Source organism: Rattus norvegicus, chromosome 1 (genome assembly GCF_021556685.1).
Source record: "Rattus norvegicus strain SHRSP/BbbUtx chromosome 1, alternate assembly SHRSP_T2T, whole genome shotgun sequence".
Lineage (NCBI taxonomy): Eukaryota > Metazoa > Chordata > Mammalia > Rodentia > Muridae > Rattus > Rattus norvegicus.
This window is the reverse complement of record NC_141534.1, coordinates 82,685,032-82,757,120: the sequence shown is the minus strand read 5'-3', so window position 1 is coordinate 82,757,120 and position 72,089 is coordinate 82,685,032. Positions and strand designations below refer to the sequence as shown.

The 72,089-nt window shown below is 37.0% G+C and overlaps 2 pseudogenes; both read right to left on the bottom strand.

Moving 5' to 3' along the window:
• Positions 1 to 16,878: 16,878 nt before the first annotated feature.
• Vmn2r116l-ps23 (vomeronasal 2, receptor 116 like, pseudogene 23) lies at positions 16,879 to 39,612 on the bottom strand (annotated as a pseudogene).
• On the bottom strand, positions 53,890 to 67,183 carry Vom2r-ps57 (vomeronasal 2 receptor, pseudogene 57; annotated as a pseudogene).

Sequence of the window (72,089 nt, the reverse complement as noted above, 5' to 3'; positions counted from 1 at the left end):
TGAACTGCCTGAGGATCCAGCTATACCTCTCTTGGGCATATACCCAAAAGATGCCTCAACATATAAAAGAGACACGTGCTCCACTATGTTCATCGCAGCCTTATTTATAATAGCCAGAAAATGGAGAGAACCCAGATGCCCTTCAACGGAGGAATGGATACAGAAAATGTGGTACATCTACACAATGGAATACTACTCAGCTATCAAAAACAACGAGTTTATGAAATTCGTAGGCAAATGGTTGGAACTGGAAAATATCATCCTGAGTGAACTAACCCAATCACAGAAAGACATACATGGTATGCACTCATTGATAAGTGGCTATTAGCCCAAATGCTTGAATTACCCTAGATCCCTAGAACAAACGAAACTCAAGACAGATGATCAAAATGTGAATGCTTCACTCCTTCTTTAAATGAGGAAAAAGAATACCCTTGGCAGGGAAGGGAGAGGCAAAGATTAAAACAGAGACTGAAGGAACACCCATTCAGAGCCTGTCCCACATTTGGCCCATACATATACAGCCACCCAATTGGACTAGATGGATGAAGCAAAGAAGTGCAGACCGACAGGAGCCGGATGTAGATCGCTCCTGAGAGACACAGCCAGAATACAGCAAATACAGAGGCGAATGCCAGCAGCAAACCACTGAACCGAGAATAGGTCCCCTATTGAAGGAATCAGAGAAAGAACTGGAAGAGCTTGAAGGGGCTCGAGACCCCAAAAGTACAACAATGCCAAGCAACCAGAGCTTCCAGGGACTAAGCCACTACCTAAAGACTATACATGGACTGACCCTGGACTCTGACCCCATAGGTAGCAATGAATATCCTAGTAAGAGCACCAGTGGAAGGGGAAGCCCTGGGTCCTGCTAAGACTGAACCCCCAGTGAACTAGTCTATGGGGGGAGGGCGGCAATGGTGGGAGGGTTGGGAGGGGAACACCCATAAGGAAGGGGAGGGGGGAGGGGGATGTTTGCCCGGAAACCGGGAAAGGGAATAACACTCGAAATGTATATAAGAAATACTCAAGTTAATAAAAAAAAAAAAAAAAAAAAGAAAAAAAAAATAAATGTACCACATTTTCTGTATCCATTCCTCTGTTGAAGGACATCTGGGTTCTTTCCAGCTTAAAAAAAAAAAAAAAAAAAAAAAAATAAGTAGGGACAGAGTTGACAACCTTCTCTAGTCCCAGATTTTAGTGGAATTGGTACAAGTTTCTCTCCATTTAGTATAATGTTAGCTACTGGTTTGTTGTATATTGCTTTTAGAATGTTTAGTTATGGGCCTTGAATTACTAATCTTTCCAAGGCTTTTATCATAATGTGGTGTTGAATTTTATCAAACACTTCCTCAGCATCTAATGAAATGATCATGTGCTTTTTTAACTTTGAGTTTCTTTATATAGTGGATTATGTTGATGAATTTCCATATAATGAACCATCCCTATATCACTGGGATGAATCCTACTGGATCACGATGGATGATCATTTTAATGTGTTCTTGGATTCAGTTTTCAAGAATTTTATTGATTAGTTTTGCTTTGGTATTCATAAGGGAAATTGATCTGAAGTTCTCCTCACATGTTGTGTCTTTGTGTGGTTTATGTATAAGAGTAATTGTGGCTTCATAGAAGGAATTTGGTAATGCTCCATCTGTTTCTATTTTGCAGAATAGTTTGGAGAGTATTGGTATGAGGTCTTGTATAAACGACTGATAGAATTCTCCACTAAACCCATCTAGTCCTGTACTCTTTTTTTTTTTAAAGACTTTTAGTAACTGCTTATAATTCTTTAGTAGTTATGGGTTTTTGATTCAGAGACTTTTAATACCTGCTTATAATTCTTTAGGAGTTATGGGTTTTTGTTCCATAGAGTTTTAATAACTGCTTATAATTCTTTAGGAGTTATGGCGTTGTTTAGATGGTTTATCTATTCCTGATTTAACTTTGGTACCTGGTATTTTTCAATAAATTTTCCATTTCCCCAATATTTTCCAGCTTTGTTGAAAATAGGCTTTTGCAGTAGGATCTGATTTTTTTTTAATTTCCACATATTCTGTCACTATTTCTCCTTTTCGTTTCTGATCTTACTAATTTGGAAACACCCTCTGTGCCCTCTAGTTACTCTTGCTAGGGGTTTCTCTATCTTATTTCTTTTCTCCAAGAAACAACTCCTGGTTTTGTTGATTCTTTGCATATTCCTTTTTTGTTTCTACTTGGTTGCCTTCAGACCTGAGTTTGATTATTTCCTGCCTTCTATCCCTCTTGTGTGTATTTGTTTCTTTTTTATTCTAAAGATTTTAGGTGTGTTGTCAAGCTCCTGATGTATGTTTCCTCTTACTTTTTGCAGGCATTCAGAGCTTTGAGTTTTCCCCTTAGCACAGCTTTCATTGTTTCCTATAAGTTTGGGTATGTTGTGTCTTCACTTTCACTAAATTTTAAGAAGTCTTTAATTTCATTCCTTATTTCTTCCTTAAATAAGTTGTCATTGAGTAGAGCATTGTTTAACTTCTATATATATACATATGTGAGCATCCTGTTGTTATTTTTTTACTGAAGACCAGCCTTATTCCATGGTGATAATGATATGATGAATGGGATTATTTCTATTTTCTGTATTTGTTGAGGTCTTTTTGGGACCTATTTTATGGCCAGTTTTGGAGAAAGTACCATGACATGGTGAGAAGAAGGTATTTTCCTTTGATTTTAGGATAGAATGTTTTCTATAAATATCTGTTAAAAGCATTTGGTTCATAACTTGTTAGTTTCTCTATATCTCTGATTAATTTCGTTTTTATAATCTGTCCATTGACAAGAGTAGGGTGTTGAAATCTCCTACTAGTATTGCCGGAGATGAGGTCTGTTATTTAATTTTAGTAAGGTTTCTTTTATGAGTGTAGATGCCCTTGCATTTGGAGCATAGATATTTAGGACTGAGAGTTCTTCTTGCTAAATTTTTCCATTCATGTATATGAAGTGTCCTTCCTTATCTTTTCTGATGACTTTTTTTGAAAGTATATTATACTCAACATTAGAATGGCTACTCCAGCTTGTGTTGTCAGACCATTTGCTTGGAAATTTATTTTCCAGCCTTTTACTCTGAGGTAGTGCATGTCTTTGTTCTGGGGTGTTTTATCTATGTGCAGCAAAATGCTGAGTCCTCTTAATGCATCCAATACTTTAGTCTATGTCTTTTTATTGGGGAATTGAGTCCATTGATGTTGAGGGATATTAAGGAATAGTGATTGTTGCTTCCTGTTATTTTAATATTTAGAGATGGGATTAAGTTTGTGTGTCTCTCTTCTTTTGGTTTCCTTGCAAGGTGGTTACTCTCTTTCTTTTGCTATGGGGTTGTTTTCCTCCTTGTGTTGGAGTTTTCCAGCTCTTATCTTTTGTAGGCCTGGGTTTGTAGAAAGATATTATGTAAATTTGCCTTAGCCATGGAAAATCTTGGTTTCTCCAACGATGTTAATTGAAAAATTTGCTGGATATAGCAGCATGTGATTGCATTTGTGTTCTTTTAAAGTCTGTATGACATCTGCCTTGGATCTTCTGGCTTTCATTGTCTCTGGTCACAACTCTGGTGTAATTTGTATAGGTCTTCCTTTACATGTGACTTGACCATTTTCCCGTACTGCTTTTAATATTTTTTTTCTTTTTGTGTGCATTTGGTGTTTTCACTCTTACATGACAGGAGAAATTTCTTTTCTTGTCCAATCTATTTGGAGTTCTGTAGGCTTCTTGTGTTTTTATGGGGTTCTCTTTCTTTATGCTAGGGGAGTTTTCTTCTATAATTTTGTTGAAGATATTTATTGGTCCTTTAAGTTTGGAGTCTTCATTCAGCAGATTGATTTCTGGTACATATACCACTTTGCAATCCCTTCAGCAATGGAGCAATGTTCTCTTTTTCCACATTCTCCCCAGCATGTACTTTCACATGTGTGTGAGTGTTTTTAATTTTTTATTAGATACATTTTTTCTCTTACATTTCAAACATTATTCCCCTTCCTGGTTTCCTGTCCATAATTGCCCATTCCCTTCCCTCCCCCACCTCCATAAGGGTATTCCCTGTGTACATCCCCCTTTTAGCCCCGACCCCATTCCCCTGCACTGAAGGTCCAACCTTGGCAGGACCAAGGGCTTCCCCTTCCCCTGGTGCCCAAACAAGGCTATTCTCTACACATGTGTTTTTGATATTAGCCCTTCCTATTAATGAAATGTTTAATTTGATGTCATCATTTTTATCTGCCTTTCCCTGATGATTAATGATGTGAACATTTTTTTTTATTGTATATTTTATTTATTTACATTTGAAAGTATATCCTCATTCCAAGATTCCCCTCTGGATACACTGTATCTTATCCTTACCACTGCTTATGAGGGTTTCCCACAGGCACCTACATACTTCCACCACCAAGTTCTGGCATTCCCCTATACTGGGGCATCAAACTGTCACAGGACCAATGATCTCTCCTCCCATTGAATTCCAACAAGATCATACTCTCCTCCAGATACAGTTGAAGCCATGGGTCGGCCTTGCATACTGTTTGGTTGGTATTTTATTTTTTGGGAAATCTGAGGGGACTGGTTAGTTGATATTGGTGTTCTTCCTATGGTGCTTTAAACCACTTCAGCTCAATCAGTCCTTTCCCTCAATGCTCCATTGTGGACCCAGTGCTCAGTCCAATGTTTGGCTGGGAGAATGTGCTTCTGTAATTGTTAGACTCTGACAGATAATCTCAGGGGACAGCTATTTCAGGCTCTTGTCAGCATTCAATTCATTGCATCCACTGTAGTAAATACATCCAGGGCATTAGAGATTCCTCTGTTGGAAATTCTCTTTTTTAAAAAAATGGATTATTTGATTTTTGGAGTCAAACTTCTTGAGTTCTTTGTATATTTTGGATATTGATCCTGTATCAGATTTAGGGCTAGAGAAGATCATTTCCCAATCTTTAATTTTCTGTTCTGTCCTATTGTCAGTTTCCTTCACTTTACCAAAATTTTTCAGTTTCATGATGTCCTAGCTGTTTATTTTTGATCACTAAGCTTGAGTTGTTAGTATCCTGTTCAGGAAAGTATCCCCTATGCCAATTAATTCAAGGTTCTTTCCCATGTTCTCTTCTATTAGATTCTCTCTTGTTTTAAAACATGTCTTTATTGAATATATTTCTTTACATTTCAAAGGTTATTCCTCTTACCGGTTTCCTGTCCATAAGCCCCCATTTCCCTCCTGAAGTCCTTGATCTACTTGTTGTTGACCTGTGTACAAGGTGATAAACATGGATTTATTTTCATTATTCTATATTCATATCACGAGTTAGATTGGCACCATATGTGGAAGTGCCTTTCTTCTATTCAACAGTATAAATTTGATTTTTTTTTCAAAATGAAGTGTTCATAGGTGTTTTTATGTCTTGGTCTTCACTTTTATTTCATTGATCGACTTCTCTTTCTTTACCCAGATAAAGTTGTCTTGCCTACAATATATCTTAGAGCAATGGTGGTAAAATGTTTGGGGGGTATAAAATGATATGTGAATTGTCTTAATTCAATTTAAATGAACACTACCTAATAAATTCTCTGAAGCTGTAATAACTCTTACACCTAATCATACAAGAATACAACAAACAGAACGTCAGACCAATTTCACTTAAGAATATGAATTCAAAAATATACAACATCATTTCAAATCAAACCCACGAACACATCAAAAGAATCATTCACCATGATTAAGTAGTGTTCATCTCAAGGATGAAAGGTTGGTTCAATATATAAAAATCAATGAACACAATCCATTATATAAACAATCTATATAAACAATCTCAATAAAAAAAATCACATAATCGGGTTGGGGATTTAGTTCAGTGGTAGAGTGCTAGCAAGCGCAAGGCCCTGGGTTCGGTCCCCAGCTCCGAAAAAAAGAAAAGAAAAAAAATCACATAATCATTAGCATAGATACTGAAAGAAACATTTGCCAAAATACAACACCCCTTCATGTTAAAAGTATTGGAGAGATCAAGAGTTCAAGTCCAATATCTAAGCATAATAAAACCATTTTACTGCAAATGAAAAGCCAATATCAAATTAATTGGAGAGATACTTGAAGCCATTTCATGAAATTGTTGACAGGTCAAAAATGGCTGCTCTATCTATTTAACAAAAAGAGACTCAAAAGTTCTCTTAATGTCAAGTAAAGTACCACTACTTGCAGATGATATGGTAGCATACAAACACAACTATAAATTATCCCAGAGAACTTCTGCAGATGAAAATATCTTCAGAAAAAGAGCTGAATACAAAATTAACTTAAATAAGTCAATCAATAGTCTTCTTTTATTTAGATAAAAAAGAAAGGTTGAGGATGAAAATAGGGAAACAAGTCTTTTTTTTTTTGGAGCTGGGGTCGTCCAAACCCAGGGCCTTGCGCTTGCTAGGTAAACGCTCTACCACTGAGCTAAATCCCCAACTCCAACAATCCTTTTTTAAAAGCCACAAATAGACACAGCCAGAATACAGCAAATACAGAGGCGAATGCCAGCAGCAAACCACTGAACTGAGAATAGGTCCCCTATTGAAGGAATCAGAGAAAGAACTGGAAGAGCTTGAAGGGGCTCGAGACCCCAAAAGTACAACAATGCCAAGCAACCAGAGCTTCCAGGGACTAAGCCACTACCTAAAGACTATACATGGACTGACCCTGGACTCTGACCCCATAGGTAGCAATGAATATCCTAGTAAGAGCACCAGTGGAAGGGGAAGCCCTGGGTCCTGCTAAGACTGAACCCCCAGTGAACTAGTCTATGGGGGGAGGGCGGCAATGGGGGGAGGGTTGGGAGGGGAACACCCATAAGGAAGGGGAGGGGGGAGGGGGATGTTTGCCCGGAAACCGGGAAAGGGAATAACACTCGAAATGTATATAAGAAATACTCAAGTTAATAAAAAAAGAAAAAGAAAAAAAAAGCCACAAATAATATATAGTATCTTGGGTAACTGTAAACAAATAAGTGTAAGATCTGTATGACAATAACTTCAAATCTCTCAAGAAAGTAATTGAAGGTTTCAGAAAATGGGGAGATCTCCCATGCTCATAGATCCGCAGAATATCATAGTAAAAATGGTCATTCTACCAGAAGCAATCTACAGATCATGGCAATCTCCATCAAAATATAAACACAATTCTTTAAAGACATGAAAAAGCAAATCTCAAATTGATTTGGCAATGGAAAAGAAATAGGGAAAACAATTACTTACAATAAAGGAGCTGCTGGAGGAAACATGCTCCATGACCTTAAACTATACTACAGAGCAATGGTTATAAAACTGCATGGTATTGGTAGAGAAATGGAATTTTTTTTATCAATGGCATAGAATTGAAGAACCAGAAATGAAACCAAATACTTAGAGTAGATCTTTGACAAAGAAGGAAAAATATAAATTGGAAAAAAGAAAACATCTTCAATAAATGGTGCTGGTCTAACTGGTAGCTACAATGTAGCAAAATTAAAATAGATTATTATTTGTTGCCTTGCATAAAGCTCAATTCCAAGTGAATGAAGCACCTCAACATAAATCACAAATACTGAATCTAATAAAATAAAAATTGGCAAAGTACTGTGATTTTATTGGTTCAAGGGGCAATTTACTCCAATGGCTTAGACTCTAAGATGTAGAATTGATAAAAGGAACCTCATGAAACTGGAAAATTTTGTAAGGCAAAGGACATAGTCAATAAGAAAAATTTGCAACCTAAAAATTGGAAAAAAATCTTCACTATCCACCATCCAATAGAAAGCTATTTTCTAAAATATATAATGAAGTTAAGAAGCTAACCACCAAGAAATCAAAAACCCAGTCAAAAAATGTGATATAGAACTAGACAAAGAATTCTCATCAAAGGAAGAAAGAGTGGATGTGAATCACTTAAGGAATTGTTCAAAGTGCAAAGTGATCAGAGGAATGCACATCAAAACATCCGTGAGATTCAACCTCACAAAAATCAGAATGGTTAATATCAAAACCTCAGGGGATAGCACATGTTGTTAAGAATGTGAAAAAGATGAACACTCCTCCATTCCTGATGGAATTACAAAAGGTAATCGTCTTGGGAACAAAACAAAGAGAAGAAAAGCACACAAACATAACCTCATATCCAAATATGAATATAACAGGAAGCAATAATCACTATTATTTAATATCTCTCAACATAAATGGCCTCAACTCCCCAATAAAAAGACAAAGATTAACAAAGTGGATACACAACGAGGACCCTACATTCTGCTGCCTACAGGAAACACACCTCAGAGACAAAGACAGACACTACCTCAGAGTGAAAGGCTGGAAAACAACTTTCCAAGCAAATGGTCGGAAGAAGCAAGCTGGAGTAGCCATTCTAATATCAAATAAAATCAATTTTCAACTAAAATTAATCAAAAAAGATAAGGAAGGACACTTCATATTCCTCAAAGGAAAGATCCACCAAGATGAACTCTCAATCCTAAATATCTATGCCCCAAATACAAGGGCACCTACATACGTAAAAGAAACCTTACTGAAGCTCAAAACATACATTGCACCTCACACAATAATAGTAGGAGATTTCAACACCCCACTCTCACCAATGGACAGATCATGGAAACAGAAATTAAACAAAGACGTAGACAGACTAAGAGAAGTCATGAGCCAAATGGACTTAACAGATATTTATAGAACATTCTATCCTAAAGCAAAAGGATATACCTTCTTCTCAGCTCCTCATGATACTTTCTCCAAAATTGACTATATAATTGATCAAAAAAGGGGCCTCAACAGGTACAGAAAGATAGAAATAATCCCATGCGTGCTATCAGAGCACCACGGCCTAAAACTGGTCTTCAATAATATTGAGAGAAGAATGCCAACATATACGTGGAAATTGAGCAATGCTCTACTCAATGATAACCTGGTCAAGGAAGAAATAAAGAAAGAAATTAAAGACTTCTTAGAATTTAATGAAAATGAAGGTAAAATATACCCAAACTTATGGGACACAATGAAAGCTGTGCTAAGGGGAAAACTCATAGCGCTGAGTGCCTGCAGAAAGAAAGAGGAAAGAGCATATGTCAGCAGCTTGACAGCACACCTAAAAGCTCTAGAACAAAAAGAAGCAAATACATCCAGGAGGAGTAGAAGGCAGGAAATAATCAAACTCAGAGCTGAAATCAACCAAGTAGAAACAAAAAGGACCATAGAAAGAATCAACAGAACCAGAAGTTGGTTCTTTGAGAAAATCAACAAGATAGATAAATCCTTAGTCAGACTAACGAGAGGACACAGAGAGTGTGTCCAAATTAACAAAATCAGAAATGAAAAGGGAGACATAACTACAAATTCAGAGGAAATTCTAAAAATCATCAGATCTTACTATAAAAGCCTATATTCAACAAAACTTGAAAATCTTCAGGAAATGGACAATTTCCTAGACAGATACCAGGTACCGAAGTTAAATCAGGAACAGATAAACCAGTTAAACAACCCCATAACTCCTAAGGAAATAGAAGCAGTCATTAAAGGTCTCCCAACCAAAAAGAGCCCAGGTCCAGACGGGTTTAGTGCAGAATTCTATCAAACCTTCATAGTAGACCTCGTGCCAATATTATCCAAACTATTCCACAAAATTGAAACAGATGGAGCACTACTGAATTCCGTCTATGAAGCCACAATTACTCTTATACCTAAACCACACAAAGACCCAACAAAGAAAGAGAACTTCAGACCAATTTCCCTTATGAATATCAAAGCAAAAATACTCAATAAAATTCTGGCAAACCGAATCCAAGAGCATATCAAACAGTCATCCACCATGATCAAGTAGGCTTCATCCCAGGCATGCAGTGATGGTTTAATATATGGAAAACCATCAACGTGATCCATTATATAAACAAACTGAAGGAACAAAACCACATGATCATTTCATTAGATGCTGAGAAAGCATTTGACAAAATTCAACACCCCTTCATGATAAAAGTCCTGGAAAGTATTGGAATTCAAGGCCCATACCTAAACATAGTAAAAGCCACATACAGCAAACCAGTTGCTAACATTAAACTAAATGGAGAGAAACTGGAAGCAATCCCACTAAAATCAGGGACTAGACAAGGCTGCCCACTCTCTCCCTACTTATTCAATATAGTTCTTGAAGTTCTAGCCAGAGCAATCAGACAACAAAAGGAGGTCAAGGGGATACAGATCGGAAAAGATGAAGTCAAAATATCACTATTTGCAGATGATATGATAGTATATTTAAGTGATTCCAAAAGTTCCACCAGAGTACTACTAAAGCTGATAAACAACTTCAGCAAAGTGGCTGGGTATAAAATTAACTCCAATAAATCAGTAGCCTTCCTCTACACAAAAGAGAAACAAGCCGAGAAAGAAATTAGGGAAACGACACCCTTCATAATAGACCCAAATAATTTAAAGTACCTCAGTGTGACTTTAACCACGCAAGTAAAAGATTTGTACAATAAGAACTTCAAGACTCTGAAGAAAGAAATCGAGGAAGACCTCAGAAGATGGAAAGATCTCCCATGCTCATGGATTGGCAGGATTAATATAGTAAAAATGGCCATTTTACCAAAAGCAATCTACAGATTCAATGCAATCCCCATCAAAATACCAATCCAATTCTTCAAAGAGTTACACAGAACAATTTGCAAATTCATCTGAAATAACAAAATACCCAGGATAGCTAAAACTATCCTCAACAATAAAAGGACTTCAGGGGGAATCACTATCCCTGAACTCAAGCAATATTACAGAGCAATAGTGATAAAAACTGTGTGGTATTAGTATAGATACAGACAGATAGAACAATGGAACAGAATTGAAGACCCAGAAATGAACCCACAGACCTATGGGCACTTGCTTTTTGACAAAGGAGCCAAAACCATCAAATGAAAAAAAGACAGCATTTTCAGCAAATGGTGCTGGTTCAACTGGAAGTCAACATGTAGAAGAATGCAGATCGATCCATGCTTATCACCCTGTAAAAAGCTTAGGTCCAAGTGGATCAAGGACCTCCACATCAAACCAGATACACTCAAACTAATAGAAGAAAAACTAGGGAAGCATCTGGAACACATGGGCACTGGAAAAAATTTCCTGAACAAAACACCAATGGCTTATGCTCTAAGATCAAGAATCGACAAATGGGATCTCATAAAACTGCAAAGCTTCTGTAAGGCAAAGGACACTGTGCTTAGGACAAAACGGCAACCAACAGATTGGGAAAAGATCTTTACCAATCCTACAACAGATAGAGGCCTTATATCCAAAACATACAAAGAATTCAAGAAGTTAGACTGCAGGGAGACAAATAACCCTATTAAAAAATGGGGTTCAGAGCCAAACAAACAATTTACAGCTGAGGAATGCCGAATGGCTGAGAAACACCTAAACAAATGTTCAACATCTTTAGTCATAAGGGAAATGCAAATCAAAACAACCCTGAGATTTCACCTCACACCAGGAGAATGGCTAAGATCAAAAACTCAGATGACAGCAGATGCTGGCGAGGATGCGGAGAAAGAAGAACACTCCTCCATTGTTGGTGGGATTGCAGACTGGTACAACCATTCTGGAAATCAGTCTGGAGGTTCCTCAGAAAATTGGACATTGAACTGCCCGAGGATCCAGCTATACCTGTCTTGGGCATATACCCAAAAGATGCCCGAACATATAAAAAAGACACATGCTCCACTATGTTCATCGCAGCCTTATTTATAATAGCGAGAATTTGGAAAGAACCCAGATGCCCTTCAAGAGAGAAGTGGATACAGAAAATGTGGTACATCTACGCAATGGAATATTACTCAGTTATCAAAAACAATGACTTTATGAAATTCGTAGGCAAATGGTTGGAACTGGAAAATATCATCCTGAGTGAGGTAAACCAATCACAGAAAAACACACATGGTATGCACTCATTGATAAGTGGCTATTAGCCCAAATGCTTGAATTACCCTAGATGCCTAGAACAAATGAAACTCAAGACGGATGATCAAAATGTGAATGCTTCACTCCTTCTTTAAAAGGGGAATAAGAATACCTGTGGCAGGGAATAGAGAGGCAAAGATTAAAACTGACATAGAAGGAACACCCATTCAGAGCCTGCCCCACATGAGGCCCACACACTACAGCCACCCAATTAGACAAGATAGATGAAGCAAAGAAGTGCAGGCCGACAGGATCCGGATGTAGATCGCTCCTGAGAGACACAGCCAGAATACAGCAAATACAGAGGCGAATGCCACCAGCAAACCCCTGAACTGGGAATAGGACCCACGTTGAAGGAATCAGAGAAAGAATTGGAAGAGCTTGAAGGGGCTCGTGACCCCATATGTACAATAATGCCAAGCAGCCAGAGCTTCCAGGGACTAAGCCACTACCTAAAGACTATACGTGGACTGACCGTGGACTCTGACCTCATAGGTAGCAATGAATATCCTAGTAAGATCACCAGTGGAAGGGGAAGCCCTGGGTCCTGCTAAGACTGAACCCCCAGTGAACTAGATTGTTGGGGGGAGGGAGGCAATGGGGGGATGATGGGGAGGGGAACACCCATAAAGAAAGGGAGGAGGAGGGATTAGGGGGATGTTTGCCCGGAAATCGGGAAAGGGAATAACATTCAAAATGTATATAAGAAATACTCAAGTTAATAAAAAAAAAGAAAAAAAAAGAAATCAATCTGGAGATTCCTTAGAAAATTGGAAGTAGAAATAACTGAAGATGCAGTTAAACTACTCGTGGGTATATACCCAAAAGATGTGCCACAATGCCACAAGCATTTATGTTGCACTATGTTTACAGTGCCCATTTTGTGATAGCCCAAAATTGGAAACAACCCAGACATCCCACAACAGAATAATGGATAGAGAACCTTGGTTCATTTATACAATGGAATACTATACAGAGATTAAGAACGAGGACATTCTGAGTTTTCAGGCAAATGGATGGAACTGGAAAATATCATTATGAGTGAGGTAACATCCAAAAATTTATGGATGGTATATAATTAGTAATAATTGGATATTAGCAAAAATAGTACAGAAAACATAGGATAAACTCCGCAGAACTCAAAAAAAGTTAATAAACCAATGTTTCAAACTTCTAATGCCTCAATCCAACTTAGGGAGAAGAATTAAGCCATTTAGATCCAATGCCCTACATTAGGGAGATGAAATTGTAGAGTTCACTTCCAGCAAAACGGCAGTGAGGAATATGGTTGTCATTCCACATTCAAAAACTCTGACCCATAATTATTTCTTTCTGAAGACTTGCAGTGAAAAAAATGGAGAGTATCCTGAGGAAAATTTGGTTCATTCACAGGCCCAAAGTAGGATCCAGTTAAACAGGAGACCTCAAGACCTTACACTATTACTGGCCATGGCGTTCTCACAAAAAGGGAAGGGGCCTATCACGCCTGCCCTCTGAAAGACACAAAAAGCAGTCAGATGCAGATATTTATACCCAACCAGTGGACAAAACCTACCGATGCCTGTGGTTGTATTAGTTCATGAAAAAACGAAGGAAGTGTAGGGGAAGAGAGCAACCCTGTAGGAGAATCAGCAGTCTCAATTTAGCTGGATCCCGAGACCTGTATGAGATTGGACCTCCAACTATACAGCATAACAAGCTGAGAAGAGGTCATATACAGCAAAGCACTGCTGGGTCTGTCTCAGTTCAAGCTTATGAGACTAAGCCTCAAGAGACTTAAGTCCCCAGGGAATGGTGTGTTCTGGTGAGGTGCGAGATGGGAGTGTAGTTTGGACATCCTCCTTGAAAAGGGTCAGGAGGTATGGGATTTGGAACAGTTGGAGCATGGACTGAGATATGAATAAAATCAGGAATGTAAAAAAAAGATTAAATAAAACTTTAAAAAATGTTGCATAAAGAAAGATAATAAGAGAAACAATATTTCAATTTCACTGAATCTTGAAAGATTTGGAGAGAATGGAAATGTGCTCCCAAGGTATTATTAAGGTTTAACTGTCAAAATGGATTTATGGAAAGCAGTTATTTGTTAATATTTTTATGGGCCTGAGCATTTGGGTCAACTGTGCAGAGAATGTATTGCCCATGCTAAATATCTTATTTTTATTCCAATACCAATGTTAGGTTTTTCACAGCTCCAGATCCACGTCCAGAATCACTGTCTGACTCTTATTTGCAACTGTACTTGTACACACATACAAGCTCTTCTATGCATATTGCACAAACGTACATATAAGCAAAACAATAAAACAATTTTTGTGAAGATTTTGGTGTATTTATTTTTCTAAGTGATGTTAATTCTTATTTGTTTTATTAGAAATGATTTTATATCACTTTGTGTAATAGTATTCAGTATATATAAGAATGTACGGTTTTCAGAAGAAAACTCGGGTTAGGTTTTCTAATTTTATTAAATAGACCTGAGGTTGACTCAGTTCATCATTTAGTGTTTGAAGCGCCCACCTTGACCAGCAAGGAAGACGCGACACCTTTGGATTCTTCTTTAACAGCCTTTATTGCAGGAACACCTCATTGTTGATTCGGGAGACCCCAGGGAACAAAGGCACTCGCCTTAAGTACAAAACAGATAGTGGCTGTAAACTTCTCCTCTGGGGATTGGTGGAGTGAGAGATACCTTATTAACATGCTTATCATCTTTCCCCTTGTAAATGCCAGAAGAAAGCTAAAGACAAGGCTTAATGGCTGTATACCACAAACGACCACTAGATGTCAGTTCCATCCCAACAAGTGTTAAGGGATTTAACTGCATTGCAGTTATACTGGACACAAGTGTCCTTTAAAATTATTGATTTCTATACAAATTTTCACAGGTTAAATATACTAGTTTCGATTTATATGTAACCAACACTAAACAAATAATATTTTGAATAATGTTGGTTCTGTAAATGACAACACAATTTGAATAATTGTGGCTAAATCTGCAATAATATTTTAATCCATTACACTGCAGCATAATAGACTGGGTGTGTATAAAATCACAAATATATTATTCCTTGTGTTTTATACATAATGGATCACAAAGTATCTACAAATTCGTAGATATCAAATTATGCAAATTTTTTGAATGTGTGTAATGCCTTGTTTTGTGCATCAACTTGATACAAGCTGGAGTTACCACAGAAAATGGAGCCCCATTTGGGGAAATGCCTTCATGAGATCCATCTGTAAGTCATTTTTTCAATAAGTGATTAAGGAAGAGGACCTAGCCCTTTATGTGTGGTGCCATACCTGGGCTTGTGGTCTTCGGTTCTATAATAAATCAAATTGAACAAGCCAGGGGAAGCATGCTAGTAAGTCACATTGCTCCATGGTTTCTGCATCGGCTCCTGACTCTTGACCTGCTTGATTTCTATTCCTGACTTCCTTTGGTGGTGAACAGCATAGACATAAGCGGAATAAACCCTTTCTGCACTTTAAATATTAAATATTTCTTTGCAAAAATTACATCTTCCACAAATTTTCAGTGACCAAATTTGGATGCTATTACAGAATGTGGTCCTGAAGGGGACAAAGTTAATAATCTATAAAGACTAACTTAGGGAAGTGATTATTTTTGTTAATGCTGATGCATTTGAGACCCAAACAATATCCCATTGTGGGAGGAGAATTGACAAATATGAAGATTTAGTGCAGTTGCAGGAACTCAATTTTCTTTTTGGAATTTTTTTTTTCTGGGAAGCAGCATAATCAAAGCATCTGCCTCCTAATCCATTCTTTCAGAATTTTGTGACTGCAGGACCTCAATCCGAATTGCATACCTATGGAAGACTCTGAGAAAAATTAGGTACATACCAATATCAGGACTTTTACCTACCTTTTCCATAAGTACAATATAATTGCATGTTATTAAATCTACAAACATATTTGATTTTGTTTTTTATGCTTTAATATTTTTTACAATGTACTCATTATCCCTTTCCCAGACTGCCTCCTGACTCTTCTTCGTGCCATACCTCCTCCACCAGCTTCAAGAGGAACTCTGCACCTCCTCAATCCCCACATATTCCAATCCTGTGTGTCTCACATCTCTCAGGGATTAAGTGTGACTTCTCTCGCTGAGGCCAGACCAGGCTGTCCTATGTTGCATATGTGTTGGGGTTATCATATCAGCTGGCAGATACTACCTGGTTAGTGGCTCAGTGTCTGAAAATTCTTTGTTTCTCAGATTAGTTAAGACTGCTGGTCTTCCTATGGCTCACTCTCCTTCTCAGGATCTTCCAACTATTCCGTAATTCAAACACAGTGATCGCTGGCTTCTGTCAATTACTTAATATAGTATTTTTGTGTTTGAGATCAGAAAAAATTCCATCTTAGTCTATTGACCATTGGAGGAGCAACTGTAAATACAGACAGTATTTTGTCATGTATGTGCCCTGACAGAAATCAGAAAATGTATTCTGATGTTATCTTCATTGATACTTTGTTTGTTTCTTAGCCTGATTGATAGTTTGCTTTGATAGGTGATTTCTATGTGTAATTCCTGTCTGTTCTGGAACTCATAATCTATATAAGGTTACAGATTCAACTGCCTTATCAAATGTATTTGATGGTATCAGGGTGGAGACACAGGGAAAATCTCCATGAAAGCATAATGTTGAATTAAATTTAAATAATAATTAGAGAAATTTTGTTTTCCCAGAGAAAACTAAGGAGGTGAATGACAAGATGTTATGGACAAGGCACACAATTTGGTAGATATGATACTTCTATCTATTACTAGAGGATCCAGTGAGAGTGATTCCAAAACTGTATACATGCACTGTAACCAAATATTTGGTGGGTATATGGCAAATTTTTATTTGACAGAATTTCTGAAATATTTATTCAGAAATATGATTTCTCCCTGATATTTTGGACGGAATATCTGTCTGGTTTCATTAAAATGATGTAGATTTTGGGTGCAAAGATGTATCCAAGCATTCCTGCACTTGATGCCAAGATGGAGAAGATCTATCTCAACAGCAACCATTACCCTGCCTTTGGTGCTATGGTAAACAGGGAGGAAGGTGACCCAGACACTGCAGAACACTAGCATGCTGAAGGTCAAGAACTTGGCTTCATTGAATGTGTCAGGCAGATTCTTTGCCAAAAAAGCCATAGTGAAGCTTCCAAGGGCCAGACAGGCCAAATATCCAAGGACACAGTAGAATGCTGTAGTGGAGCCCTTGTTGCACACGATGATGATCTGGCCATGCTCAGACTGTTTATCAATATCAACAAAGGGAGGAGAAACTGCTAGCCAAATTGCACACAGAATACATTGCAATAAAGTACATATGGGAATAATGTAGTTGGGTGCACCTGATATCAGGAAGTTTCTTAACCTTCTTCCTGGGTCTGTGACTTTGAAAGCCAGAACCACAGTGATTGCTTTGACCAGAACTGTGGAAATAGCCACAGTGAATACAATTCCAAATGTGATTTGCTGTAAGATACAGGTACTTTTGTTAGGATGGCCAATGAAGAAAAAGGAGCACAGAAAGCAGAACATGAGTGACATGATTAATATGTAGCTGAGGATTCTGTTATTGGCCTTCACAATAGGAGTGTTATGGTGCTTTACAAAGACCCAAAGTACCACAGCAGTGAATGCAGACAAACAGAAGGCTATTAAGGCAAGTGCCATCCCCAAGGGGTTTTCATAACTTAGAAATGTCACAACTTTCTGAATGCATTTGTTCTTTTCTGTGTTGGCATACTGGTATTCTGGACAACTCATACACAGATCCATATCTATTGTTCAAGGAAAAGTTCAGTTAGTACTGCTTTAGAAACTTTATCGACAAGGAATTTCAAGTAAGTTGTTGAAAGACACATAGCAATGCTGCCTTTAATGCTGACAATGTAATTTCAAGGACATTTCAACACAGCATTGCTTTCAATTCATAATGTTCACAAAGATGTAATGAAAAATAATGCCAAGACATTATTTCTTTGTTTATTTAACATTATTGATTATATCATATACAATGTTATCAGAAAGAAAAGATTTCCAAAACCATTTCTTGTTCTATGTTGATATCAATTTGAATATTGAACTGAGAGAATGATGCCTTTGTGGAGAGCAATTATTTGATAAGTTGCCTAAAAGCCTAAGAAGTTAACTTAGTTAAAACCTAAGAACGTTTTACTCTAGCAGAGAACCTGAGTTCAGATCCCAGCACTGATGTCTCATGAGTGCATGTAAATGTAACTACAGGGGTATTATTTCCTCTTACGTGTACTTGTGCATGTACTACCTATACCACAGAAATAACAATTGGTATAATGAAGTGTTGTACGGAATTTCGTGGAATTCATTTATGTAAATATTAATTATTTTTATTTTTTCATCTAAAAACGTTTCAGTATACTGTTAGAAATTATTGTAATTTCTAAATCACAATGTAAGGTTGGAATGCATGATTTCAAAAGACATTTTTGAATATATTGCTTGGTTCTACTTCATGCATCATGTGAACTAAGTCAGATTGCAAAACTTAGCAACAAATGACTTGACTGCTGTACCATCTCACAGGCATCATATGTCTTTTGATAACTTTAATTCATTATATAAATGGAAAGGTAAAATAATTGAAAAGCTAACCATAAATTTTATGCATGTTGCCAACCCTAAATAATAATTTTAATAATGGGTTTTGTTTGTAAAATGCTAAATATGAGTCTCACCATATATTCTGAATCATGGATTAACCCTTATCTCCTGTGTTCTGTATTCATATCACATCTGGCTGTTAGTATGATCCTCAGAATTTTACATACTTAGCACTTTCTTAGATATTTTCAAATACTTTTGTCTTCTATATTAATCTTACAGAGAACATGGATTTTGTACCTAGTCATTCCATTGTCTAGTTTCAATAGATTGTCTATTACATTAGGTACTTCATGGGCTCATATATGTACATGGTATGTATAATCATATACATTATCAATATATTGATGAAATATGACTAATTTAATTTTTAAAAAAGTTGATTAAATCTAATGTACATGTTGTTTTAAAATAGATCATTTACTGGGAAAAATCTTGTGGAAATTCCCTTATATTGCAGTTTTATTTCAAGGTATTTTTTGAAGAATGTAATTTGCCATTAATTTTCAAGGAGTTAATATGTGGTTTAAGGCACAAGGTATATGTGTTTATTTATTTTTGGCATAATTTTGTTATTTATATTTATATCTACAACCAGTAAATTAGAAAAGTGATATATTTTATATTTTCAGTTGCCTTTGGTTGACTTCATAATCTTGGGGGGGGCACAAGAGTAATGTATATTTACAGGGTTTATCCGAGCATCAAACACTTACTTGTCTCATTAGAAATTTCATTTTCGGGGTTGGGGATTTAGCTCAGTGGTAGAGCGCTTGCCTAGGAAGCGCAAGGCCCTGGGTTCAATCCCCAGCTCCGAAAAAAAGAACCAAAAAAAAAAAAAAAAGAAATTTCATTTTCAGGGCACAGGCTGCAAACAAAACAGCAGGCTTCCATTCCCTCCTTTCAGATTTTTCTGAATTCAGGACTACAATCTGCACTGCAAACAGAAGGTGGCATCTGATAAAAAATTAGACACAATAATAATGCGTTTTAGCTATTTGTTTTTTTTGTTTTATATTAGTATATTAAGATTCAATTAGTTTGTTTTATGCATAGTAACTGCCTTTTTATTCTGTCCACTTTTAATGATGAGCTATGAATGTTGGAAATACAGTGAAGAAATGGTGGATAATTTTCAATGTCTAGTTATTCAGGAAACAAAGATGATGGTGAGTTGTGTGTAAAAACTAGAGATTGAAACCTCATGTTTTGGTTTTTTTTAATTAATTATTTTCAATTTTGCACTAAGTACTGTGAACAGTATTTGGGATATTTTCTGAACCAACACTAGCCTGCTCTCATATATTCTAAGCATTTTCTTAATTGTCAATTGACCTAAGATTGCCCATCTCACTGTGGGCAGTATATCCAGGAAATAGTGACCTTTTGAGATCTATGCCTTAATTCCAGTCTCCAGATATGCACACTTGTATGTCTTTGACTATAAGTCTTACATCAAATCACCCCTTCATCTTCATGTTCCTTATTACCAAATTTAATGAAATCAACAGAGAAGCAAGTTAAGATTTTAAGCCATCTGAAAGAGGGATAGTATGTCTTTTAAACACTGATAACAAATATGATCTTGAATAAATTACCATTTCAAAACATAAGAAATTTTATATGAAAAAAAACAGTGGACTATGTAGCACTGATTTATTATGGTTTGAAATGATAAAATGATTTGTAGCGACCTTAAATATGGAGTGTTTCATGAGGTCAAAATGTCCCACAGTAGCTGCAAATACTATAAAAGGATGGATGAAAATTAGACTGTTTAAGTTAATTGAAGACTTGAAGAGTTCTTCTTATGATTTTCATACGGTTGAAACAAGGTCTCACCATGAACTAGCTATAGATTAAATCTCACAATAAAGGTCAGAGAACATTTTCTCTTTTTTAACCATCATTTTGTCTAAATTTATGTTAACACTGTAATATTTTGAAGGCTATTTTGAGTTAGAGTACTAAAAAGGGCATACTTTTATGCTTCACTTTATTTTAAAGTAATGTCTCCATATAACACATGGCAAGTTTAGGCTCACAATATAGGGCAGACTGACAAGAAAGTGATTTTCAGACCACTGCCTCTAAAGTGCTTGGATAAAAACATGAACAAATAAAACTACGTATCATTATTTCTGACTGTCACAGATAAAAATTTTGTCTGCATGTATTTTCAAGAGGTTTGTGAAAGAAAATATCATATCAATATCTGTTTCTTCTGTCCTATCCATTGTTTGATTTCTTTAACTCTGAATAAAATCTGGACTTGGTTAACAACCTAGTCATAATATTTATGGAAAATAATGTAATTCAATATTGTGTGCTGTATTAGATTCAAAGCACCAGCATATGTGGAACCATTCTTGCACTTCTGAATTAAGTTCTCTATGTTCTCAGAGTATGATCTTTTTGTTGGGGTTTATGTTCCTTTTGTAGGTGTTTTAGCCAAGGATTATTCCATACATGTAAATCAAAGGCATTGTTTTCTAATTTCCTTTTTCCCTCTTATAACACAATTTACTCTTTTCCTATAATTTTATAAAAAAATTAGTTCTTGTCTTGTATGTGTATTAGTCTGTACACCATCTGAAAGGCCAAGAATATCTTAAAATTTAAAAAAAGGCTTCTTGTCGTTGATTAAATTTAGAGATTATTACCAAAATTATTCAAATATAATTGAAAATTATGTCTTTCTTTTGTCTAATTGCTGTTACTGCACTATTTAATGGGTTTTAATAACTATTTCTCTGTCTTTTGTACTAGCCCTGTGTACATTTGCCTTTGAAATTTGATCATCTAAATTAAAAGTTGAAGGGGGCCTTCAAGTATATTAAAAATTGATGTTTCTGTGAACTTGCATTCCCATAAATGTATTAATTAGTGAACTTGGTACATGTCATTCTATATATGTGAAAACAATTTTTAGTATAATAACAAGTGTTAGAATTATGAATATTAGTGTTTTATAACTGTAACATTAGTATCACTTGTATCAACATGTGTTCCAAAGGTTTATGTTAAGGGAGGAGATTACTGTGTAATACCAACAATGATATGAAAAGAATACTGTTCACTTTAAAGAAAGAATATCAAGCAGTGGAAAAGAACAATATTATATTCATTATATTTCAGATAATGGTTCTGATATGACAAAGGTATAATTTATGCATGAATGAAATCTTCAGTGAATTAGTAAAATATGTTAAAAATGAAAGAAGAAAGATAAAACAGGAGCCTTCTAATTATTTCCTGATGTGGGAAAATGTTTCATTTCAATCCGTTGCAGTGTTACTGCTGTGTAGTATAAATCAATAAATTAGTACACACCCACCTTTCTACTTCCTGTGGCCAACTCAATCATGTCTCCATATAAATGAAAGGGTTCACCATGTATAAAATATGGGCTGATCTTTGCTATCTTCACCTTAATCTGAAGGTGTTGTGAGACATTCTGTATGTGAACAACATCATAGTCTTCCTTCACTCTCTCTCTCTCTGTTTCATAATCACTTTTTCCCCAAGAGGATTAATAAAGTGCATTTTTCTTAGAAAGGAATTTATCTAAAAGACAAGTGTTGCACAAAAATGTATATATCATTCCTTCAAGTCATAAAATACACTATAATTTAATAGTTAAAGCTACATAATTTAAAGAATGAAAGAGAGAAATCCCAACAGAAGGAATTGGACAAATTAAAATTGGTTTTATGTGGAGGTCCTTTATTTAGTTGGACGTGCTTTGTACATGGCAATAAGAATAGATCAATTTCCGTTCTTCAACATGCTGACCTCCAATTTAAGCAGGAACACTTGTTGAAAATGCTGTCTTTTTTCTACTGGATAGTTATAGACTAGGACTTCAAGTACTATATTGAATAGAGAGGGAGATATTGGGCCAAGTGAACCAAGACCTTCCAAATAAAACCAGATACACTGAAACCAATAGAAAAAAAAGTGGGGAAGAACGGCAAATACATGGACACAAGAGAAAATTTACTTAACAGAACACTAATAACATGTTCTAAGATCAAGAATGAACAAATTTTACCTCATAAAACTGCAAACTTCCATAGGGCAAAGGACAAAGTTAATAGAACAACAAAGCAACAAACAAATTGGGAAAAGATCGTTACCAACCCTACATCCAATATAGCTTTAATATTTAATATGTACAAAGACTTCAAGAAGTGAGGCTCCAGTGAATGAAAAACCCTTGTAAAAATGTGATACAGAGCTAAACAATGAATCCTCAACTGAAGAATATGGAATATCTTAGAAGCCACTAAAGAAATGCTCAGCATCCTTAGTCATTAGGTAAATGCTTATCAAAACAACTCTGAGATTCTACCCCACACTGGTCAGAATGGCTAAGATCAAAAATTCAGGTGACAGCAGATTCTGGCATGGATGTGCAGAAGAGGAACATTCCTCCATGGTTGGTGGGATTGCCAGCTGGTTAAACCACTCTGAAAATGACTCTGGTGATTCCTCAGAAAACTGGACTTAGTACTACCTGAGGCCCAAGTTATATCACTCCTTGGCATATACCGGAAAGTTGTTCCAACATCTAATAATGACACATGATCCACTATGTTAAAAGCAGGCTATGTATAATAGCCAGATCCTGAAAAAAAATCCAGATATCATTAAACAGAGGTGTGGATAAAGAAAATGTGGTATATTTGCACATTTTATAAACAATGTCGTCATGAAATTCTTAAATCAACGGAACTAGAAAATATCATCCTGAGTGACATGACAAAATCACAAAAGACCGTGCATGGTATTCACTCACCAATTAGTGGTTATTAACCCCAGAGCATGGAATAATCACGATGCAATTTACAGACCACTTGAAGCTCAGGAAGAAGGAAGAACAAAGTATGACTGCTTTAGACCTTTTTAGATGGGGGAACAAGAAAGCTCACCAGAGGAAATATTGTGATACATTTTGGAGCAAAGTCTGATAGAAAGGCCATCCAGAGAATGCCATATGTAGGGGATTCATCCCATGTAATGATACCATCCAGAAAATATTGTGCATGTCAGGAAGTACTCATTGACAGGAGCCTAATATAGATGTCTCTTGAGAGTCTCTGCAAGAGCCTGTTATATACAGAGATGAATGCTTGTAGCAAAACGTTAAAATAAGAAGATGGTCCCTAATGGAGCAGTTAGAGAAAGTGCTGAAGGAGCTGAGGGGTTGGCAACTCCGTAAGAAGAATAACAATATCAACAGACCATAAATCTCAGAACTTTCAGGGTCCCAAGGATTAATCCACCATAACAAGAGTACACATTGATGAACCTATGGCTCCAGCTGCAAATGTAAGACAGGATGGGTGTGTCAGGCATTAATTGAAGGAGAGTCACTTGTTCCTGTTAAAATTTGATGCCCCATTGTAGGGGAATGTTAGGTGGGGAGCTTGGAAGTAGTGGGCGGTTGGGTGACAAAGCAACATCAAAGAAGCTGGCAGAGAGTGGATGGGATAGTGGGTTTCTGGAGGGGAAATTGGGAATGGGGACAATATTTAAAGTGTAAATTACAAGACACCACCCTGATCTGAAGTGACCTAGTAAAATAGCTCCCTGCACCCAAATCCAGTGGGAGAGCTGAAACTTCAGAGAGGCAGACACTCCTTGAAAGCCAGAAGAGACTACAATCTGCCCACATTTCTGACTCTAGAGGAAAATGCCTAGCACCATCTGGGAGCCCTGTACATAGGGACCTGAGAAAAGGTGGGCAGGCCTTTCTCGTTGCTGCACTCACAGAGAGCTGAATTGCAGCTTCCGAATAGTGAGTTCAGGCCTGAGACCAGAGGTAAGACCAACTTTTCTGCTCCAAGTGACCTGCCTGGTGGATTCAGAACACAGAGAGGCAAAATTCCTCTGGGAAGGGACACTTCCAGTTTTTAGCTGGAGCCCAAACCTCGATGATCCTGGCCAACAGCTCTCTGCTCCCAAACACTGTGGAAGAGATAACTCATTGCCCAAGCAGGTGGGTACGCCTGAGACTGCAGGGCAGTAGAGAATACCAGTACTACACACCCTTACCCACATTCCTGGCCCAAGAGGAAATTGTATAGGGACTCTGGGAACAGGAAGATAGGGGCACTCAAGCTGCAGGTCCCCTGTGCTCTAGATACCTCCCGTATCTTATGGGACTCCGTCAAACAGTTCCCTGCACCCACATGGGAGGGAGAGATAAACCTTCAGGGGGCAGACATGCCTGGGAAGCCAGCGGAGACTGCACTCTGCCCACATTTTTGATTCTAGAGGAAAATGTCTAATGCCATCTGGGACCCCTGTGCACAGGGACCAGAGAAAAGGCAGGCAGGCATTTCTGGTTGCTGCACTCACAGAGAGCTGAAACACAGCCCCCGACTTCAGCCTGAGATCAGAGGCAAAACCAACTTTTCTGCTAGAAGTGGCCTTCCTGGTGGACTCACGACACATGCCTACAGGAACAGCTGAAGACGAGTAGACAGGAAAGACTACATGCCTGAAAGCAGAATACTCTGTTCCCATAATTGGGTAAAAAAGTAGAGGAAAAGAGGTCTACAGCACTCCTGGCACACAGGCCTATAGGACAGTCATGCCACTGTCAAAAATAGCAGAACAAGGTAACACCAGAGACAAACTGATGATGAGGGCAAGCGCAGGAACCAAAGCAACAAAGACCAAGACCACACGGCATCATTGAAGCACAATTCTCCCATCAAAACAAACACTGAATATCCAAACACACCCGAAAAGCAAGATCTAGATTTAAAATCACATTTGATCATGATGATGGAGAACTTCAAGAAAGACATAAAGAGCTCCCTTAGAGAAATGCAGGAAAACAAAAATAAAAAGTAGAAACCTATAGAGAGGAATCACAAAATTCCCTGAAAGAATGACAGGAAAGCACAATCAAACAGTTGAAGGATTAAAAATGGAAATAGAAGCAATAAAGAATGCACAATGGGAGACAACCCTGGATATAGAAAACCAAAGGAAGAGACAAGCAGTCATAGGTACAAGCATCACCAACGGAATGCAAGAGATAGAATAGAGAATCTCAGGAACAGAAGTTTCCATAGAAAGTATTGAAAAACTGTTAAAGAAAATGTAAAACGACAAAAGCTACTGGCCCAAAATATACAGGAAATTCAGGACACAATGAGAAGATTAAACCTAAGTATAATAGATATAGAAGAGACTGAAGACTCCCAGCTCAAAGGACCAGTAAATATCTTCAACAAAATCATAGAAGAAACTTCCCTAACCTAAAGAAAGAGATGTCCATAAACATACAAGAGGCCTGCAGAACTCCCAATAGAAAAGAAATTCCTCCTGTCTCATAATAGTCAAAACACCAAATGCACAAAAAAGAAAGAATATTAAAAGCCTTAAAGGAAAAAGGTCAAGTAACATATAAAGGCAGACCTATCAGAATTACACCAGACTTCTCACCAGAGACTATGATAGCCAGAAGGTCCTGGACAGATACCATACAGAACCTAACAGAACACAAATACCAGCCTAGGTTACTGTATCCAGCAAAACTCTCAATTATCATAGATGGAGAAACTAAGATATTCCCTGACAAAACAATATCTTTCTACAAATCCAGACCTACAAAGGATAATGAATGGTAAATCCCAATACAAGGAGGCAAGCTACACCCAAGAAAAAGCAAGAAACTAATCATCTTGCAACAAAACAAAGTCAAGCACAGAAACATAATCTCGCATCCAAATACAATTATAAAAAGAATCAACAATCACTATTCCTTAATCTCTCTCAACATCAATGGACTCAATTCCACAATAAAAAGACACAGATTAACAAACTGGATATGCAATGATGACCCAGCATTCTTCTGCCTACAGGAAACAAACCTCATGAACAAAGACAGACATTACCTTAGAGTAAAAGGCTGGAAAACAACTTTCCAGGTAAATGGTCTGAAGAAACAAGCTAATATCGAATAAAGTCGATTTTCAACCAAAATTATCAAAAAAGATAATGAAGGACTCTTCATATTCATCAAAGGAAAAATTCACCAAGATGAATTCTCAATCCTAAATATCTATGCTCCAAATACAAGGGCAGTTACATACATAAAAGAAACCTTATTAAAGTTCAAAGCACACAGAGCACCTCACACAATAATAGTAGGGATTTTCAATACGGGACTCTCATCAATGGACAGTCATGAGAACAGAAATTAAACAGAGACATAGACAGAATAAGAGAAATCATGAACTGAATGGAATTAACAGGTATTTATAGAACATTCTATACTAAAACAAAAGGATATAACTTCTCACCACCTCATGGTACTTTCTTCAAAATTGACCATGTAATCAGTCACAAAACGGGCCTCAACAGATACAGAAGGATAGAAATTGTCTGACGCACCACGGCCTAAAGCTGGTCTTCATTAACAATAAGGAAAAAATGCGAACATATACATGGAAGATGAACAATGCTCTACTCAATGATAACCTGGTCAAGGAAGAAATAAAGAAAGAAATTAAAAACTTTTTAGAATTTAATGAAAATGAAGGTACAACATACCCAAACTTATGGGACACAATGAAAGCTGTGGAAAGAGGAAAACTCATAGCTCTGAGTGCCTGCAGAAAGAAACAGGAGAGAGCATATATCAGCAGCTTGACAGCACACCTAAAAGCTCTGGAACAAAAAGAAGCAAAAAAACCCAGAAGCAAGTAAAAGATGGTTTTCTGAGAAAATCAACAAGATTGATAAACCCTTAGCCAGACTAACCAGAGGACTCAGAGACAGTATACAAATTAACAAATTCAGAAATGAAATGATGACATAACTACAGGATCAGAGGAAACTAAAAAAAAAATCTTCAGATCCTGCTACAAAAGCCTATATTCAACGAAACTTGAAAATCTGAAGGAAATGGAAAATTTCCTAGACAGATACCAGGTACCAAAGTTAAATCAGGGACAGATATACCATTGAAACAACTCCATAACTCCTAAAGAAATAGAAGCAGTTATTAAAAGTCTCCCAACCAAAAAGAGCTCAATCCAGATTGGTTCAGTGCAGCATTCTGTCAGATCTTCATAGAAGACCTCATACCAATACTATCCAAATTATTCTACAAAACTGAAACAGATGGAGCACTACCGAATTCCTTCTGTGAAGCCATAATTACTATTATACCTAAACCACACAAAGACCCAACAATGAAAGTGAACGTCCAACCAACTTCCCTTATGAATATTGATGCAAAAATACTCAATAAATTCTTGCAAACTGAATCCAAAAGCACATTAAAACAATCATCCATCAAGTAGGCTTCGATCAAAGAATGCAGCGATGGTTTGACCTATGAAAAATCATGAACGTAATCCACTATATAAACAAACTGAAAGATAAAACCCCCATCGTCATTTCATTTGATGGTGAGAAAGCATTTGACAAAATTCAACATCCCTTCATCATAAAAGTCCTAGAAAGAATAGGAATTCAAGCTCATAAATAATCATAGTAAAAGCCATACAAAGCAACCCAGTACCTAATATTAAACTAAATGTAGAGAAACTTGAAGCAATCCCACTAAAATCAAGGACTAGACAAGGCTGTCCACTCTCTCCCTATTTATTCAATATAGCTCTCCATGTTCTGGTCAGAGCCATCAGACAACAAAAGGAGGTCAAGGGGATACAGATCGGAAAAGAAGTCAAAATATCACTATTTGCAGATGATATGATAGTATATTTAAGCGATCCCAAAAGTTCCACCAGAGAACTACTAAAGCTGATAAACAACTTCAGCAAAGTGGCTGGGTATAAAATTAACTCAAATAAATCAGTAGCCTTCCTCTACACAAAAGAGAAACAGGGAAATTAGGGAAACGACACCCTTCATAATAGACCCAAATAATATAAAGTACCTCGGTGTGACTTTAACAAAGCAAGTAAATGATCTGTACAATAAGAACTTCAAGACACTGAAGAAGAAAATTGAAGAAGACCTCAGAAGATGGAAAGATCTCCCATGCTCATGGATTGGCAGGATTAATATAGTAAAAATGGCCATTTTACCAAAAGCAATCTACAGATTCAATGCAATCCCCATCAAAATACCAATCCAATTCTTCAAAGAGTTAGACAGAACAATTTGCAAATTCATCTGGAATAACAAAAAATCCAGGATAGCTAAAGCTATCCTCAACAATAAAAGGACTTCAGGGGGAATCACTATCCCTGAACTCAAGCAGTATTACAGAGCAATAGTGATAAAAACTGCATGGTACTGGTACAGAGACAGACAGATAGACCAATGGAATAGAATTGAAGACCCAGAAATGAACCCACACACCTATGGTCACTTGATTTTTGACAAAGGAGCCAAAACCATCCAATGGAAAAAAGATAGCATTTTCAGTAAATGGTGCTGGATCAACTGGAGGGCAACATGTAGAAGAATGCAGATCGATCCATGCTTATCACCCTGTAAAAAGCTTAAGTCCAAGTGGATCAAGGACCTCCACATCAAACCAGACACACTCAAACTAATAGAAGAAAAACTAGGGAAGCATCTGGAACACATGGGCACTGGAAAAAATTTCCTGAACAAAACACCAATGGCTTATGCTCTAAGATCAAGAATTGACAAATGGGATCTCATAAAACTGCAAAGCTTCTGTAAGGCAAAGGACACTGTGGTTAGGACAAAACGGCAACCAACAGATTGGGAAAAGATCTTTACCAATCCTACAACAGATAGAGGCCTTATATCCAAAATATACAAAGAACTCAAGAAGTTAGACCGCAGGGAAACAAATAACCCTATTAAAAAATGGGGTTCAGAGCTAAACAAAGAATTCACAGCTGAGGAATGCCGAATGGCTGAGAAACACCTAAACAAATGTTCAACATCTTTAGTCATAAGGGAAATGCAAATCAAAACAACCCTGAGATTTCACCTCACACCAGTGAGAATGGCTAAGATCAAAAACTCAGATGACAGCAGATGCTGGCGAGGATGCGGAGAAAGAAGAACACTCCTCCATTGTTGGTGGGATTGCAGACTGGTACAACCATTCTGGAAATCAGTCTGGAGGTTCCTCAGAAAATTGGACATTGAAATGCCTGAGGATCCAGCTATACCTCTCTTGGGCATATACCCAAAAGATGCCTCAACATATAAAAGAGACATGTGCTCCACTATGTTCATCGCAGCCTTATTTATAATAGCCAGAAAATGGAAAGAACCCAGATGCCCTTCAACAGAGGAATGGATACAGAAAATGTGGTACATCTACACAATGGAATATTACTCAGCTATCAAAAACAACGAGTTTATGAAATTCGTAGGCAAATGGTTGGAACTGGAAAATATCATCCTGAGTGAGCTAACCCAATCACAGAAAGACATACATGGTATGCACTCATTGATAAGTGGCTATTAGCCCAAATGCTTGAATTACCCTAGATCCCTAGAACAAATGAAACTCAAGACAGATGATCAAAATGTGAATGCTTCACTCCTTCTTTAAATGAGGAAAAAGAATACCCTTGGCAGGGAAGGGAGAGGCAAAGATTAAAACAGAGACTGAAGGAACACCCATTCAGAGCCTGCCCCACATTTGGCTCATACATATACAGCCACCCAATTAGACAAGATGGATGAAGCAAAGTAGTGCAGACCGACAGGAGCCGGATGTAGATCGCTCCTGAGAGACACAGCCAGAATACAGCAAATACAGAGGCGAATGCCAGCAGCAAACCACTGAACTGAGAATAGGTCCCCTATTGAAGGAATCAGAGAAAGAACTGGAAGAGCTTGAAGGGGCTCGAGACCCCAAAAGTACAACAATGCCAAGCAACCAGAGCTTCCAGGGACTAAGCCACTACCTAAAGACTATACATGGACTGACCCTGGACTCTGACCCCATAGGTAGCAATGAATATCCTAGTAAGAGCACCAGTGGAAGGGGAAGCCCTGGGTCCTGCTAAGACTGAACCCCCAGTGAACTAGTCTATGGGGGGAGGGCGGCAATGGGGGGAGGGTTGGGAGGGGAACACCCATAAGGAAGGGGATGGGGGAGGGGGATGTTTGCCCGGAAACCGGGAAAGGGAATAACACTCGAAATGTATATAAGAAATACTCAAGTTAATAAAAAAAAAAAACCTTCAGCAAAGTGGCTGGTTATAAAATTAACTCAAATAAATCAGTAGCCTTCCTCTACAGAAAAGAGAAACAAGATGAGAAAGAAATTAAGAAAACCAAACCATTCATAATAGCCCCAAATAACATGAAATACCTCCGTGTGGCTTTAACCAAGCAAGGGAAAGATCTGTATGATAAGAACTTCAAGTCTCTGAAGAAAGAAATTGAAGATCTCAGAAGATGGAAAGATCTCCCATGCTCATGGATTAGTAGGATTAATATAGTAAAAATGGCCATTTTACCAAAAGCAATCTGCAGATTCAATGCAATCTCCATCAAAATACCAATCCAATTCTTCAGAGAGTTAGACAGAACAATTCACCAACTCATCTGGAATAACAAAAAACCCAGGATAGTTAAAACTATCCTCAACAATAAAAGAACTTCCAGGGGAATCACTATCCCTGAACTCAAGTAGTATTGCAGAGTAATAGTGATAAAAACTGCATGGTGTTGGTACAGAGACAGAAAGATAGACCAGTGGAATTGAATGGAAGACCCAGAAATAAACCCACAAACCTATGACAATTTTATTTTTACAAAGGAATGAAAACTATCCAATGGAAAAAAGCTAGCATTTTCAGCAAATGGTTTCGGTTCAAATAGAGGTCAGCAAGTCGAAGAATGCAGATCGATCCAGTCTTATCACCCGGTACAAATTTAAATCCAAGTGGATCAAGGACCTCCACATCAAACCAGATACACTCAAACTAATAGAAGACAAAGTGGGGAAGAATCACAAACACATGGGCACTGGACAAAATTTCTTGAACAAAACACCAATGGGTTATGCTCTAGGTTCAAGAATTGACAAATGGGATCACATAAAACTGCAAAGCTTTGGTAAGGCAAAGGATACTGTTTTTAGGACAAAATGGCCACCTACATATTGGGAAAAGATCTCTACCAGTCCTACAACTGATAGAAGGCTTATATCCAAAATATACAAAGAATCCAAGAAGTTAGACTGCAGGGAGACAAATAACCCTATAAAAAATGGGGTTCAGAGCTAAACAAAGAATTCACAGCTGAGGAATGCCAAATGGCTGCGAAACACGTAAAGAAATGTTCAATATCTTTAGTCATAAGGGAAATGCAAATCAAAACAACCCTGAGATACCACCTCACACAAGTCAGAATGGTGGAGATCAAAAACTCAGGTGACAAAAGATGCTGGCGAGGATGTGGAGAAAGAGGAATTCGCCTCCACTGTTGGTGGGATTACAGACAGGTACAACCATTCTGGAAATCAGTCTGGAGGTTCCTCAGAAAATTGGACATTAAACTACCTGAGGACACAGCTATAACACTCTTGGGCTTATACACAAAAGATGCCCCAACATATAACAAAGACACATGCTGCACTATGTTCATAGCAGTATTATGTATAATATCCAGAAGCAGGAAAGAGCATAGATGTCCTTAAACAGAGGAATGGATACAGAAAATGTGGTAAATCCACACAGTGGTATACTACTCAGCTATCAAAACAATGACTTTTGAAATTCATAGGCAAATGGATGGAACTGAAAAATATCATCCTGAGTGAGATAACCCAATCACAGAAAAACACACATGGTATGCACTCATTGATAAGTGGCTGTTAGTCCAAGTGCTCAAATTACCCTAGGTGCACAGAATACATAAAATTCAAGAAGGATAAATAAAATGCAAATGTTTCACTACTCTTTAAAAGGGGAACAAGAATACCCTTGGGTGGGAATAGGGTGGCAAAGCTTAGAACAAAGGCAGAAGGAAAACCCATTCAGAGCCTGCCCCACATGTGACCCATACATATACAGCTACCAAACTAGATACGATGGATGAAGCCAAGAAGTTCAGGCTGACAGGAAGCAGATGTAGATCTCTCCTGAGAGATACAGCCAGAATACAGCAAATACGTAGGTGATTGACAGCAGCAAACCACTGAACTGAAAACAGGACCCCATTTAGCTAATCAGAGAAAGGACTGAAAGGGCTTGAAGGGGCTTGAGACCCCATATGAACAACAGTGCCAAACAACCAGAGCTTCCAGGGACTAAGACACTATCCAAAGACTATACTTGGACTGACCCTGGGCTCCAACCGCATAGGTAGTAATGAATAGCGTAGTAAGAATACCAGTGGAAGGGGAAGCCCTTGTTCCTGCCAGTCTGAACTCACAGTGAATGTGATTGTTGGGGAGAGGGCAGTAATGGGGGGACCATAGGGAGGGGAACACCCATAAAAAAGGGGAGTTGGAGGTGTTAGGAGGATGTTGGCCAGGAAACCCAGAGAGGGAATAACAATCGAAATGTAAATAACAAATACCCAAGTTAATAAAGATAGAAAAGTGTTAATTAAAATATCCCATGAAGGAAAAAAATAAAATGGTCTAAAAAATGAAATTATCATAATTTTGAAAGGACTTCAGTTCTCTCAGAGAAAACTACCAAATACAAACTGACAAAATGCTGATCTAAACAGAGTTATGCAACCCACACACACATACCCACACAAACACATTAACACATGGAAAGGTTCACATCTCTTCTGAGTTACATATATAATAGAGCTATACCGTTATTTACTCACAAACATACATACATGTTGACACACAGATGTAAATTTAAGGCACAGAAATAATATACATGTTCACAGATATAGAATTACACAACATACACATATTGACACACACATAAACAAACACACATACACACACACACACACACACACACACACACACACACACACACACAAGAATGCATACCGAAATGCACGAATACACAGACTGATAGCAACACACAGGGATTAGTACAAAATATAAGCAGCAGCCCTGAATGATATTGACACCAAGAGAATTTATAATCACACATACTCACTAAAAGGCAGATAAAGGCCAAGTCAAGCAGAGAGAAATAGTCATAAACCTACACAATAAAGCAGATACAAACACGCATAAGGACATAACAAACACTCACAATATATATGCAATAGTATACAGAGGCATATGCTCTGACAATCACACAAAGAAACATACACACATACACAAACATTTATAGAAAGAAATTCATACATAGAAAAAATGTTGCTCAAATCTGCAGTCATAACAATACATAAACATGTATGTTCCAAGCAAAACAAATAAAAACACAGATACACAGACCGTGTAAAAAATATAAATTTACACAGCGAGAAAGATACATTCACCACTATAAACATATTTTTATAGATGGAAATGACTACCAACACTATTTCTTGTTTAATTACTCTCAGAAACCAGGTGATTAACTGGAGGCAAACTATGGGCAGAATCAATCAATGACCTTAATGAAAACCATTCCTTAAAATGCTTTACAAACAATTGATGGGTATATAGAAAAACATCTTCAATCATAAAGAAAATTCATGAAAGAGTACTGTTTATATTGAATATTTGTTGTGGTATGCTGATGGATATTCAGGTGCTCCCTAGGAAACAACCAATTTTAATTGATAAATGGTGCCTTTGTTTTCCATTCAAGTTTATAAATGTCTAGATTTCTATTATTTAAAATGTTCAGAAACAAATCTATTTTGGAAAACATCTGTTATTTCATTAAGTGTATGTATTTGTGTGATTCTAAATGGCTATACAATTGAAGACACCTAACCTCACCCATTAGAAGAAACTCTATGTATCCACTGGTCTCCATCTGGAACCAGAGCTAAGGCTCTCCTCCAGTCTCCAGACCCAAAACCTGCCTCCAGAGAGCTGGTCTCTCAGGTGTGCTCTCACTCCTAAGCCCACAGCTGTGTCCCCAGTTTTGCTAAAATAACTGTACAAAGAGTGGCCCATGAAAACACATAGGGTGCTGGGACCATGGAGGAGCCTGGGATAGGAGCCTTCTGGCTTGCAAGTCTTAGATACCCCAGCAGGGAAGAAAAGCAAGACTCATATTTAAAAACACATTTCATGATGATCATAGAAGACATTAAGAATGACATAAATAACTCCCTTTAAGAAAATCAGAAAACACAATTAAACAAATAAATGCCTTTAAAAAGAAAACAGAAAAATCCCTTAAAGAGTTACAAGGAAACACAACCAATAAGGTGAAGGAATTGAGCAAAACCATAGAGGATGTAAAAATTAAAAAAAGAAGCAATAAGAAATCACAAAGGGAGCCACCCTGAAGATAGAAAACCTAGGAATGTTATCTGGAGTCAAAGACATGTGATTCGCCAACGGAATACAAGACATAGAATCAAGATTCTCAGGGACAGAAGATACTATAGAAAATGTTTACCCAATACTCAAAGGCAATACAAAATATAAAAAGGCCCTAATGCATAAAATTCAGGAAATCCAGGAAACTATGAGAAGAACAAACCTAAGGATAATATGTATAGAAGACAGAAAAGAATCCCAAGTAAATGTCCAGTAAATAGCTTCAACAAAATTATAGAAGGAAACATTCCTAACTCCAAAACAAAGATGCCTAATAAACGTACAAGAAGCCTACAGAACTCCAAATAGATTGGACCAGAAAAGAAAAAAAATCTAATGCTCCTGTCACTTAATAGTTAAAACTCAAAATCCACAAAACAAAGACAGATTATTAAAAGCAGTAAGGAAAAATTGTCAAGGAACAAATAAAGGCAGAGCTATCAGTGTTATATCAGGCTTCTCAATAGAAAGATCAATGATAGGAGACCCTGGGCAGATGCCATACAGACCAAACGAGAACAGAAATGCAAGCCATGATACTATACCCAGTAAAAATCTCAATTAACAGCAATGGAGAAACCAATATATTCCATACCAAAACCAAATTTACACAATATCTTTCTGCAAATCCAGCCTTACAATGAAAGTAGATGGAAAAGTCCAACACAAGTCAGGAAACTACACTCTAGGAAGAGCAAGAAAGTAATCTTCTTTTGACAAGCCAAAAACAAGACGGCCATACAAACATAATTCCACCTCTAACAACAAAAATAGCAGGAATCAACAATCATTGCTTCCTAATATCTCTTATCAATGTACTCAATTCCCCAATAAAAAGATATAAACTAACAGAGTGGATACATGAACAGGACTCAGCATATTACTGCTCAGAGGAAACACACCTCAGTAAAAAAGACAGCCAGTACCTCAGAGTGAAAGGCTTGAAAACACTTTCCAAGCAAATGGTCACAAGAATAAAACTGGAGTAGCCATTCTAACATTGAATACAATAAACTTTCCACAAAAATTATCAAAAAGTTAAGGAAGGCCACTTCATGGGCATCAAAGTAAAAGTATATCAAGATGAACTCTCAATTCTGAACGACTGTGGCTCCAAATTCCATGGAACCCACTATAATAAAATAAATTTACTATAGCTAAACCATTCCTTGTAAAACACAAAATAATAGTCAGAGGCCTTAACACCACACTCTCATCAATGGACAGATCATGGAAACAGAAATTAAAAAGAGATTCATTGAAACTAACAGAAGTTATGGAATAAACAGATGTCTGTTAAACACTTCATCCTAAAACAAAAGAAATATACCTTCCTCTCAGGATCTCATGGAACCTTCCCAAAACTTACCATATAATCATTCATAAAACAGGCCACAACAGATACAAGAAGTTTGAAATAATCCCATGCATCCTATCAGATCATCATGGCCTAAGGCTTGTCTTCAAAAACAACTATAACATCTAGAAGCCCACATGGACATGGAAGTGGAACAACATTCTACTACATAATAACTTGGTCATGAAAGAAAAAAAGGAGGAAATTAACTTTTGAAAATGTCATGAAAAGGAAGGCACAACTTGCTTAGATGATCAGGTTGACAGCAGTTGACCACACACTTGAAATCTCAAGAACAAAAGAAATAAATACATTCAAGAGGAGCAGACAGAAGAAAAAATCAAAGTCAGGGCTGAAATCAATCAAGTAGAAACAAAGAGAACTACACAAGGAATAAACAAATCCAGGAGCTATTTCTTTGGGAAAATCAACAAGATATACATAACCCCTTAGTCAGACTAACCAAGGAGCACAGGCACAGTATCTAAATTAACAAAATCAGAAATTAAAAGGGAGATGTAAGAGAAACTGAAGAAAATAAAAAATCATCAGATCCTATGATAAAAGCCTATACTCAACAAAACAATTAATTCTCTATGAGATGGAAAATGTAAAGCAATGATAGAGTGTTGTTAGTAGGTGGGGGTAAGTGGGAGATCTTCAAAGAAGTAGGGGAAGGGGAGTTGGAAGTGAAGGAAAGGGGATAACATTTGACATGTAAAAACAGGAAATATCTAATAAAAATAAAAGATAAAATTTCCACCTTCAAGCAGTGAGTACTTGCTCCTTTCTCATTTCTTATTTCCTGATTATCAACTTCTTCCAGATTTTTCTCATGGAGGACATGTGCTATGGCATACACAGCATTGTATATATTATGACTATAATCATTAAAGTCTATGTCAATCTTCTGTTAGCCATTCCAATGAGTCAGTGGATGTAAAGTTCCACAATATTTTACAGTTAGATGCTGAGGCTTCATGGTTAAAATAGTTCCACTCTGGTATTAACAGATTTAAATCTCTACTTCTGAGATGATATCGTGTCTCTACAAAATTTTTAAAGCCAGAAATCTCACCATGGTGGTGTAGAAATGCCAGAGTGCCATAGAATGTGCCATGAGTTAAGACTCTCTTACTTATCGGGAAATCCAACTCTGATTTGGTGACCCAAATCCTCTGCATAACTGGAGATCCCCACATTCTGAAGCTCAATTCAATAATACTCTGTGTTTCCCCATAAATGATAATAACATTTGTGGATGACATCACAATTTGGTTGTAGTACATTTCAGTTTTAGGATAGTGTGAAACCTCACTGTTTTTCATCATGTTCACAAAGGCAAAGCAAATTTCCTTGTCTTGTGTCTCTTTTTTCAATTCTGAGAGAAATTGATGGCCTTCATCATTATCTGAGATGAGAAGGCCAACCCAGTTCCAGTTGAAATAAAGTATGAAGGAGACCATTGCCAATACTAGTGATGTGTCCTTTGGGGTCATCTGATAGAGATAGGGAAATTGTTCATTATCACTGAAGATGGAATGGAAAGGTCCATAGGAAATCTGAAGGAACTATACAGAGAGCAGAATGAGGTGAAGTTCACTTAAAAAAAAAACAACTTGTAATCATATTACCTACAGTGAATTACTTATGACTTTTTCTCTCATCATTGATTCAAATGAACAAATGTAGAAGCCTGATACATTCAGTTCTAATAGGAACAGCAAGCATAGCTGTATGACAAAGATATAACAAAACATATTTGCATATTATAATAACTTCCATTCTGTCATACAGAATGTCTTGATATCTGTGTGTTCAATGTTTGGAGAGATTTTAATATATTTACAACTTGGGGATATTTGTTTATTTTTTTTCAGAATGGCATTCATGCCTTAATCCAGAAATAGTTCCTCTACTATTTAACAGGAAAATCTGATGCATAACACTTCTTTAACTGTAGGAACACATATTGTTTTCTTGCCCTACTTGTAGGTATTCCTTGTACACTACAGGATGTGACTCACATAAAGATGCTATAGATCTCCTTTTCAGAAAAAGGCTCCAAAAATACTCTTCCTATGTCATCTTCAGGAAATAGATAATCAGAACAAAGTAAATTTAAAAATGTAAACACAATTTGGCTGCCTGAAAGTGTTAGCAGCAGATCATATTATTAAACTTATTCTCCTAAATAACCAAGAAATTTTGATGCAAAATATATCAGACTCAAAAGTTGTCTTTCTTGAAGCAATTATACAGAAACAAAGGTAGATCGAATGGAGTTATCGCTAACATATAAAGTATCTTATAATGATGGGAAAATAATTATATGGAAAGATATGAAAGAATGAGGTATGAGAACGCCACAATCCCTCTTTCTTAGAAATGTTCACTTATGAAGGTCCACTCTTGTATCTTAGGAGGAGCAAAGAAACCAAAAACAATATAAGACATAGCATTAAATTCCACAGAGACATGATTTAATCATTATATTATTAAATAAGACAATTTATAATAACAATAGAAATAGGTTGATGAAATTTTTGACAGAGATTCTAATAACAATGGGCACAGTGACCCTTATTGGTCAGTCCAACACTCGCTGCTAGTAAAATGACTAACTTCTCAGACATGATAGGAGGTTTTTATCCTGTCTAGTGACAATGAAATGTTATGAGGTGCCAGGCTAAAAATGGTTTGTCATCATTTGTAAAAACAAGTACTACAGATAATTAAAATTTTGTTTATAGAGAAAATGTTTGTAAAATGAAATCTGATCAATCACACTTCATCACTGATAACCATAACATAAGCTGTCTATGTACCCTAACAGTCTAAAAGGCTGTGTTTTAAAACAGCTATCAGCAACTCACCTCCTTACTTGAGTTGCAAGCCTCATCAGCACTTTCAATCCTTTCTCTAATCCTCTAACTTGGTTCCATTCTTAGTTGAAATGGTTAAATACTAGCATTCACCTCCTTACTTGACATGTTCTGGTTGTGCCTCTCAGAATACAGTTATATCAGTCTCCTATCAGCATGCACTTCTTGTTTCATCTATCTTATCTGAGTGATTCATAAGATATTTGCTGAAGACTATACTCACTTCAAGTGTACAGGTATAAACTTGGTCCAGGTACTTAGGGCAGTAACTTTATGATACTTTCCTGCAGACTACACTCACTTCAAATATGCAGGAATACATTGTGCCATATACTTAGTGCAGAAATTAAGGGTTTGTTCCACCACACAAGCATAATTCATCTGCTTTCTACTAACAAAGGACTGTGATATATTCATTCTGGGTACTACTCATCATTATAACTTAACTTATACTAGATATCATTGATAACCTTTCCAGTTAAAATAAAACAATGCTAGCATCCTACTGAGAACTAGGAAAATAAATAAATTGCAGATACATTTGTATTTGCCAGGATTATATGATTAAAATGTAGAAAAAATTGAAGTAATATGTTCATTTTTTGCAAAAAAAGTGGGGCACGAGACAGTTTAAATTAGATAATACCATATTGTGGCTATATTTCTGTAAAGATTAATATCTCCAGTGTCATCTCTGTCATTTAATATAATCTGGTCATTAAACAACAAATATGTGCCTATATATTTAATGATTAATCTTGAGGTAAATGCAATTAGGTTTTTCAACAAAAATTATATCCTTGTTGTGTTTTCACTTTAAACTCTATAAAATTGGTGATTTCAGGATATTCTCTATTAACACACACCAAATTTTCAAATAAACATTTTACTAATATATAAAAGTAATTTAAGAATAAACCTTATGCAGTGCTAAAACTAATTACTTCAGTGAAACTTTTTACTTCAGTGAAACTAATTACTTCAGGAAACAACCATAACATAAGCTGTCTATGTACCCTAACAGTTTAAAAGGCTGTGTTTTAAAACAGCTATCAGCAACTCACTAAAGTGAATATTGATATCACAATGGAAAATGTTCACCTATATGTTCTAAAATTACTGCAAATAGTCTTGTAAGATATAAATATCATAAGGGGGTCAGAGATTAACCAACTTAGGCATGGAAAGAGTAGACATGTTTCTAAAGCAATGACAAAATTATAAAGGAAAAATCCTGTATTTCTGTTCTCAAATTTTATAACTGTCTCACACCACAAATGTAAACTATGCCAGTGACAAGAGACATAAGTTTTCACCACTGTTATTAGTAGCCTCACTATACCAAGAATGTATACATATCATTTAATTCCATATGTTTCAATATATTTTACTCTAAAGACAGAGTGACAAACTGAACTTTATAAAAGACAACAGCCAGTGATTGTACATAAACCGTGTGAAGCAAACAGCCGCAGGTCTTTCTGATTTTACCATTTAAAGCAATTGGAAGTCTTGCCCTCTAATGACTTAAATATTCCTTGCTCATTACATGAAAACATTTACCTCCGGGTATTCACAGGAATTATGAATTTCTGAGTGTAAAGATCTTCTCTTTACAAAATACATGAAGCATTAGAAGGGAAATGGTGACCCAATGCAATGAATCTGAGAGAGTAAGTTTGCATGTATGTAAAGTTTTGATAACTATAGGCACCATGAAATTGCTGAAATGAGCATATACTCTAGGAGAAAGACATTGATGGAAGAATGTAAGCAGAGTTTATGATCATTTGTTTGCAAGTACATAGGATAAATCTCTATGAAATATGGGATCAAATTCAATAATTCATCACTGTCTAGCATTAAAGATGAACTATTATTAGGGTGATTTTAAGTGAAAGATCCATGTAGATATTCATTTCTTTCTTAGCTTCCAAGCTTTAAGTCAGAGATCACCTAAAAGAAAAACAATATTTCCACTGGATTAATTAAAAGGAGAAAATAAAATTGAATCTGTAAAATAATTAGGCTTTTTTGTAGTGTTCAGACTTAGCAACACGACAGAAGACTCAAAGATTTACCAAATCTTCATCCTTGGAACACTCAAGAAATAAAGAAGATGTCATTTACATTGAAAATAAAAATGCACTTACAGGACATTCAGAGTCTGGTTGAAATAATTGTTCTCCATTGGCAACTGACCTGCACCAAGAATGAAGGAACAACTTATACCCAAGTTGTTTTCTTTAATGTTATTCAAATTTGTTGGCCAAAAGAACTTCGGATCAATGAGATTTGCCATGAGATGTGGAAGTTTGAGCAAGAAAAATATGACCATCAAAATGAACATATTTTCCTTCCTTAAACCTGCACTGTGAGGATTGGGAAGTGCCGTGCCTATCATCACATCAAATTTCTACTATCTTTTATTACTCTGTGTAAAGAAGTGGTTGCACATTCATGACTCATTTTGTTTTTCCAGATTGCTTTTGAGCCCTGGAAGAAGCTTAAGCACTTTCTTCCCTGGGGCCCTGCAACTGGTCACCACAGATCATGTAATAAACACAGGTTGCTAAATACTTTGGAGAATTATTCTTTCTCAGGCTCCATAATATCACTCATGTTTGTTAATGCCTGGAAAGAAATCTTTTTGTTCTAATTTGGTCTTGGAAGTTTTTAAAATGTTTATTATATGAACACAATTAGAATTGATGTCAGTGGATTTTAATAGAATTTTCAGTTAGAAATCCAGTAATGGTACAAGTAGAGCTACTGGAGACACACAGGACATTGTATTATAAGTTCCAAGACAGTGATAAGCAAGCTCATGTTTATAGTCACTATGATCCACAGACCATGTACAGTATGGACTATGTCATTGGTTGCATAAACAGATTATCAAAACAGGATGCCTCTGCTTCCATTTTCTTTTTTTCTCCATCTTTATTAAATTGAGTATTTTTATTTGAATTTCATTGTTATTCCCTTTCCTGGATTACAGACCAACATCCCCTTAGTTCCTTCCCCTCCCATTCTCTATGTGTGTTCCCTGCCTCATCCTGCTCTCCCCCAACAATCACATTCACTGGTGATTCAGCCTTGGCAGGACCAAGGGCTTACATTTCCACTGGTGCTCTTACTAGGCTATTCATTGCTACCTATGTAGATGGAGCCCAGGGTCAGTCCATGTATAGTCTTTGAGTAATGACTTAGTCCCTGGAAGCTCTGGTTGGTTGGCAATGTATTTCATATGCGGTCTCAAGCCCCTTCAAGCTCTTTAAGTCATTTCTCTGAATCCTTCAAGGGGAACCATTCTCAGTTCAGTGGTTTGCTACTGGCTTTCGATTATGTATTGGCCTTATTCTGGCTGTGTCCCTCAGGAGACATCTACAACTAGTTCCTGTCAGCCTGCATTTCTTTGCTTCATCCATCTTATCTAGTTTTGTGGCTGTATAGATATGGGCCACAGGTGGCGCAGGCTCTGAATGGGTGTTTGTTCAGGCTCTTTTCTAAACTTTGCCTCCCTATTCCCTGCCAAGGGTAATCTTGTTCCCCTTTTAAAGAGGGAGTGAAGCATTGGACATCCTTCTTGAGTGTCATGTGTCCTGTGCACTTAGGATAATTTTAGCATTTGGGCTACTATCCACTTATCAATGAGTGCATACCATGTGTGTTTTTCTGTGACTGGGTTACCTCACTCAGGATGACACTTTGCAGTTCCATCCATTTGACTTTGAATTTATTAAAGTCATTGTTTTTTTCTTTTTTTTTTCTTTTTCTTTTTTTCAGAGCTGGGGACTGAACCCAGAGCCTTGTGCTTGCTAGGCAAACACACTATCACTGAGGAAATCCTGAACCCCGAAGTCATTGTTTTGATAGCTCTGCATTATTCCATTGTTTAGATATAATACATTTTCTGTATCCATTCCTCTGTTGAAGGACATCTGGTATCTTTCCAGCTTTTGGCTATTATAAATAAGGCTGCTATGAACATAGTGGAGCATGTCTCTTTGTAGTATGTTGGGGCATCTTTTGGGTATATGCTCAAGAGGGTTATACCTGGGTCCTCAGGTAGTACAATGTCCAGTGTTCTGAGAAACCTCAAGACTGGTTTCCAGAATGGTTTTAGCAGTCTGCAATCCCACCAACAATAGAGGAGTGTTCTTCTTTTTCCACATCCCTGCCACCATCTGCTGTCACCTAAGTTTTTGATCTTCACCATTCTGACTGGTGTGAGGTAGAATCTCAGGGTTGTTTGATTTGCATTTCCCTTATGACTAAAGATGTTGAACACTTCTTTAGGTGCTTCTCAGCCATTTGGCATTCTTCAGCTATGAATTCTTTGTTTAGTTCTGAACCCCATTTTTTAATAGGGTTATTTGTCTCCCTGCGGTCTAACTTCTTGAGTTCTTTGTATGTTTTGTATATAAGCCCTTTATCAGTTGTAGGATTGGTGAAGATCTTTCCCCAAACTGTTGGTTGCAATTTTGTCCTAACAAGAGTGTCTTTTGCCTTACAGAAGCTTTGCAGTTTTATTAAATCCCACTTGTCGATTCTTGATGTTAGGGTATAAGCCATTGGAGTTTTGTTCAGGAAACTTTGCCTAGAGCCATGTGTTCAAGAGCCTTCTCAACTTCATCTATTAATTTGCGTGTACCTGGTTTGATGCGGACGTCCTTGATCCACATGGACTTAAGCTTTGTACAGGGTAATAAGAATGGAATGAACAATGCTCTACTCAATGATAACCTGGTCAAGGAAGAAATAAAGAAAGAAATTAAAGACTTTTTAGAATTTAATGAAAATGAAGGTACAACATACCCAAACTAATGGGACACAATGAAAGCTGTGCTAAGAGGAAAACTCATAGTGCTGAGTGCCTGCAGAAAGAAACAGGAAAGAGCATGTGTCAGCAGCTTGACAGCACACCTAAAAGCTCTAGAACAAAAAGAAGAAAACACACCCAGGAGGAGAAGGCAGGAAATAATCAAACTCAGAGCTGAAATCAACCATGTTGAAACAAAAAGGACCATAGAAAGAATCAACAGAACCAAAAGTTGGTTCTTTGAGAAAATCAACAAGATAGATAAACCCTTAGCCAGACTAACGAGAGGACACAGAGAGTGCGTCCAAATTAACAAAATCAGAAATGAAAAGGGAGACATAACTACAGATTCAGAGGAAATTCAAAAAATCATCAGATCTTACTACAAAAACCTATATTCAACAAAACTTGAAAATCTGCAGGAAATGGACAATTTCCTAGATATATACCAGGTAACGAAGTTAAATCAGGAACAGATAAACCAGTTAAACAACCCCATAACTCCTAAGAAATAGAAGCAGTCATTAAAGGTCTCCCAACCAAAAAGAGCCCAGGTCCAGACGGGTTTAGTGCAGAATTTTATCAGACCTTCATAGAGGACCTCATACCAATACTATCCAAACTATTCCACAAAATTGAAACAGATGGAGCACTACCGAATTCCTTCTACGAAGCCACAATTACTCTTATACCTAAACCACACAAAGACACAACAAAGAAAGAGAACTTCAGACCAATTTCCCTTATGAATATCAACCCAAAAATATTCAATAAAATTCTGGCAAACCGAATCCAAGAGCACATCAAAACAATCATCCACCATGATCAAGTAGGCTTCATCCCAGGCATGCAGGGATGGTTTAATATACGGAAAACCATCAACGTGATCCATTATATAAACAAACTGAAAGAACAGAACCACATGATCATTTCATTAGATGCTGAGAAAACATTTGACAAAATTCAACACCCCTTCATGATAAAAGTCCTGGAAAGACTAGGAATTCAAGGCCCATACCTAAACATAGTAAAAGCCATATTCAGCAAACCAGTTGCTAACATTAAACTAAATGAAGAGAAACTTGAAGCAATCCCACTAAAATCAGGGACTAGACAAGGCTGCCCACTCTCTCCCTACTTATTCAATATAGTTCTTGAAGTTCTAGCCAGAGCAATCAGACAACAAAAGGAGGTCAAAGGGATACAGATCAGAAAAGAAGAAGTCAAAATATCACTATTTGCAGATGATATGATAGTATATTTAAGTGATCCCAAAAGTTCCACCAGAGAACTACTAAAGCTGATAAACAACTTCAGCAAAGTGGCTGGGTATAAAATTAACTCAAATAAATCAGTAGCCTTCCTCTACACAAAAGAGAAACAAGCCGAGAAAGAAATTAGAGAAACGAAACCCTTCATAATAGACCCAAATAATATAAAGTACCTCGGTGTGACTTTAACCAAGCAAGTAAAAGATTTGTACAATAAGAACTTCAAGACTCTGACGAAAGAAATTGAAGAAGTCCTCAGAAGATGGAAAGATCTCCCATGCTCATGGATTGGCAGGATTAATATAGTAAAAATGGCCATTTTACCAAAAGCGATCTACAGATTCAATGCAAACCCCATCAAAATACCAATCCAATTCTTCAAAGAGTTAGACAGAACAATTTGCAAATTCATCTGGAATAATAAAAAACCCAGGATAGCTAAAACTATCCTCAACAATAAAAGGACTTCAGGGGGAATCACTATCCCTGAACTCAAGCAGTATTACAGAGCAATAGTGATAAAAACTGCATGGTATTGGTACTGAGACAGAGAGATAGACAAATGGAACAGAATTGAAGACCCAGAAATGAACCCACACACCTATGAGCACTTGATTTTTGACAATGGAGCCAAAACCATTCAATGGGAAAAAGATAGCATTTTCAGCAAATGGTGCTGGTTCAACTGGAGGTCAACATGTAGAAGAATGCAGATCGATCCATGCTCATCACCCTGTACAAAGCTTAAGTCCAAGTGGATCAAGGACCTCCATATCAAACCAGATACACTCAAACTAATAGAAGAAAATCTAGGGAAGCATCTGGAACATATGGGCACTGGAAAAAAATTCCTGAACAAAATACCAATGGCTTATGCTCTAATCAAGAATCGACAAATGGCATCTCATAAAACTGCAAAGCTTCTGTAAGGCAAAGGACACTGTGGTTAGGACAAAATGGCAACCAACAGACTGGGAAAAGTTCTTTACCAATCCTACAACAGATAGAGGCCTTATATCCAAAATATACAAAGAACTCAAGAATTTAGACCGCAGGGAGACAAATAACCCTATTAAAAAATGGGGTTCAGAGCTAAACAAAGAATTCACAGCTGAGGAATGCCGAATGGCTGAGAAACACCTAAAGAAATGTTCAACATCTTTAGTCATAAGGGAAATGCAAATCAAAACAACCCTGAGATTTCACCTCACACCAGTGAGAATGGCTAAGATCAAAAATTCAGGTGACAGCAGATGCTGGCAAGGATGTGGAGAAAGAGGAACACTCCTCCATTGTTGGGATTGCAGACTGGTACAACCATTCTGGAAATCAGTCTGGAGGTTCCTCAGAAAATTGGACATTGAACTGCCTGAGGATCCAGCTATACCTCTCTTGGCCATATACCCAAAAGATGCCCCAACATATAAAAAAGACACGTGCTCCACTATTCATCGCAGCCTTATTTATAATAGCCAGAAGCTGGAAAGAACCCAGATGCCCTTCAACAGTGGAATGGATACAGAAAATGTGGTACATCTACACAATGGAATATTACTCAGCTATCAAAAACAATGACTTTATGAAATTCGTAGGCAAATGGTCGGAAATGGAAAATATCATCCTGATTGAGGTAACCCAATCACAGAAAAACACACATGGTATGCACTCATTGATAAGTGGCTATTAGCCCAAATGCTTGAACTACCCTAGATGCCTAGAACAAATGAAACTCAGGACGGATGATCAAAATGTGAATGCTTCACTCCTTCTTTAAAAGGGGAACAAGAATACCCTTGGCAGGGAATAGAGAGGCAAAGATTAAAACAGCCATAGATGGAACACCCATTCAGAGCCTGCCCCAAATGTGGCCCATGCATATACAGTCATCCAATTAGACAAGATAGATGAAGTAAAGAAGTGCAGGCCGACAGGAGCCGGATGTAGATCTCTCCCGAGAGACACAGCCAGAATACAGCAAACACAGAGGCGTATGCCAGCAGACCACTGAATTGAGCATAGGACCCCCGTTGAAGGAATCAGAGAAAGAACTGGAAGAGCTTGAAGGGGCTCGAGTCCCCATAGGTACAACAATGCCAAGCAACCAGAGCTTCCAGGGACTAAGCCACTACCTAAAGACTAAACATGGACTGACCCTGGACTCTGACCTCATAGGTAGCAATGAATATCCTAGTAAGAGCACCAGTGTAAGGGGAAGCCCTAGGTCCTGCTAAGACTGAACCCCCAGTGAACTAGATTGTTGGGGGAGGGCGGCAAGGGGGGGAGGATGGGGAGGGGAACGCCCCTATAGAAGGGGAGGGGAGAGGGTTATGTTTGCCCGGAAACCGGGAAAGGGAATAACACTCGAAATGTATATAAGAAATACTCAAGTTAATAAAAAAAAAAAAGAAAAGAATGGAATGATCTGCATTCTTCTTCATGCTGACTTCCAGTTGAACCAGCATCATTTCCTGAAAATGCTATCTTTTGTCAATCGGATGGTTTGGGCTCCCTTGTCAAAAATCAAGTGTCCATAGGTGTGTGGTTTCATTTCTGGGTCTTCAATCCTATTCCACTGGCCTATCTCTCTTTCTCTGTACCAATACCATACAGTTTTTAATCACGATTGCTCTGTAATACTGCTTGAGTTTAGGGATAGTGATTCCCCTGGAAGTCCTTTAATTGTTGAGGATACTTTTAGCTCTCCTGGGTTTTTTGTTATTTCAGATAAATTTGCAAGTTGTTCTGTCTAACTCTTTGAAGCACTGGATTGGTGTTTTGATGGGGATTGCATTGAATCTGTAGATCGCTTTTGGTAAAATGGCCACTTTTACTATATTAATCCTGCCAATCCATGAGCATGGGAGATCTTTCCATCTTCTGAGATCTTCAATTTCTTTCTTCAGAGGCTTGAAGTTCTTATCATACAGATATTTAACTTGCTTGGTTAAAGTTATGCCTATCTATTTTATATTATTTGGGACTATTATGAAAGGTTTCCTTTCCCTAATTTCTTTCTCGGCTTGTTTCTCTTTTGTATAGAGGAAGGTTTTGGATTTATTTGAGTTATTTTTGGATCCAGCCACACTGCTGAAAGTCTTTATCACGTTAGTAGTTCTCTGGTGGAACTTTTGGGATCACTTAAACATACAATCATATCGACTGCAAATAGTGATATTTTGACTTCTTCCTTTCCAAACTGTATTCCTTTTATCTCCTATTGTTCTCTGATTGTTCTGGCCAGCACTTCGAGAACTATATTGAATAAGTAAGGAGAGAGTGGGCAGCCTTGTCTAGTCCCTGATTTTCTTGGGATTTCTTCAAGTTTCTCTCCACTTAGTTTAATATTAGCTACTGGTTTGCTGTATATGGCTTTTACTGTGTTTAGGTTTGGGCCTTGAATTGCTGTTCTTTCCAGGACTTTTATAGTGGGGGGGGTTGAATTTTGTCAAATGCTTTCTCAGCATCTAATGAAATGATCATGTGGTTTTTATCATTCAGTTTGTTTATATAGTGGATTATGTTGATGGTTTTCCGTATATTAAACCATCCTTGCATGCCTGGCTTGATGCCTATGAGAATAGTGGATGATTGTTCTGCTGTGCTCTTAGATTCGGTTTGAAAATTTTTATTGAGTATTTTTGCGTTGATATTCATAAGGGAAATTGGTCTGAAGTTCTCTTTCTTTGTTGGGTCTTTTTGCGGTTTAGATATAAGAGTAATTGTGGCTTCATTGAAGGAATTTGGTAGCACTCCATCTGTTCTAGTTTTGTAGAATAGTTTGGATATTATGGATATGAGGTCTTCTATGAAGGTCTGATAGATTTCTGCATTGAACCCATCTGGCCCTGGGCTTTTTTTGGTTGGGCGTCCTTTATTGACTGCTTCTATTACTTTAGGAGTTATGCGGTTGTTTAAATGGTTTATCTGTTCCTGATTTAACTTCATACCTGGTATCTGTCTAGGAAATTGTCCATTTCCTTCAGATTTTCAAGTTTTGTTGATTATATGATTTTGTAGTAGGATCTGATGATTTTTTTGACTTTCCTCTGATTCTGTAGTTATGTCTCCAGTTTCATTTCTGATTTTGTTAATTTGGACACACTCTCTGTGTCCTCTCGTTAGTCTGGCTAAGGGTTTATCTATCTTGTTGATTTTCTCAAAGAACCAACTTTTGGTTATGTTGATTCTTTCTACGGTCCTTTTTGTTTCTACTTGGTTGAGTTCAGCTCTGAGTTTGGTTATTTCCTGACTTCTCCTCCTGGGCTTATTTGCTTCTTTTTGTTCTAGAACTTTTAGTTGTGCTGTCAAGCTGCTGATATATGCTCTCTCCTCTTTCTTTCTCCAGGCACTCAGAGCTATGAGTTTTCCACTTAGCACGGCTTTCATTGTGTCCCACACATTTGGGAATGTTGTACCTTCATTTTCATTAAATTCTAAGAAGTCTTTAATTTCTTTATTTCTTCATTGACCAGGTTATCTTTTAGTAGAAAATTGTTCAACTTCCATGTATATGTGGGAGTTCTTCCGTTATTTTTGTTGAAGACCAGCCCTAGCCTGTGGTGATCTGATAGGACGCATGGGATTATTTCTATCTTTCTGTATCTATTGAGGCCTGTTTTATGACCAATTATATAGTCAATTTTGGAGAAAGTAACATGAGGTGGTGAGAAGAAGGTATATCCTTTTGTTTTAGGAGAGACTGTTCTATAAATATCTGTTAAGTCCATTTGGTTCATGACTTCTCTTAATCTGTCTATGTCTCTTTTTAATTTCTGTTTCCATGATCAGTCCATTGATGAGAGTGGGGTGTTGAAAGCTAATATTACTATTGTGTGAGGTCCCATGTGTTCTTTGAGCTTTAGTAAAGTTTCTTTTATGTATGTAAATACCCTTGTATTTGGAGCATAGGTATTTAGGATTGACTGTTCATCTTGGTAGGTTTTTCCTTTGATGAATATGAAGTGTCCTTCCTTATCTTTTTTGATGACTTTTAGTTGAATATCGATTTTATTCGATATTAGAATGGCTACTCCAGCTTTCTTCTTCAGACCATTTTCTTGGAAAGTTGTTTTCCAATGTTTTACTTTGAGGTATTATCTGTCTTTGTCCCTGAGTTGTGTTTCCTGGAGGTAGCAAAATTCTGAGTCCTCATTGTGTATGCATTTTGTTAATCTCTGTCTTTTTATTGGGGCATTGAGTCCTTTGATGTTGAGAGATATTAAGGAATAGTGATTGTTGCTTCCTATTTTATTCGTGTTTTAATGTTTTAATGTTAGGTTATGTTTGTCCTCTTTTAGGTTATGTTTGTCTTCTCTTTGTTTTGTTGCAAAACGATTAGTTTCTTGCTTTGTATAGGGTGTATCTTTCCTCTTCATGTTGGACTTACTATTTATTATCCTTTGTTGGGTTGGATTTGTAGAAAGAAATTTGGTTTTGTCATGGAACAGCTTGGTTTTTCCATCTATGTTAATTGAGACTTTTGCTGGATACAGTAACCTGGGCTGGCATTTGTGCTCTCTTAGGGTCTGTATGACATCTGTCCAGGATCTTCTGACTTTCATAGTCTCTGGTGAGTAGTCTGGTGTAATTTTGATAGCCCTGCCTTTATATGTTACTTGACCTTTTTTCCTTACTGCTTTTAATATTCTTTCTTTGTTTTGTGCATTTGGTTCTTTGACTGTTATGTGACAGGAGGAGTTTCTTTTCTGGTCCAAAGTCTTTGGAGTTCGGTAGACTTATTGTATGTTTATGGACATCTCTTCCTTTATTTTAGGGAAGTTTTCTGTGATTTTGTTGAAGATATTTACTTATCCTTTGAGTTGGGAGTCTTCAGTCTCTTCTATACCTATTATCCTTAGGTTTGAACTTCTTATTGTGGCCTGAACTTCCTGTATGTTTTGGGCCAGTAGCTTTTTCTGTTTTACATTATCTTTGACAGTTGTGTCGATGATTTCTATGGAATCTCCTCCTCCTGAGATTCTCTCTTCTATGTTTTGTTTTCTTTTGGTGATGCTTTTATCTACGGCTCCTTGTCTCTTCCTTTGGTTTTCTATTTCCAGGGTTGTTTCCCTTTGTGCTTTCTTTATTGCTTCTATTTCCATTTTTAATTCCTTTACCTGTTTGTGTTTTCCTGTAATTCTTTCAGGGTTATTTCCATTTCCTCTCTATAGGCTTCTGCTTGTTTTTTTGTGTCTGTCTACATTTCTCTAAGCGAGTTCTATAAGACTTTCTTGAAATCCTCCATCATCATGATCAAATGTGATTTTATTTCTAGATCTTGCTTTTCTGGTGTGTTTGGATATTCAGTGTTTGTTTTGGTGGGAGAATTGGGCTCTCATGATGCCACATAGTTTTGGTTTCTGTTGCTTAGGTTCCTGTCCTTGCCTCTTGTCATCAGATTTTCTCTGGTGTTACCTTGTTCTGCTATTTCTGACAGTGCTTAGACCGTCCTATAGGTCTGTATGTCAGGAGTGCTGTAGACCTGTTTTCCTGTTCTCTTTCAGTCAGTTATGGAAACAGAGTGTTCTGCTTTCGGGCGTGTAGTTCTTCCTGTCTACTGGTCTTCAGATGTTCCTGTGGGTGTGTGTCTTGAGTCGACCAGGCAGGTCATTTGGAGCAGAAACGTTGTTCTTACCTCTGGTCTCCAGCCTGTAGTTGCTTCTCAGCTGTGTTTCAGCTCTCTGTGAGGGCAGCAACCAGAAGGGCCTGCCCTGCCTTTGCTTGGGAACCTATGCACAGGGTCCCAGATGGCGCTAGGTGTTGTCCTCTAGAGTCAGAAATGTGGGCATAGAGAAGTCTCTTCTGGCTTCCCAGCCATATCTTCCCCTCTGCTGGCCTAGCACACCCTTCCCATGGGATTTGAGTGCAGGTCCCTTCAGATCCAGGTGCTGTCTGGACAGCAGCCTTGAGTTCCTGTTCCCAGATGCCCTATAAAGTTTCCTCTTGGGCCAGGGATGTGGGCAGGGGTGGGCCGTACTGGCGGTCTCTACGGCCCTGCAGTCTTAAGAGTGCCCACCTCTCCGGGTGGTGAGCTCTCTCTCCCATAGTGTTTAAACTACAATTTAAGCATCATTTTTTAAAGTTACATCTTCCATTAATTTTCCATGAGTAAAATGGAGGTGTAATTGTAGTATGTGTTCTTTAAATAGATATTGCTAATGATCATCTTTCTATGCAGACTTAGTGAAGTGATGATTTTGTTAACACTGATGCATTTTCAACACATACAGTTTACCACTGTGCCAGGAAAATTGAAAAATGTGAAGGATTTAGTCAGCTGCAAACTCTCAATTGTCCTTTTGGAAAATTCATTTTCTAAGATGCAGCATATTCAAATAATCTGGCTCCAAATGTATCGTTGCAGAATTTTTTGAATCCAGGATCTTAATCAGAACTGCACACAAAGTTAATTCTCTGACAAAAATTAGGTACATAACAATATCAGGAGTTTTACCTTTCCCTTCCATTACTTCAATATAATAGTGTGTTAAGGTATTTTCAGGCCTATTTAATTTAGGCCAATTTTTAATTCTTTAATATTTTTTACAATGCACTCATTTTACTCTTCCAAGTTTGCTCCCTGACTCTTCCTCATCACATACTTCCTCCCACATCTTCAAGAAGAAGTCCTCACTTCTCCATCCCCCAGACCTTCTGAATTCCTTGGTTCTCAAGTCTCTCAGGGTTTAGGTGTGTCTTTTCTCCCTGAGTCAAGACCAGGCAGCCCTATTTTGCTTATGTGTTTCTGGCCTTATATCAGCTGATGTTTGGTGCCTGGTTAGTGGGTCAGTGTCTGTGATTTCTTAGTTGTCCAGGTTAGTTGAAAATTCTGGTCTTCCTATGGGTTTCCTCCCTTCTCAGGATCTTCCAAATATTCCTTCATTCATCCTTAATGTTTACCAGATTCTGTCCATTGGTGGATATAATATTTTTACTTGAGATCAGAAAAAGACCACTTCCACATTAGACTATTAACCAATTGTTTGAAAAGCAACTGTAAAAACAAAACAAAACAAAACAAAACAGTATTCTGTCATGTGTGTGCTCCTACTGGAAATCAGAAAATGTGTCCTGATTTCATCTTTGTTGATTCTTTTTTGTTTGGTTGTTTGTTTGTTTTTGTCTGATTGATTTTTTGATATGATGTTCTGGTTTCTATGTGTAATTCCTGTCTGTCCTGGAACTCTTATTCTATACAAGGTTATAGATTGGACTGCTTTATCAAACTTAATTGAAGTTACTGGGGTGGGAGATCTCCATCAAGCAAAATGATGAATAAACTAGTAATAATTTGACAATTTTCATTCTCTGAAAAAAGCTAAAAAGGCGAATGAGTGCAAGATTTTATGTACAATCTATGCAAGATTGGTAGATACAATACTTCTAGACATCACTAGAGAAACCATTGAGAGTTATTCTAAAACTAGATAGACACATTGTATCCGAATATTTGGTTATTATGTACCAAATTTACATTTGACCAAATTCCTGTAATCTTTGTTCAGAAATATGATTTCTCCCTGACATTTTGGACTGATTTTCTGTCTAGTTTAATTAAAGTGGTATAGATTTTGGGTACAAAGATACATCAAAGCGTCCCTGCACTCGATGCCAATATGGAGAAGATCTCAACAGCAACCATGACCCAGCCCTTGGTGCTATGGTAGACAGGGAAGAAGGTGACCCAGACACTGCAGATCACTAGCATGATGAAGGTCAAGAACATGTCTTCATTGAATGTGTCAGGCAGATTCTTTGCCAGGAAAGAAATAGTGAAGCTTCCAAAGCTCAGGCAGGTCAAGTATCCCAGAACAATGTGGAATGCTGTATCTGAGACTTTGTTGCACACAATGATGATGTGGCCATGCTCAGAATATTCTTCAATATTAACAAAGGGAGGAGAAACTGCTAGCCGAATTGCACACAGAATATATTGCAATAGGGAACGTGTGAGAACAGTGTAGTTAGGTGCCATCGATAACAGGAAGTTTCTACAACTTCTTCCTGTGTCGGTGACTTTGAAAGCCGTAGTATTTGTTTTGGCCAGAACTGTGAAAACAGGAACAGTGAATGTAATCCTAAATGTGATTAGCTGTAACATACAGGTAACTCTGTTAGTACTGCCAATGAAAAAAAAAAGGGCACAAAACACAGAACATGAATGACGTGATTAATATGTAAATGAGGATTCTGTTATTGACCTTCACAATAGGAGTGTCACGGTGCTTCAGAAAGACCCAAAGTACCACAGCTGTGAATGCAGACAAACAGGAGGTAATTAAGGCAAGAACCATCCCCAAGGAATCTTCCTAGCTTGGAAAAAGTAACACCTTTCTGAATGCATTTGTTCTTTTCTGTGTTGGCATACTGGTATTCTGGACAATTCTCACACTGATCAATATCTGATATCCAAGAAATGTTTAGTTAGTGCTACTTTCAAAACATTATTGACAAGGTAGTTCAAGTAACAGTGTTGATAGAATCATTGCAATTCTGCCTTTGATGCTGACAATTTAATTTCAAGGACACTGCTGCACAACATTGCTTTCAATTCATAATGTTCGTAAAGATGTAAGAAAAATAAAACCAAGCAATTATTTTTTTGTCTATTTAGCTTCGTTGATTATATCATTTATAAGGTTATCAGAAATCAAAGATTTTCTAAATTATTTTTGTTCTAAGTACATATAGGATAGATTTTTGAACTCAGAGAAGTTACCTTCATAAACGACAATAATGTTAGAAATATTTTGCAAATGCAAAACCTTACACTCACTGTTTCCTGAGTTTCATTGACTGTTTTATGAATTTTTCCCTATGACACATTGAGACTCTGACTTTACTCAGACAATACCTGTAATAGGTACCGGAGAATTCACTATCTCAAAGCCATTGATATAAAAACAATAATAAAGTGAACAGGTTGAGTGTGTGTGTTTACATATTTAAATGTATGTGTCCATGTAAAAGTAACAATTGCTTTATTGAATTTAGGTGATTCCTCTCATAATTTATAAGCAGACAGTGGAGAATGAGAGGTAATAAAGCATTAATATTTGAAAACCTGAAAACATTAAAGAAATAAACTCACAGATGTATCTTCCACTGGCAATAAGTAAACATAAGTTCTGGTTATTGTTTCTGCAATGCACTAATATTAGCACTGAAGGAAAAAACAAACAGAAAACAAAACAAAACAAAACGAAAACCTCTGTACAAAGATACTTTGTACTAAGAAGTACTTCACTTGGTTCCATTCCTCATTTGGAATGCTGAGCATTTTCATCCTTGCCTCATCTCTGTTCCTATGTGTCTCAGCATCTGTGAATGTACTGAAGAATGAAATCAGTATTTCCAAACAGAATTAGCAGTATAGCATAGTAATCCTTGCAAAAGTAATAACACAGATGGTTTGGCTTTCTTTTTTTCTTTCTTTCTTTTTATGAGATTTTTTTTACTTTACATTTCAAATGTTATTCCCTTTCCCAGTGGCCTGAACATAAGCCCCATATCCCATTCCTCTCTCCTTCCTCTATAAAGGTGTACCCCTCCCTGCCCATGTTAACCAACAAGGCTATCCTCTGCTACATAAGCAGTTGGAGCCATAGATCTGTCCATGTGTACTCTTTAGATTGTGGTTTAGTCACTGGGAGCTAGGGTTGGTTGGTATTGTTGTTCTTATGGGGTTGCAAACACCTTAAGCAACTTCAATCCTTTCTCTAACTTCTCCAATTGGGACCCCATTGAGCTCAATGGTTGGCTGTGAGCATTCGCCTCTGTATTTGTCATACAATGGCAGAGCCTCTCAGAAGACAGCTATACCAGGCTCCTGTCAGCATGCACTTTTGATATCAGCAATATTGTCTGGGTTTGGTAGCTATAGGTATATTGATAGATCCCCAGGTGGGGCAGTCTCTGAATGGCCTTTGTCTCCTTATTTCCTCTATGAATATTTTTGTTCCCCTTCTAAGAAGGACTGAAGCTTCCCCTTGAAATTAAAAATATTATAAAATATTTATTGTAACTGCATCTGATATTTGATAAATGAAGGTCTTAGTGAGGGGGAAAGATTTGTTAAAAATAAACAAAATATGTGCTTTTATAGGGAGAATAGTATAGGTGAAAATGTTGTAGACCATCACATATGTAAGTTCAAATTAGGGTCCATTCTTTACCTTAGGCTGATAGCTAACAGTGGGATAGTGCCTCAGACTCTTGGTGCCGAAGCTTAGGGGTAAAATAAAATAAAATAATTCAAATAAATTAGAAACCTTCCTTTATACAAATGATAAACAGAAATTATGAAAACAACTCCACAGATAATAACCACAGATAATACAAAATATGTTGTGGTAAATCTAACAAAAGAAGTGAAAGAAGTTTATGATAGGACCTTCCAATGAGTCAAGAAAGAAATTGAAGAGCTTAGAAAATTGAGAGATCTCCCAGGCTCATGGATTGGCAGAGTTAAAATAGAAAAATCGCAATCATACCAACTGCAGTCTACAGATTCAATGCAATCTCCATAAAAATCCAAGGACAATTCTTCAAAGACCTGGAAAAAGCAATTCTCAAATTCACTGGGAAAAGTAAACAACTAGAATAGTGAGTATTCAGTTAGAGAAAGGATTAAAGGCGTTGAAGGGGCTTACAACAACATAAGAACAACAATGCCAACCAATCAGAGCTTCCAGGGACCCAAAGACTATACGTGGACTAACCCAAGGCTCCAACTTCATATGTAGCAAAGGATGGCTTTGCTGGGCACCAATGAAAGGAGAAGCCCTTGGTCCTGCCAAGGTTGGATCCCCAGTGTAGGGGGTTATCAGGTTGGGGAACATCCTTATAGAAAGAGAGGGAGAGGGATAAGGGGGCTTATGGGCTGGAAACCAGGGAAAGGGAATAAATTTGAAATGTAAATAAGAAATACCCATTATAAAAAAAAAGGAAGGAAAGAAATGAAAAAACAACAACAATAACAACAACAACAAAAACAACAACAACAACCAGTTTTCAAAGGTACTTCCTAATAGATTTCTTCACAGTACCTCCAGTTTCATTAGTACTGGATGAAAATGGAAAAAAAAAAAACAACAAAGAAACAAACAAACAAAAAACCCCAAAAAACAAAAAACAAAAAACAAAAAACTGGGGAATCACCATCACAGACCTCAAGTTCTATTACAGGGCAATAGTGATAAAAGCTTCATTGCATGGGTACAAAGGCTGATCAATTGAATAAATTTGAAGGTGCAGAAATAAAACCACACACTTAAACACTTGATCTTTGTCAAAGAGGCCAAAAATATACAATGAAATAGAGAAAGCATCTTCAAAAAATAGTGTAGGTCGAAATGGCTGTCTGTATGTAGAAAAATTAAGATAGACCCTCATTTGTCACCATGCACAAAGTTCAAGCCTAAGTGGATCAAGGAAATCAACATAAAACCAGATAAACTGAATGTAAAAGAAAAGATAGTGGGAAAGATCCTTGGACTCATTGGTATAGTGAAAAATTTCTTTTTTTTAAATTTCTTTATTTTCTTTTTTTATTCACATTTATTAACTTGGGTATTTCTTATTTACATTTCGATTTACAAATCCCTTTTCTGGTTTCTGGACCAAAATCCCCTTAACCCCTCCGCTCCCCTTCTCTATGGGTGTTCCACTCCCCATCCTACCCCATTACCGCCCTCCCCCCAATAATCACGTTCACTGGGGGTTCAGTCTTGGCAGGACGAAGGGCTGCCCCTTCCACTGGTGCTCTTACTAGGCTATTCATTGCTACCTATGAGGTTGGAGCCCAGGGTCAGTCCATGTATAGTCTATGAGTAGTGGCTTAGTCCCTGGAAGGTCTGGTTGGTTGACATTGTTGTTCATATGGGGTCTCAAGTCCCTTCAGCTCTTTCAGTCCTTTCTAAGATTTCTTCAACAGGGGTCCTGTTCTCAGTTCAGTGGTTTGCTGCAGGCATTAGCCTATGTACTTGCTGTATTCTTGCTGTGTCACTCAGGAGAGATCTACATCCACTTCCTGTCAGCCTGATCTTTTTTACTTCATCCATCTTACCTAGTTTGGTGGCTCTATATGTATGGGCCACATGTGGGGCAGGCTCGGAATGGGTGTTCCTTCTGCCTCTGTTCTAAACTTTGCCTCCCTATTACCTACCAACGGTATTCTTGATCCCTTTTAAAGATGGAGTGAAACATTCGCATTTTGGTCATCCTTCTTGAGTTTCATGTGCTATGTGCATCTAGGGTAATTTGAGCATTGGGCTAATAGCCACTTAACAATGAGTGCATACCATGTGTCTTTTTCTGTGATTGGGTTACCTCACTCAGGATGATATTTTCTAGTTCTGTCCACTTGCCTATGAATTACATATTCTTTTTTTTTGGTAGCTGAGTAATATTCCATTGTGTAGACATACCACATTTCTGTATCCATTCCTTTGCTGAAGGGGATCTGGGTTCTTTCCAGCTTCTGGCTACTATAAATAAGGCTGCTGTGAACATAGTGGAGCATGTTTCTTTGTTATATGTTGGGGCATCGTTTGGGTGTATGCCCAAGAGAGGTATAGCCGGGTCTTCAGATAGTTCAATGTCCAATTTTCTGAGGAACCTCCAGACTGATTTCCAAAATGGTTGTAGCAGTCTGCAATCCCACCAAAAATGGAGGAGTGTTCCTCTTTCTCCACATCCTCCCCAGCATCTGCTGTTACCTGAGTTTTTGATCTTAGCCAATCGCACTGGTGTGAGGTGAAATCTCAGGGTTGTTTTGATTTGCATTTCCCTTATGACTAAAGATGTTCAACATTTCTTTAGATGTTTCTCAGCCATTTGGCATTCCTCAGCTGTGAATTATTTGTTTAGCTCTGAACCTCATTTTTTAATATGGTTATTTCTCCCTGCAGTCTAAGCTTTGTTTTCTCTCTATATTTTGGATATAAGCCTTCTATCAGTTGTAGGATTGGTAAAGATCTTTTCCCAATATTTTTGTTGCCATTTTATCCAAACAACAGTGTCCTTTGCAGTTTTATGAGGTCTCATTTTTCCATTCTTGATCTTAGAGCATAAGCAATTGGTTTTTTGCTCAGAAAATTTTCTCCAGTGCCTGTGTGTTTGAGATTCTTCCCCACTTTTTCTTCTATTAGTTTGAGTGTATCTGGTGTGATGTGGAGGCCTTGATCCACTTGGACTTAAGCTTTGTACAGGGTGATACGCATGAATCAATCTGCATTCTTCTACATGCTGACCTCCAGTTAAACCAGCACCATTTGCTGAAATGCTATCTTTTTTCCATTGGATGGTTTTGGATCATTTGTCAAAAATTAAATGACTGTAGGTGTGTGGGTTCATTTCTGGTTCTTCAATTCTTTTCCACTGGTCTATCTGTCTGTCCCCGTACAAATATCATGCAGTTTGTATCACTAGTGCTCTGTAATACTGCTTGAGCTCAGGGATACTGATTCCTCTGGAAGTTCTTTTATTGTTGAGGATAGTTTTAGCTCTCCTGGGTTTTTTGATATTCCAGATGAATTTGAAAATTGTTCTGTCTAACTCTCTGAAGAATTGGATTGGTATTTTGATGGGGATTTCATTGAATCTGTAGATCGCTTTTGGTAAAATGGACATTTTTACTATATAATTCCTGCCAATTCATGGGTGATCTTTCCATCTTCTGAGACCATTTTCAATTTCTTTCCTCAGTAGCTTGAAGTTCTTATCATAGACATCTTTCACTTGCTTGGTTAAAGACACACCGAGGTATTTTATATTATTTGGGACTGTTATCAATGGTGTCATTTCCCTAATTTCTTTCTCAGCTTGTTTCTCTTTTGTGTAGAGGAAGGCTACTGATTCATTTGAGTTAATTTTATACCCAGACACTTTGCTGACAGTGTTTATCTGGTTTAGTATTTCTCTGGTGGAACTTTTGGGATCACTTATATATATACTATCATGTCATCTGCAAATAATGATATTTTGACTTCTTCTTTTCCAATCTGTATCCCCTTGACCTCCTTTTGTTGTCTGGTTGTGCTGGCTAGAACTTCAAGAACTATATTTAATAAGTAGGGAGAGAGTGGGCAGCCTTGTCTAATCCCTGATTTTAGCGGGATTGCTTCAAGTTTCTCTCCATTTAGTTTAATGTTTGCTACTGGTGTGCTTTATATGGCTTTTACTATGTTTAGGTATGGGCCTTGAATTCCTATTCTTTCCAGGACTTTTATCATGAAGGGGTGTGGAATTTTATCAAATGATATCTCAGCATGTAACGAAATGATCATGTTGTTTTTATCTTTCAGTTTGCTTATACAGTGGATTACATCTATGGTTTTCCATATATTAAACCATCCCTGCATGCCTGGGATGAAGCCTACTTTATCATGGTGGATGGTTGTTTTGATGTGCTCTTGGATTCAGTTTGCAAGAATTTTATTGAGTATTTTTGCCTCGATATTCATAGGGAACTCCAATGGCTCATGCTCTAAGGGCAAGAATTGATATATGGGAATCCATGAAACTGGAAAGCTACTGCAAGTCAAAAGACATAGTCATTAAGACAAATCAGCATCCTACAGAAATAGAAAAATCTTCATTAACACCACATATGTTACAGGGCTAATATCAAAATATGTAAAGAACTCAAGAAGCTTACCACTAAAAAAAAAAAAACAAAAACAAAAAAAACAAAAAAAACAAAAAAACAAAAAAAACAAAGCAAAACAAACAAACAAACAAACAAACAAAAAACCCAAACAATCCTGTAAAAAGTGGGGCACAAAACTAAGCTGAGAATTCACAAAAGAGAAGCAACTAAAGAAATGTTAGAGGCCTTAGTGGTGAGAAATAGAAATCAACATGACCCCGAGGTTCCACCTTTCACCAGTCAAAATGGCTAAAGTCAAAATCTCAGAATATAACACATTGGTGAGGATGTGGAAAAAGAGGAACACTCCTCCTTTGCTGGTGGAATTGCAAACTTGTACAACCACTCTGGAAATCAATTTGGAAGTTCCTCAGAAAATTGGAAATAGACCTACTTGAAGAACCAGCAATACCACACTTGGGAATATGCCCCACAACATCACAGGTGCACATGTACCACTATGTTCAGAAGCTGGAAACAATCGAGATATCCCACAACAGATAACGAATACAGAAAATGTGGTTCATTTCCACAATAGAATACTACTCAGCTTTTCAGAGTGAGGAAATCCTGAGATTTACAGGCAAATGGATGGAAATAAAAAATGCCATATTGATTAAGGTAACTCAGACCTAAAAAGACATACACAGTACGCATAAGTAATAAGTAGATACTAGCAATAAAATTGTGGAATACTCAAGATACACTTCACAGAACTCAAAACCTCAACAAGCTGAAGGGCCCAAGTGAGGGTGCTTCACTTCCACTTAGGAGTGGGAAGAAAGCTACCAAAAGGGAAGGACAGTAGAGGGAAAGGGATTGGGGTGTTCACAGAAGGGAACATGCTCTGTTTTTGGGTAGGGAAAAAGACTGAAATCCTGAGGGCCAGAAGAAATAATGGAAACAGGGGACCTCGGGAGGAAGGAGGTTTGGAAGACCCTCTAGAATGTACCAGAGACCTTGGGAGTGAAAGATTCTCAGGACCCAAATGGGAGGGGGACCCTAGGTGAAAGGCACTACGGTGGGGAGAGAAAAATTATTGAATCGACATCCATCAGTAAGACAGGGCATCCAGTGAGGGATGGGGATGTTATTGGACAGTCAAACATAAGATTCATAATTCTTCCTGTCCTAAAGAAATGCAGGGATGAAAATGTAGAGGAAAAGAAGGTCTAGTGACAAGCCAAAAGTATGTACCTGTTCAAGAGGAGGCCCCAAGACCTGACGCCTTTCCTGAAGCTATGGGGTATTCATAAAAAGAGATCTAACATATCTGCTCTCCAAAAGACCCAAATAGCAGCTGAAAGAATCTGGTGCAGATATTTGCCCTCAACCAAAGAACAGAAGCTGCTGTTCCCTCTGTTTGAATTAGGGGAAGGCTGGAGGAAGTTGAAAAGGAGAGCATACCTGCAGGAGGACCTACATTCCCAATTAATCTGGACCCCTGTGATATCTTGGACATTACATCATGAACCAGGTTGCATATACCAGCTGAGGTGTTGGTGGTCTCTTCTGCTCTGCAGTCTCAGGAGTGCCCACCTGTCTCGGTGGTGAGCTCGCTCTCCCACGGGGTTTGGGAGCAGTGAGCTGGAGGCAGGGAGCACGAGACTGGGACTCCCGCTAAAAAACAAGAAAGATTTTTAAAAGCAGTGACATATAAAGGAAGACCTAACAGAATTACATTAGACTTCTCAACAGAGGGAGGAAAGCTAGAAGATCAGGGGCAGATGCAATACTGATCCTAAAAGAACACAAATGCTTGCCAGCATACTATATCATCAAAACTCTCAATCGTCATAGAGGTAAAAATCAAGATATTACATAACAAAATAAAATTTATACAATATCTTAATGCAAATCAAGACCTACAAAGATCATAGATGGAAAACTCTATCACAAGGCAGGATACTGCATCCTAGGAAAAGCAAGAGAATTATCTTCTTTCAACAAGTCCAAAGAATACAGACAAACAAATGTAATTCCTCCTCTAACAAAAAAAAAATCAGGAAACAACAACCACTATTTCTTAATACCTCTTAACGTCAATGAAATCAATTGCTCAATAAAAAGACATAGACTAAAAGATTGGATACATAAACAAGACCCAGAATTCTGGTTAGTACAGGAAACATGCTTTTGTGAGAAATACAGTCAGTACCTCAGAATGAAAGGCTGGAAAAAATTCCCAAGTAAATGTTCCCAAGAAAGAAGTTCAAGTAGTCATTGTAATATTGAATAACATCAAATTTCAACCAAAAGTTATCAAAAAATTAAGGAAGGCTATTTCATATACATCAAAGAAATAAATCTATGGATGGACTCTCAATTCTGCACATCTGTGCTCCAAATGCAAGGGAACACATATTCATAAGAGAAACTTTACTAAAGCTCAAAACATACATTGTACCACAAACAAAAATAGCGGGCAATTTTAACACTACACTCTCATCAATGGACATATCATGGGAACAAAAACTAAACAGAGACGCAGGGAAACTAACAGAAGTTATGAACCAAATGGAATAAACAGGTATGTGTAAAACATTTCATTCTAAAACTAAAGAATATACCTTCTTCCCAGCATGACATGTTACCTTCTCAAAAACTGAACCAATAAACGGTCCAAAGCAGGTCTCAAAAGATAGAAGATGATTGATATAATCCCATGCATCCTGTCAAATTATCATGGACTAAGGCTGGTCATCAATAACAACAAAAACAACAGAAAGCCTGCATACATATGGTCACTGTAAAAAAGTTCTACTCTGTGATAACTTGGTCAAGAAAGAAAGAAAGAAAGAGAGAGAAAGAAAGAAAGAGAGAGAAAGAAAGAAAGAAAGAAAGAAAGAAGGAAAGAAAGAAAGAAAGAAAGAAATTAAAGACTTTTTAAAAAGGAAAGCACAACATACCAAAACTTATGGGACACAATGAAAATAGTACTAAGAGGAAATGTTATAGCTCTGAGCCCCCCCCCCCAATGGAGATAGCATACACTAACAGGTAACACCACACCTGGAAGCTCTAGAATAAAAAATAAAAAGAAGAGAAGCAAATACACCCAAGAGTGGTAGGCAGCAGGAAATAATCAAACTCAGGTCTGCAATAAACCTTCGAGAAACAAAATGTACTATATAAAAAGTCATCAAAACTAGGAGCTATTTCTTTGAGAAAATATACAAGTTATACCTAATTATTTAGCCAAACTAACTACACAGCACAGAGACAATCTTAAAATTAGAAATGAAAAGGGAGACATAACAGAAACTTTTCAAATTAAAAAGCATCAAATCATAATGTAAAAGCCTATACTCAACAAATCTAGACAATTGGGATGAGATGGACAATGGAAGACAATGATAGGGGGTTCATGGGAGAGTTGGTAGGTATGAATTGGAGGCTCTTCATAGAAGCATGGGAAGGGGGTTGGAAGTGGGGGAAAGGGGATAACATTGAAATGTAAATACTTAAAATATCCAATAAAATAGAAAAAAATGAAGAAATTCTACATTTAAGCAGTGAGTACTTGCTATTTTCTGATTGCTTATTGCCTGATTATCTTGTGTTGCAGATTCTTCTCATGGAGTGTATGGCCATGGAGTACACAGCATTGTATATGTTATGAATATTATCACTAAAGGCCATGTCAAACTTCTCTTCCATTAGCCACTGCAATGCGGAATTGGATGAATAGTTACTCAGTATTTTACAATTATGTGTTGAGGCTTCATAGTTAAAGTAATTCCATTCTGGCATTACTGGATATAAATCTGTGCTTCTGAGATGGTATCATGCATGTACAAAAATTTTAAAGACAGAAATCTCACCATCATGGTGTAGAAATGTAAGAGTTCCACAGAATGTGCCATGATTTAAGTCTCTGTTACTTGCCGGGAATTCCAACTCTGATTTGGTGACCCAAAATCTCTGTATGGCTGGAGATTCCCACATTCTGAAGCTCAATTCAATAATACTGTATCCTCCCCATAAATAGTAATATTTGTGGATAATATCACAATTTGGTTTTAGTACATTTGAGTGTTTTGATAGAATGAAAACTCATTGATTGAGATCATGGTAACAAAGGCAAAGCAAATTTCCTTGTTTTCACTCTCAATTTTCAACTATGAGAGAAAATGAATGACTTTATCAATATCTGAGAAGAAAAAGGCCAACCAAGTTCCACTTAAAAGTAACATAATAAGGAGACCATTGCCAATGGTATTGATGTGTACTTTGGAGTCATCTAATAGAAATAGAGAAATTGTTTATTATCACTGAAGATAGAATTGAAAGGTCCATAGGCAGTGTGAAAGAACAACAACACAGACAGCATCATGAAGTGTAGTGTACTTAAAAAAAGTGTAATCAAATTCACCTATGACTTTTCCTTTCAATTATGATTTAATTGAGCAAATGTGGAAGCCTGGTACATGCATGTCTAATTGGAACAGCAAGCACAGCGGTTTGACATAAATGCAGCAAAACACTTTTGCATGTTATAACTTTCGTTTCCTCATTCAGTTTTTGTCTTGATACCTGTGTTTTTCAATGTTTAAATATATTTTAATATATTTACAACATAGAGATATTTGACTCATGTTTTTCTGAAAAAGGCATTTATATCTTAATTCAGAAATACTTCTACTAATTTTAACCAGAAAATTTGATGCATACTACTGTTTTAGCTTTTAGGAACAAATAACTTAACATGCCCTACTTGATGGTATTCTCGGTACACTAGAGGTTGTGACTTTACTAAAGATGACAGAGATCTTCTTTTCAGTGCCTCCACAGAAAACAGATAATCAGAACGAAGTAAAGTTAAATATTTAATCATGATTTGGTAGCCTAAATGTGTTAGGAGCAGATTAGATAAAAAGCTTCATCCTATTAAATACCCAAGCAATTTTCAGGAAACTATATCAGATTCATAAGTTTGAATCAAACAGAAGTTTGATTGAATGGAGTTATTTCTAATATACAAAGTGTCTGATGATGATGAAAAATAATTTTGTGGAAAATTATGAAAGAATGGGGTATCAGAATGGAGGAGGAAACAAAAGAAAAACAAGAAAAAATATAGCAATAAGTTCTACAAAGATATGATTTAATAATTATTTAAAATGATCTATAAAAACTATAATGGTATGTTTGTGAAATTTTTTACATTGGTTTTAATGACATTTGGCACTCTGACACTTAATGATTGGTCAAACACTAGCTCGTAGTAAAATAGCTAACTGCACAGACAGGATTAGATGTTTTCATCCTCCTTACTTCCACTAAAATGTCATGAGCTGCCAAGCTAAAAATGATTTTTCATCATGCCCTTTCAAAATAGTACTCCAGATAATTAAAAGTTGGGTTATAGAGAAAATATTTGTAAAATATAATTCTGTTCCATCACAGTTTATCAGTGAGAAGTAAATATATAACACAACCAGGATGGTAAATGAAAACTCTCTTATTTGAAATTTTAACAATGATAATATAATCTAAGACCAATTAAAGATAACACATATCTAGGCACAGAATAATACTTTCTATGATTTGGAACAAAAAAAATCTCCACTTGCTGAGAATTGCATAAATAAATACTCTGCCAGTCAGTCAAGATTGCAAGTTTCTCTCTTCCACCATGCCAGATTCAAGTCTTCCTGGCCTCCTCTTTTCTTCCTTTCTGGAATCTGTCAATTTCTTGAAGTCATGCCTAGCAAAAGTCCAATCATGTCTCTGATTAGTAAGTACAGTGGAACTACATAGATTGTCTATAACCATAAATCCAATCTCATTCATTAATTTTATTAATATCCACCAAAATTCCCCAAAGAGACATGATGTTAAAAATTCCTGGTTTATGATAACTCACACATGGAAATAATAAAATTTACATGTAAATTAAAAAAAAGTAAAGATGTCCTCCAAGTTGGTTCTTTAAGCAGTAACAAACTCATAGTCTCTTCATAATATAAACAATTAGGGATAGTCATACACTATTTTTCATTAAATAAATTGGGTATATGTGTTATAGTTTTTCACCACAATGGCCCAAAGTGCGTTTTATAATCAAAGACATATTTGGTAATAGATCACAATTCCTGTTGATTTCATCCATTGAAAAGACAATGCCAATGCATATTTGTTGTTCTTAGTTATTTTTCTGTAAAATAATACAGTTTTTATTATGGACAGATATCAATACATGATCAATTTTGCTCAAATGAAACACTCATCTGTACTCTAAGTTTCTGCATCTAACCTCTAAAAATGGAAATAACTGGCTTTTTTTCTGAGATTGGTTGACATGATGAACATAGAAAATAGCAAACACTTTAAAAGTTCATGACAGTGTTTCACCCATACATAATATGTGGTATTTGTCTCTTTCACACAGAGGATTTCCACCTTTACTTTTAAGTGCTTGATCAAAAAGTAAAGAGAAAGCAATAGATATGGACAAAAAAGTAATTCTGATCATGTCTTCATTTTGAAATTATTAAACAGTATAAAAATACATGTCTTAGGAGAGTCATTGAGTTCATGATATTTTCTTGTGAAATTACCTGAACTGGTTAAGGAAGTGAAAACATGATTTATTTATTAGTGCATAATAGACTTTCTGAAACAATTGGTTCCTGTAATTACAATCATTTATACTTAGTGGCCAATATACTTACCATGTCCCAATCATATCTACCATCATCTTGTTAATATTTTCTTTCAATCTTTTGCTGAAAGAAAATATTTTCTAAATATATAAATTCAAGTATCAAATATGTGTTTTGTAAATAATACATGTCCATGCACATGGTTGTATGTAATTGAATGAGGATTATTTAGGTCATAATAGGGCACTATATCCAAGTGTATTACAAGATTCTTTGCTGTAGAATATCCGGTTCAAATGTGCATGTATACATTTATGCCATGTACTTAGTCCAGAGATTAAGGTCTTGTACCTAAACCCAAGTATAATTCCCCTACTTTCTGTTTACAAAGGAATGTGATATATTCACTCTGGATACTTCTCATCATTATAAGTTGATTTATAGGAAACATTTTTGATAACATTTCCAGGTACAGTAAAACAATGCTTGACCCCTACTGAGAACTCAGAAAATAAGAGATCACAGTGATAATTTTATGTGCCAGTAGGATATGTTTATAATATAGAAGAAATTTTGGTGTAACATGTTAATTTTTGGTTAATAAAAGTGTTCCTCAAGAAAGTGGGAATGGAATAATAATACCATATTGTGTTTATGTTTATGTAAAGACTAATATCTCCAGTCTCACACTTGTTATTTAATATAATCTGATCAATAAACACTCAAAATACAGCTATGTATTTCATGATTAAATTTGAGGTAAATACAGTCATATTTTCCCAAAAATGATACCCGTGTGGGGATTTCATTCTATACTTTATAAAATTGATCATTTTAGAATGTTCTTTTTTACCAAACACAAAATTCTCAATGGACACTTTTCTAATATGCAAAATAATTTGAGGATAAATGTTGTGCATTGCTCAAAATACTTCCTACAGGAAGATTTTAGGAAACATCAGTTACTTAAGCTGTCTGTGTAGCCTAACCATCTAAAGGTCTATGTTTTAAAGCAACTAACAGCAATTCACTAAAATGGGTATTGATACTACATTGGTATCATGCACGCCTATATTTCATAAAATGAGTGAAAATTGTCTCACAAGATATAAATATCATAAAGGGGTCAGAGTTTAACCAATTTCGTAAAAGGAGTAAAGGACTAGCTATTTTTTTCTAAAATAAAGAGAAAAATATCTAATAGACAGTTACTGTATCTCTAATTTCAAATGTTCCAAATATCCCACACCACAACTGTAAACTCTGCCAGTGACAAGGGATATTATCAGTCAACATTGTTACTGATAGCTTCATTATTCAAAGAACCTAAACATATCATTTGATTCCATATGTTACAAATATATTTTATTATAAAAAGAGAGTGCCAAACTGAATTTTTAAAGATAAAAGTCAGTGGTTGTACATGAACAATATAAAGCACAAAGCCACAAGTCTTTTGTATTTTATCTTTAAAACACTTGTATGCCTTACCCTCAAATGACCTAAATATTCCCTAATCATATAATACAAACATACACATCCAGGCATTCATATAAAGTATGAGTTTCTGAATGTAAAGTCCTTTTTTCAAACGTGATGAAACATTAGATGGAAAGTGATCACATGCAATGAATCTGGTAGAGTAAGTTTGCATATATGTAAAGATCTTGATAACTATGAGCATCACAAATATTACTGGAACCAGCATATGCTCTAGAAGCAAAACAGTGAATGAAGGATTATCAGCAGAATTTATGATACTTTATTTGCAAGTACTTGGGATAAAACATAATGAAATATTATGGCATCAATTTCCATAAGTCATAACTCTCTAGTGTGCAACATAAACTGTTATTAGGAGGGCTTTATGTGAAAGATAAATGTTAATATTCCTTTATTCTTCAGATTCTAAGCTTTAAGTCAGAGAACACCAGGAAGAAAATCAAAACCTCCACTAGATAAATTAAAACAAGAAAATTGGATAGAATCTCTAATAATTAAGCTTGTTTAGTAGTATTCACACTTAGAAACAGGACAGAAGACTCATGGATTTACCTAATCTTCCTCTTTGGAGCACTCAAGAAATACTCAAGTTGTCATTTACATGGAAAATACAAATGCACTTACAGAAAATTCAGTTGAAATAGTCATTCTCCATAGGCAACTGAACTGCTCCAAGGATGAAGGAACAACTATACCCAAGTCTTTATTCTAGACTTCATTCAAATTTATTTTCTAAAAGTACCTGGGATCAATGGAATTTGACATGAGAAGAGGTATGTTGAGAAGAAAGTATACTACCATCAAAAAGAACATATTTTTCCAGCCTTAAACCATGAGTTCTGGGAATTGAACTCAGGTTCTTTTGCAGAAGTAAGATATACTCCTCGCCAAAACCATCCAATGGAAAAAAGATAGCATTTTCAGCAAATGGTGCTGGTTCAACTGGAGGGCAACATGTAGAAGAATGCAGATCGATCCATGCTTATCACCCTGTACAAAGCTTAAGTCCAAGTGGATCAAGGACCTCCACATCAAACCAGACACACTCAAACTAATAGAAGAAAAACTAGGGAAGCATCTGGAACACATGGGCACTGGAAAAAATTTCCTGAACAAAACACCAATGGCTTATGCTCTAAGATCAAGAATCGACAAATGGGATCTCATAAAACTGCAAAGCTTCTGTAAGGCAAAGGACACTGTGGTTAGGACAAAACGGCAACCAACAGATTGGGAAAAGATCTTTACCAATCCTACAACAGATAGAGGCCTTATATCCAAAATATACAAAGAACTCAAGAAGTTAGACCGCAGGGAAACAAATAACCCTATTAAAAAATGGGGTTCAGAGCTAAACAAAGAATTCACAGCTGAGGAATGCCGAATGGCTGAGAAACACCTAAAGAAATGTTCAACATCTTTAGTCATAAGGGAAATGCAAATCAAAACAACCCTGAGATTTCACCTCACACCAGTGCGATTGGCTAAGATCAAAAACTCAGGTGACAGCAGATGCTGGCGAGGATGTGGAGAAAGAGGAACACTCCTCCATTGTTGGTGGGATTGCAGACTGGTAAAACCATTCTGGAAATCAGTCTGGAGGTTCCTCAGAAAATTGGACATTGAACTGCCTGAGGATCCAGCTATACCTCTCTTGGGCATATACCCAAAAGATGCCTCAACATATAAAAGAGACAAGTGCTCCACTATGTTCATCACAGCCTTATTTATAATAGCCAGAAAATGGAAAGAACCCAGATGCCCTTCAACAGAGGAATGGATACAGAAAATGTGGTACATCTACACAATGGAATATTACTCAGCTATCAAAAACAACGAGTTTATGAAATTCGTAGGCAAATGGTTGGAACTGGAAAATATCATCCTGAGTGAGCTAACCCAATCACAGAAAGACACACATGGTATGCACTCATTGATAAGTGGCTATTAGCCCAAATGCTTGAATTACCCTAGATCCCTAGAACAAACGAAACTCAAACGGATGATCAAAATGTGAATGCTTCACTCCTTCTTTAAATGAGAAAAAAGAATACCCTTGGCAGGGAAGGGAGAGGCAAAGATTAAAACAGAGACTGAAAGAACACCCATTCAGAGCCTGCCCCACATGTGGCCCATACATATACAGCCACCCAATTAGACAAGATGGATGAAGCAAAGAAGTGCAGACCGACAGGAGCCGGATGTAGATCGCTCCTGAGAGACACAAGAGAATACAGCAAATACAGAGGCGAATGCCAGCAGCAAACCACTGAACTGAGAATAGGTCCCCTATTGGAGGAATCAGAGAAAGAACTGGAAGAGCTTGATGGGGCTCGAGACCCCAAAAGTACAACAATGCCAAGCAACCAGAGCTTCCAGGGACTAAGCCACTACCTAAAGACTATACATGGACTGACCCTGGACTCTGACCCCATAGGTAGCAATGAATATCCTAGTAAGAGCACCAGTGGAAGGGGAAGCCCTGGGTCCTGCTAAGACTGAACCCCCAGTGAACTAGTCTATGGGGGGAGGGCGGCAATGGGGGGAGGGTTGGGAGGGGAACACCCATAAGGAAGGGGAGGGGTGAGGGGGATGTTTTCCCGGAAACCGGGAAAGGGAATAACACTCGAAATGTATATAAGAAATACTCAAGTTAATAAAAAAAAAAAAAGAAGAAGAACAAACAGAAAGAGAAAAAAAAACTGCAAAAAAAAAAAAAAAGATATACTCCTCACCACTGAGTCATTACTTCATCCTCTTTATCTTGGCTATTTTTACAAGTCTGGGGACCAAGAATAAATGATTGTTAGTGTGAGAAGATTTTAAATGGCACTGGAGCACTGGCAGTTCTCTGTGTGTCATGAATATTACATAGTCAAACATTCATGTGCTGTTTTAGAAGCTGACACTTGAAGTGAGGATGAACTTTTTCCCCACTTTAGA